The sequence below is a fragment of the Apium graveolens genome, chromosome 5 (assembly GCF_009905375.1).
Source record: "Apium graveolens cultivar Ventura chromosome 5, ASM990537v1, whole genome shotgun sequence".
NCBI classification, from domain to species: Eukaryota; Viridiplantae; Streptophyta; class Magnoliopsida; order Apiales; family Apiaceae; genus Apium; species Apium graveolens.
Genome location: NC_133651.1, coordinates 143,387,997 through 143,460,085, shown reverse-complemented (window position 1 = coordinate 143,460,085; position 72,089 = coordinate 143,387,997). Strand labels below are relative to the sequence as shown.

The 72,089-nt window shown below is 35.9% G+C and overlaps 1 protein-coding gene and 1 non-coding gene across 2 annotated transcripts; one reads left to right on the top strand and one right to left on the bottom strand.

Annotated features, from left to right (window-relative positions):
* Window positions 1–25,318: 25,318 nt before the first annotated feature.
* Window positions 25,319–25,425, top strand: LOC141663470 (small nucleolar RNA R71). The gene has a single exon (XR_012551539.1). It is a non-coding gene; the product is annotated as a small nucleolar RNA R71 (small nucleolar RNA).
* Window positions 25,426–40,297: 14,872 nt separating this feature from the next.
* Window positions 40,298–43,822, bottom strand: LOC141724546 (12-oxophytodienoate reductase 3). The gene is made up of 5 exons (XM_074526719.1): window positions 43,612–43,822; window positions 43,301–43,441; window positions 42,390–42,520; window positions 41,570–41,752; window positions 40,298–41,205 (listed from the first exon to the last, which is right to left on the bottom strand). The coding sequence occupies exons 1-5, from the start codon at window positions 43,689–43,691 to the stop codon at window positions 40,544–40,546; spliced, it is 1,197 nt and encodes a 398-aa protein (XP_074382820.1). The 5' UTR covers window positions 43,692–43,822; the 3' UTR covers window positions 40,298–40,543.
* Between the last annotated feature and the right edge of the window lie 28,267 nt (window positions 43,823–72,089).

Below are 72,089 nucleotides of genomic sequence, written 5' to 3'. Positions count from 1 at the left end.
TTCAGGCTTTCTTCTAATCTTCTGATTCTTTATATTTTCCTTGTCTTCATTGTTCTTGATTTCTTGTATAGACGTAGTATTATTAACCTATCTTGTTCTAGTGTTGTTATTGTATTGAGTTATCATGTAACTGTTCATACAGCTACCCAGTGTCACCAACAGAGGCATTTCATCCCCAATAGATCACACTTCAAAACAAAGTGATGCGCATCCTTAAACAAAGTGATGCACATTAAGATGGGACACGCTGGCATCGATCACACTTCAAAACAAAGTGATGCACATCCTTAAACAATGTAGGCCAAAAGAATCCCGTTTGAAGGATACGAGCTGTTGTCTTCTCTCCACCATAGTGGCCTCCATAAACAGTCGAATGACAGACTCGCAAGATCCCCCCCCCCCCCGTTTCGCTGTACAGAATACATCTCCTGATGATTTGGTCAGCTCCTTGCCTAAACAGATATGGTCCATCCCACATGTACCACTTCACCTCATGAAGAAACTCTTTCCTTTGAGTGTACGATAAGTCTGGAGGCATAATATTACTCACAAGGTAGTTCACAATGTCTGCAAACCACATTTCTTCCTCTTGCACTCCAAACAGCTGCTCATCGAGAAAAGACTCATTTATCAGTGTCTTATCCTGTGAAGTTGCACTTGGATCTTCCAAACGAGAGAGATGATCAATGACTTGATTCTCAGTACCTTTTATGTGCTTGATCTCTAATTCAAATTCCTGAAGCAAAAGAACCCATATAATCAATATAGGCTTTGAGTCCTTCTTCGAGACGAGATATCGAATCACAGTGTGATCAGTAAAAGCTGTCACCTTCGTCCTAAGCAAATTAGATCGAAACTTTTCAAAACCGTAGACAATGGCCAAAATTATTTTCTCTGTAGTAGTATAATTCAGTTGAGCACCATTAAGGGTCTTACTAGCATAGTAGACCACATGAAATATGTTGTTCTTTCTCTGCCTAAGAACTGCTCTAACTGCATAGTCACTTGCATCACACATCATCTCAAAGGTTCATTCCAATCAGGTGCAGTTATGACAGGTGCTGTGATCAAACTCTTCTTCAAGAACTCAAAAGAATCTAGGCACTCGTCTTTAAACTTGAACGGGACATCCTTCTCCAGAAGATTGCACAAGGGTTTATGGATTTTTGAGATGTCCTTGATGAACCGCCTTTAGAAACTCGCATGACCAAGAAATCTGCATACTCCCTTAACATAAATTGGTGGAGGAAGATTTTCAATGACCCATACCTTGGCTTTGTCCACCTCACGACCTTTACTAGAGACCTTGTGACCAAGAATAATGCCCTGTCACACCATAAAGTGACATTTCTCCCAGTTGAGAACCAGATTGGTCTCAACACACCTTTTAAGAACCGCGCCAAGATTTTGCAAACATTCGTCAAAATAATCACCAAACACAGAGAAATCATCCATAAAAACCTCCATATTTTGACCAATCATGTCCGAGAAGATAGCCATCATGCATATCTAAAATGTAGCAGGTACACCACACAAACCAAAAGAAACTCTTCTTAAAGCGAAAGTACCAAATGAACAAGTGAAAGTAGTCTTCTCCTGATCTTCCGAGGCAATACAAATCTGATTATAGCCCGAATAGCCATTCAGAAGACAGTAATACTTGTGCTCAACCAACTTGTTAAGCATATGATCAATAAAAGGCATAGGAAAGTGATCGTTTCTTGTGGCCTTGTTCAGCTTTCTGTAGTCCATGCAAACTCTCCACCCCATGACTGTTTGAATAGGAATGAGCTCATGATTTCATGATTTTCATGATTTTCAGAATCTATTTTAAGTGCAGCACAGTTCGTTAATCATTAAATACGGGTATGCGCTGCGTTTCAAAATAGTCTAAAAATTTTGAAAATTTTATTTTACTAGTATTTTATAATATTGCAAATTTTAAAGTTTGATTGGTAATTTTTTGAATTATTTTTTTTACCACAAGTGATTTATTAGGACGCAAAAGCGGGGTGGAATTGGGCGGTGCAGGTGGTACGTGTCAAGTTAAAACACATGTGTAATGTGTTCCTTGCACCTTGGATTCGTGGTTGTAGCTGTTTGGGTAAAGAAAAATAAATAAATAATAAATAAAAACAAAAATGCAAACACATCAACACACCCCTGTTCTTCCCCCACCTTCATCTCTTCTTCCCCTCTCGCTCTCTTATACATCTCTCTCTCCCTCTCTTCATTCTTTCTTTTCCACAACTCTCTATTTTTTTCTGTTTTGTTTCTCTGATTCTCGATAAGCGCTGTTTCTTTCTTTTCCGGTCAGTCGCCGGCACAACTCTGGCAAACTCGCCGTCCCTATTTCTGTTCATTTGGTTACCTGAAATATATATATATATATATATATATATATATATGCGTGCATATTTGTGTGTACATGTGCCTGAGCTTTCATTTCTCCCAGGTTGTCGCCGTTTTTTTGGTGAAGTGGCATGTGTAGTGGGTTGCGTGACTTACACGCGCGTAAGGCGTGTATAATCGTGCAGTGATGCGTTGTGTTATTTCTTGTCTCCTATGATTTTGCTTATTCTGAAATTTAATCTTTATTACTTCAGGAATTGTTGATTGGTTGCGTGAAATAAAATAATTATTTTGTTCGAAAATTAAAGAATAATCGGTAAAATCGGTTTGACACCGGTATTAATCGGGCACTGACAGATTTCGCCGCCGTCGGCGATGAACATCAGTGAGCTGACGGTGGACTGTGATGACGCGGTTCTGAGTCCTAAAATTTTAAAATAATTAATTAATTTCTTTTTTAAGTCGTGTCATTAATTGAATTGATTAGTTTGAATCGGTGGTTGGGGTTTGTGAAGTTGGATTACGGTTGTGATATTGGTTGGATTATGATTGAGGATTATTGTGGTTATTGTTGTTTAATGACGTTGAATTGTTTCGACGTGTAGTCCGATAAACAAAGGAGACGCTGTCCGATTTCCAAGAAATTGAATTACGGAAATACGGGAGCGTATTCGGTAATTATCGGGACGTCGAGCGAATATATATATAAATATGTATATATTTTATACGAAACTTAATTATATATTGTGATGAAATATTTTGCAAAAACCAATAACCCTAGTTTTACTAAAATGATGAGTATATGTATTTTCCGAAGATGATTATCGAACCGAGTTTTGAATACGTGAACCCTAGTTGTTGTGTGTGTTATAATAATATGTATAGGTATGAGTCGGGATTTGATATCGAATGGGTAGATTTGTTAGCGAGGATATGTCAAGCATACCTAGACGATTAATATAGAGTATTTCGACTCTGTAGGTTACAGTCAGAAGGCCCGAGAGTGGCGTTGGACTAAAGATGATCTATCAATCAGTCGACAAATGCAGAAAGGTTCCAATCAAAGGGCTTGAGTGTCAAAGTCGGATCCAGAATAGTCTGGTAGTAAGGCGATAAAGTCGAGTATCCGAGTCGATCCAAAATCAGTCAGTGATAGTTGTAAGCTCTGCAAGGCAAGTACCCCTGACCATGATATTATGGTTCAGTATATATGAATGAAATGTTGTTTTATTTTCGAACAGGAACAGAAACGTTTTAAGTTACGTATCCCCTGTGTTTGAAAATATTGTTAAATATATGTTTTGAGGGAGAAGTAACTTCTGAAAGTACCTATCTCTAAAATGTGATTAAATTGAAAGGAAGTTTTGAATAGTGTGCTGTGACAGAACTATTTTAACAAGAGATAGGTAAAAGTGAATTTGAAAACTTGATAAAATGAATCAGATATTGGATAACGTTGCTTAAGTGGCTAATTCGGTCGCGCGCATTACGTAACCGATTAGTCCAGCATAGTTAATCAGAGACCTAGCTAGTCTCTGCGGATCCAATTATTTTGTGTGAAAGCCCGATCAGATTTCGTAGATATTTTTTTGATAGCCCGGCCGATTATCGTAGATAATTTGTGTGAAGAATTGATCAGCCATCCCTAGATAACTTCCAATACATATCTGATTGTGGTTTTGTGGTTCCAGTAATGGAATAAATGGTTTTGGGTCCCCGTAATGGGACAAATGGTTTTATGGTTCCTGTAATGGAACGGGAGGTTTGGAAATGAAAATAGCATGCTAAAATTTAACTCTGATATTTATGCACAGCACACGACGGTTGATTTTGTTTTATAAAGCATGCTACTTTTGATATCCAGTTTATAAATGTTTTACTCATTTTCTAACAAGTTATGAATTCTGTTCCTATAACTGTTTTATTGTAAATCGTTTTACTTGTTATTCATATAGTGGTACTGCTGAGCAATTGATTGCTCACCCTTGCAGAATGTTTTACACATATATTGCAGATGCCTAGGAGATTCTTCCATGGTAGTCAGGGCAGAGTTCCAGTTCATTCTGTACCAGGCTCCTTTGAGGTAGTTGTGTGGGACCAAGGATGGTCTGTTGAGTTGCTGTGTTAAATTAGTTGCATTAAGATTGATTGTAATAAGTTGGTTTCGTAGTAGTTGACCTAAGTCATACTTAAACCTGGAAAGATCTTGGTAAAGGGGTCGTAATTATATTCTATCATTGAATTGATTATATTATGTTTGTTATAGTTATTGTTAATGACATGAACTCCTGGCCTCGGGGTTGAGGCCATCACAGTTGGTATCAGAGCTACAGTTTTGAGTCCCTCATTTAGGTTAGGAGTAGAGTCAAAAGAGTAAAGGAAGGTTTGTATATAGATGTGAGTTAGCAACTCAATCAGAGGAGCGAGTCTATGAGTTCAGTCAAGGGTTTCGGAGATGTAACCCTGACATCTATTGGGGATTGGATGGAACTGTCCTAACCTAGAGTACGTCTTCTTCGTATACGTATTAGTGGTAATGCTCGATAGAGATTTCTAATTTTCCTCTCGAGAAAATGAGTCTGATTGAGAGAATTCAGCTTCTGAGCGGACCCTTGATGTGTCAGCTATAGAGACACCCATATTATCCCTAAATATAGCATTTTCGACGTCAAGGGATGTTGATGGACCGAGTGTGTGACCTCGGTGAGTTTGGACAATATGATGATAGTCAGTGGCTGCTATGACAGTCAAGTTTCGTGAAGTACAGGGATTAGTATTGTTGTTAAATCTTAAACCTTATACGCATTTCTTGAGACATATTCTGTTTCCCAGAATGAATATATGTTCTCCAATAAGTTGCTTATTTATCCGCAAGGAAGTCAAATTTGAAGTAAGCAACTTAGGATTCTGTTGATCCCATTACAAATCATATTTTCTCCCTCCCTATTTGTGAATTTTCTACCTAAATATTGTTTCTTTCCTCAGTGATTCTTTCGGTTGATTGGGGCAAACAATGCATATGATTTGACCATTTGTCTGTGTGACAAAGGGTCTGGTGGGACACCACCGAGTTATGTGCTGCGAACTGTGCTGTACTAAGACTGGCCATCTTATGTACTTGTATGGTTGCTCTCAGTCATACCTATGTCTTCTTTTCTTGTCCTCCCTGTATCATTAACTCCTTGACTTTGAAATTTCATTTGAAGTCCCGAGGCAATGAATTGTCAGTAGCTTTTGTAATTAGACAGTCCTGGTTATTGAAAGTAAACAAGAGTTAACTGTCTCGAGTAACAAAAGTTTTACATCGGGTTGCTACTTCAGAAATGAAAATAGTAGAGAGGATTCATGATTCGATATTGAAGGTTGCAGCTTTAGAAAAGTTAACTTCATGGAAGATGGGTTAATTGTAAGAGATAAGAAGTCACCTTGGAAGGGATGGTTGATTGAAACTCAGACTAGTGCGTTATCCAAGTCTGCGATTCTTAAGTTTAACTTGACTTACCAGTTTACCCTTTTTGGGTGGTTCCTAGTATAGCCCGTCTAGCTTTGCAGTATATGAAATTTGATAATGTTGTATATTTTTGAATTAATTCCCTGTTATATTTCAGGAAAATGCCACCCAAGAAAGTTACCCAGTCTAAAGAAAATAGTAATAGTTTGGCGGAGGGGCCAGTTATAAAAGAAATTCTAGACTTGTTGCGCTAGCAGCAGCAACAACAGTTGCAGTTAATCCAACAAATTTAGCAGCAACAACATCAACAAGGAGAGCTAAATCAAACTACTAGTTTTAAATCCTTTCAGTCTGTTAAGCCCCCAGAGTTCAAGGGCGAAGTGGATCCTGTTGTTTCCAGAAATTGGCTAAGGAAATGGAAAAGGCATTTACCCTCACACAAGTAAGTGATTATCTTAAGACCGATTATGCGAGCTACTTTCTTAAGAATGAAGCAAATTATTGGTGGGAATCCACTCGTGCGTTGGAAGGAGAAGGCCCTGTTTCTTGGACGAGATTTACAGAATTATTCTTGAAGAAGTATTTTCCCGGTTGTCTAAGGAATCAGTTGGAAGTCGAGTTTCTAGAACTGAAACAAGGTAAAAAAAGTGTGTTGGAGTATGAGGCCAAGTTTATAGAATTGACCCGATTAGTTCCTGAGTATGTAAGTACGGAGATTCAGAAAGAAAGGAGGTTTCAACAAGGGTTGAAGCTTGAAATTCACATAGGAGTTGTGGCATTGCAACTCAAGACATACTCCTCTATGGTTCAGGCCGCCCTGGTAATGGAAAGTAACTAGAAGTTGGTTGTTAAGGAAGAGAGTGATAAGAAAAGAAAATCTGAAGGTGTTATGGACAAGGCAGACCAAGGAGAATCCAGTCAAGAATTTCAGAATCGGGTCGGCCGAAACTGGAGTAAAAGATTTAGGAGACAGAGTTTCTCCCAGACTAGTTCTGATACTATCTCAATTGCTTCTACTCCAGCTCAGTCAGTCATGTCAGCAGTGGATTGCAAGTCCTGTGACATGAGACGCAGTGGTTCGTGCAAAAAGAATGTTCAATGTTTCAAATATGGTCATAAGGGTCATTATGCATCGGAGTACAATCCAGAAGATCCAGGAGTTACGTGTTACAATTGTGGAAAAGTTGGTATATTTCAAGGAGTTGTAGAACGGTTACTCAAGTTACTACATCCCAAGGGCCAATATCCAGCACAGCTAGAGGCAGAACTTTCAAAAGGACCAAGAGATTGAGCGTTTAAAATTTGGACGTAGTTGCAGCTGATCTGACACCCTTCGAGCTAGAAAAGTTCGATGTGATTTTAGGAACGGGTTAGTTGTCTTGTAGTAAGGTAAGGAGTGGTTTTTAGAAGAAGCGAATTGTAAAGTGTGTAGAAGCCAACAGTAAGGTAAGTTTCTAGGAACGGAAGCAATATAAGAAGTTCTTCTAATCATGTGAGAAAAAGAGTAATAAGCTAAGGATATAAGGTAGATCCACTATGTGTAAAGATACGAAGAATAAAATACTTAAGCTGGAGGAAGTTTGAGTAATAAATAAATACCCTGGAGTCTCTCTGGAGGCTAGTGGAATAAAATAATTAGTTCGATAATTGTAAAAAATTTGGAAAGGGAAGTGAGCATACCAAATACAGACCCTTGGGGTGCACCAGTGATGTTGTTGGAGAAGAGGGATGAAATTATGAGATTGCGTACTGATTATCGGGAGTTTAACAAAATGACAAATAAAAATAAGTAACCCCTATAAAGAATTGATTACTTATGTGACCTAATTCAAGGAGTGTGTTATTTCTCGGGGATTGACTTAAGATCCAGCCTGATGACATATCAAAGATTACGATTATAATGAGTTATGAGCATTGCAAGTTCTGGTGATATTATGTGAAGTAACAAGTGTATCAGTTGTCTATAAGGATTTAAGGAACATGGTGTATAAGGAGTACATGGATAAGCAAATTGTATTTATTGATAACATCCTCAGCTATTCAAAGATTAAGAAAGTCTGTGTAGAATGCTCAAGGATTTTCCTACGAAGATTAGAAGGGAAGAAGTTATACGCTAAGTTTTCCAGTATAAATTTTAGCTGAGATAAACAAAGGATTCCGATCTTTACATTAAAAATCACCTAAGCAAAGACAATATAGTAACAGATGCCCTGTGCAGAAGGAAAGGATTGAATGTGATTAAAATAGCTGAGGAGTTAATAAAAGAATTGGAAAGAGTGGAATGTGAAGTTCAAATACTTGAAGGTGAGAAGAATTGAAGATATGAGTCGAATATCTGGAAATTAAGTTGAAAGTGAGTACCTTCTATCATCTTTGGACGAAGGGTCAAAGTGAGAGGATGATTTAGAAGATATAAAATATGTCGAGACTATATACATTTTGGGTTTAAAAGGAAACTGAGGTAATCACCTGCCATTGATTAAATTTTCATATGCTAACAGTTATCATGCTAGTAGGGGAATGCTACCTTGTGAAGCCTTGTATGGACATAAGTATGGGTCCCCACACTAATGAGAGAAAGTGGGAGAAGAGACGTTGTTAGGTTATGAATAATTCAGCACACCGAGTACATATTGGTGTTGATTTGGAAAAGAGTTGAAGCAGCTCGGGATAGACAAAGAAGGAAGGCGGATTTGCATCGAAAGAGTATGGATATAGAAATAGGATCATTGGTGTTGATAAAAGTTTCACCTTGAAATAGATTGGCTAGGTTTGAATAGAAGGGACAAGTTGAGTCCTAAATATAGTGAATCGTTCAAGGTATTGATAAATATAGGTAAAGTTGCCCATGAGTTGATATTGCCACCGCAGTTGTAGCAAATTTATAGTGTGTTTTACGTGTCAATGTTAAAGCGATATGTCCCTGATTCGAACCAAGTCGTTGAGTGGGAGCCAAGGGGTTCTCATCCGAATTTATTTTGCGTGGAACGATCGATCCAAATCCTAGATCGTTAAGAGCGAGTCCTCGGAAATGAGTATATATCTTTAATAAGTATGCTTTGAATAAATCCTCGAGTAAAAGAGTCTACTTGGGAGTTAGAATCAGATATGCTTGACAAATATCCTCACTTGGTTAGATCAGATTCTGAGGACAGAATCTTTTTACGGGGGAAGGATATAACGACTCGTATATTTTTATTTTATTTAAATGTATAAGTAGTAAATGGTTAAATAAATAAAATATATGTATGAGTTCTGTCAGCTGGATATTATTTTGTTAATAATTATATGAGATCGTGATGTTCGAAGATCATTTGTGTAATTAGTTGGGAAGTTATGTTGTTTAATTTTTATATTTAAAGGTGATTGTATTTAATATTTATTCACATAAATACATGGATTATTTCTAAAATTATTTTTATTGCTTCACAATTTTATTTATTATTTTAAGGAGTTTATAAAATTTAGAAATCAATATTTCATTATTTATTTTTAAATGATTTTTCTGATTGCATTTAATTTTAAAATCAGTATTTAATTTTAGGGTTTTTCAAAAATTACGAAACTCATATTTTATGAAGTTTATATTATTCTAGGAATTTTAAAATTATTCTGGAAATTATTAGGATTAATTTCACCCTCGCGTTGATTCATTTAATTGATAAAGGCGGGTATAAATCACGTTTCAGAAATTGTTTTAAAATTAAGGAATTTATATTTTTATTAACTTCGGGATATTTATAACATTTTAAGACTATTTTCGTGATTTTCAGAATCTGTTTTAAGTGCAGCTCAATTCCTTAATCGTTAAATGCGGGTATGAGTTGCGTTTCAAAATAGTCTAAAAAGTTTGAAATTTTTATTTTACTAGTATTTTATTATACCGCAAATTTTAAAGTTTGATTGGTAATTTTTCAAATTATTTTTTTTACCACAAGTAATTCGTTAGGACGCAAAAGCGGGGTAGAATCGGGCGGTGCAGGAGGTACGTGTCAAGTTAAAACCCCCGTGTAATGTGTTCCTTGCACCTTGGATACGTGGCTGTAGCCGTTTGGGTAAAGCAAAAAAACTAAAAAATAAAATAAAAACAAAAACGAAAATACATCAACACAACCCTGTTCTTCCCCCACCTCCATCTCTTCTTCCCCTCTCGATCTCTTATACATCTCTCTCTCCCTCTCTTCACTATTTCTTTTCACGACTCTCTATTTTTTTTGTTTTGTTTCTCTTATTCCCGATAAGCACCGTTTCTTTCTTTTCCGGTCAGTCGGCGGCCCATCTCCGGCGAACTCGCCGTCCCCGTTTCTGTTTATTTGGTTAGCTAATATATATATATATATATATATGCATATATGTGTGTACATGTTCCTGAGCTTTCGTTTCTGCCGGGCTGCCGTCGGTTTTCCGGGGAGGTGGCATGTGTAGTGGATTGCGTGACTTACACGCGCGTGTGGCGTGTATAATCGTGCAGTGATGTGTTGTGTTATTTGTTGTCTGCTGCGATTTCGCTTATTCTGAAATTTAATTTTTATTTTTGCAGGAATTGTTGATTTGTTGCATGAAATAAAATAATTGTTTTGTGCGAAAATTAAAGAATAATCAGTGAAATTGGTCTGGACACTAGAATTATTCGGGAACCTACAGAGTTCGTCGCCGTCAGTGATGAACATCGGTGAGCTGATGGTGGACTGTGATGACGCGATTCTAAGTCCTAAAATTTTAAAATAATTAATTAATTAATTTTTTAAGTCGTTTCATTAATTGAATTGATTAGTTTGAATCGGTGGTTGGAGTTTGTGAAATTGGATTTCGGTTGTGATATCGGTTGGATTATGATGGTGGATTATTGTGGTTATTGTTGTGTAATGACGTCGAATTGTTTCGACGGGTAGTCCGATAAATAAATGAGACGCTGCCCGATTTCCAGGAAATCGAATTACGGAAATACGGGAGCGTATCTGGTATTATCAGGACGTCGAGCGAATATATTTATATATATATATATATGTATATATTTTATACGAAACTTAATTATATGTTGTGATGAAATACTTTTCCAAAACCAATAACCCTAATTTCGTAAAATGACGAGTATATGTATTTTTCGAAGATGATTATCAAACTGAGTTTTGAATACGTGAACCCTAGTTGTTGCCTGTGTTATAATAATATGTATAGGTATGAGTTGGGATTTGATATGAAATGGGTAGATTTGTTAGCGAGGATATGTCAAGCATACCTAGACGTCTAACATAGAGTATTTCGACTCTGTAAGTTATAGTCGAAAAGCTCGAGAGTGGCGTTGGAATAAAGATAATTTATTAATCAGTAGACAAATGCAACAAGGTTCCAATCAAAGGGCCTGAGTGTCAAAGTCGGATCCAGAATAATCTGGTGGTAATGCGATAAAATCGAGAATCTGAGTCAATCCAAAATCAGTCAGTGATAGTTGTAAGCTCTGCAAAGCAAGTACCCCTGACCGTGCTCTTATGGTTCAGTATATATGAATAAAATGTTGTTTTATTTTCGAACAGGAACATAAATGTTTTAAGTTATGTATCCCATGTGTTTGAAAATGTTGTTAAATATCTGTTTTGGGGGAGAAGTAACTTTTGAAAGTACCTATCTCTAAAATGTGATTAAAATGAAAGGAAGTTTTGAATAGTGTGCTGTGACAGAACTATTTTAACAAGAGATAGGTAAAAGTGAATTTAAAAACTAGATAAAATGAATCAGATGTTGGATAACGTTGCATAAGTGGCTAATTCAGTTGTGCACATTACATAACGGATTAGTCCAGCATAGTTAATCAGAGACCTAGCTAGTCTCTGCGGATCCGGTTATTTTGTGTGAAAGTCCGATCAGCTTTCCTAGATAATTTCTGTGATAGACCGGCCAGCTGTCCTAGATAATTTATGTGGAGGCTTGATCAGCCGTCCCTAGATAATATCCAATACATATCTGATTGTGGTTTTGTGGTTCCAGTAACGGAACAAATTGTTTTGGGTCCCCGTAACGGGACAAATGGTTTTATGGTTCTTGTAGTGGAGCGGAAGGTTTGGAAATGAAAATAGCATGCTAAAATTTATCTCTGGTATTTATGGACAGCACACGATGGTTGATTTTGTTTTATAGAGCATGCTAGTTTTAATATCCAGTTTATACATGTTTTACTCATTTTCTTGAAAGATATGAATTATGTTCCTATAATTGTTTTATTATAAATCATTTTACTTGTTATTCATATAGTGGTACTGCTGAGCAATTGATTGCGCACCCTTGCAGAATGTTTTACATATATATTGCAGATGCCTATGAGATTCTTCCATGGTAGTCAGGGCAGAGTTCCAGTTTATTCCGTAGAAGGCTTCTCTGAGGTAGTTGTGTGGGACCAAGGATGGTCTGTTAAGTTGCTGTGTTAAGTTAGTTGCATTAAGATTGATTGTAATTAGTTGGTTTCGTAGTAGTTGACCTAAGTCATACTTAAACCTGGAAATATCTTGGTAAAGGGGTCGTAATTATATATTATCATTGAATTGATTATATTATGTTTGTTATAGTTATTGTTGATGACGTCAACTCCTGACCCAGGGGTTAAGGCCGTCACATCAATTGTAGGAGCTTCCTCAATAGATGGCTTGAGGCTCTTTGGAGATTTGTTTAGCTCCTCCATTCCGAGAGATTCAAAAGGCATATCCATCTTCCTCTTCCAAGGAGAAGCATTCAGATATTGTAACTGCTCATCGCCTTCATCATCTTCACTATCTGGATTCCCAAAAAGGCATTTTATAAGGCATCAGACCATAGAAATTGATCAAGTTCTGTAGTAACCACCGAATCGACCAACTCCGCCTTTAAGAACTCCTCATTTTCCGTAGGGCATTTCATGGCATTGAACACATTAAAAGTTATATCCTGATCCAGCACTCACATGGTGAGCTCACCCTTCTGCACATCTATCAAGGTTCGGCTAGTAGCCAAGAAAGGTCTTCCCAAGATTATGGGAATCTTCTTATCCTCCTCGAAATCAAGAATTACAAAATCAGCAGGAAAGATGAGTTTATCCACCTTGACTAAGACATCCTCAACAATGCCTCATGGATATGTAATAGAATGATCGGCTAATTGCAAGGTCATATAAGTCGGCTTTGGATCAGATAAGTCCAACTTCTTAAAGTTTGACAAAGGCATCAGATTGATGCTAGCTTCCAAGTCACATAAGCATTTGTCAAATGACACTTTTACAATGGTGCAAGGAATAGTAAAGATCCCAGGATTCTTAAGCTTCGAAGGCAACTTCTATTGCAGCATAACACTGCATTCCTCCGTGAGAGCAACTGTCTTTAAGTCATCAAGCTTCACTTTCCGAGAAAGTATACCTTTCATAAACTTCGCATAACTAGGCATCTATTCAAGAGCTTCATCGAAAGGTATGTTGATATGAAGTTTCTTGAACACCTCCAAAAACTTCTCAAACTGCTTATCCAGCTTTTTCTTCTGCAGCCTCTTAGGAAAGGGAGGTGGAGGATAGATCCGTTTCTCCCCTGTATTACCTGAAAGAGATATGTCCTAAGTCCAATCATGTATGAGGATTTAGGAATAACTTTTATGTAATCTGTTTTGATTTCATTGATATTAATAAAAGGCTTGTTTTGTTTTTATTGCGGGCTCTATCTATTTAAATGTTTAAATAAGATATACCACAGTTTAGAGTAAAGCTTTTTATGGATTGTGATGAGATCATAATAATGAGACCTAAAAGATGATAACTCTAAACTTAAATAGTTCCTGGTCCTAGGATTACTAACTGGTAATTAATAATCCGCAAAGATCGGTACATACTATGCTTGCTTCATTATGAAGGATGTCTGTTCTCATAGACATTTGTGTGGTGACACTATAGCTAGTATGTACGTGCTTATTATAGAATAAGTTCACTGAACATGACTCACACAGCTGAACAACTGATGAAGTTCACTCATGTGTCAGCAGTTGTTCATATAGTGATAGTTGTACAAGTATCCTTAGACTTGAGATCATCATAGTCATCTTGTGTACACTGAACTATGCTTTGGTTTAGTACTTAGTCTCAAGGGACAATTATAAGGGCTCTACTGGGTACAGGAATTTGTACACGAAGATAGTGTATGATCAATAAAGGATCTACCCCTTCCAGTGAAGGAAGAGAATGTTCAATGCTAATCCACTTATGTTAGTTCAGGAATCTCTGGCCAGAGTGAATGAAATTAGAAAGGAGTTTCTAATTTACATTAAATAGAACTAAGCATAGTGAATGGGAAAGCAAGTGATTAAATAAGATAGGCTTGACAGAAGTTCCATGCCTTGTATTTAATCGTGACATTGCAGGCTAGAAGGAATTAATTGTACGGTAATTACTCACTGAATAGGTTCTTGGTATTCTAAGCAGTGAATTCGTATTATCCAGATAGTCGCGATATGCTGAGAAGTATCCCTCACGATGTAGAATAAATATGATTAATTAATTAATCATATTTAATGAATTAGAGAATTTATATAAATAATGATAAAATAGTTTTATTATTATTATTTATTTCTACTACCGGCTTAATATTGAACCTACAGGGTCACACCATAAAAGAGAATGATTTAATGGTGGAGGAATTAATTAATAATGGCTGATAATTATTTATTTATGAAATAAATAATTAATTGGAAACTTTAATAATTGATTAAATGAGATTTAATTCATTATAAATTAATTAAGAAAAGGTTCTTAATATTATTAATTAAGAATTTAATTTTTGGAAATTAAATCAAGTGAGAGAATTATTGTAAAGAGTTTAGAAAAAGGATTAATAATTAAAAGGTGTTTTAATTATTAGTGAGAATAATAAAGGGTTAATAATAATAATATATTATGGGAAAATTTTCAGCTGAAAATTTTGCCTATAAATATACTATTATAAACCCTATTTTTGCCTCAACCAAAAAGATTTAAAAAACCCTAATTCTCTCCATCTCCTCCTCCTTCATTACATCGTTTTCTTGGTGGATACCGGTGGAGTGCTTCACACTTGAGGAGCAGCTGCTAAGGATCTCCGTTCATCGTTCTTGTATCGCTATTAAAGACCTCCATCTTTCCGTTAACGTAAAGCTTCTTAAGGTAAACACATTGAACTACGAATTAAATATTATTTTTTCGCATGGATCCTACGGAGGGTTTCGTTTTTTTTAAGATTAAATTTACGTTTTCGCTGCGTTTATGTGCTAAAAACCCTTCAATGGCATCAGAGCTACTTGCGAAAAGTTTTTAATTCGCTCATGTGTTTAACTGTTTTCGATATATGAGCATGTACGTGATTCGCCATGATTTGATGTTGATATAATATACTTATATATGTATGGTTTTGAATATATGATATTCATGTGAGTTGTATAATCATAAGATGATTATGTAATCTGTATATATACTGATATATACATGATTTATGTTTGTTCTAATTATAAGAATCATATTAGATACGGATTCTGAATTAGCTGCTGCAGATTTGCTGAAATCTGGGTCTGGTGTCCGATTTACGCAAATAAATACCCTATTCCATAGGTAAACGAGCGTCTGAACAAAACTGATAGCTATTGTTATCAACGACTCGTCTGTAAGGCGTTTGACGTCGTTTACTACCCGTAAACAGTGATTCTTGTTTTTCTGATTTGATTATGATTTTTCTGATTTTTGTCATATTTTCTTTTTATGATTAAATTATGGATAATATGATATGTTAAGATCAGATTATATGTTTTAACATGCTTTTATGTGTTGTATGAGCATGGTGGATGGTTATGGCCTTTCGACCTTAGTGCAATGGTTTTGGTTTTGGTTTTGGTTTTAAATACGACTTGCATGTCGTCAATCTTTGTAATCATAAATCTCGAATGTAACTCGAGTTATTCTTGTAAGTTCATTAGATTAGTTTTACTTTCAATCATGTAATGTAATTGAAGACTCAAGAAGGCTATCCAATGGAGGTGATACAAAGAAGAAGACGAGGCATACAAGAAGTCTAAACAAAGAAAAAGACTTATGTAATAAGTAGTTGTATTTATTTCCATCACCATATTAGATTGACCTTGATCTTTATCATGAGCTTGATAAAGATCATATAGGATGGGGCCATAACCAAACACATTTACTTTATTGCACTTTACATTTACTTGTTTATTTAATTTTATATATGAGATATATGCCTATGTTTACCATGCGATGATAGATTTAGGTGAACTTAAATCGATATAAGGCGTGCTCTAGAAAATCTAGAATAGGAATCGTTTCTTGCCTTAACAATAAATATTATGAATACGATCATGAGATTCTTGTGTTTATGAAACACGTAATTGAATATGAATTTTCAATATTGAAAAAAAGGATGATTTTGTCAACAACAGATTTCTATCTGTAAGAAAGGGTTATTAAGTGATGCCACTTGACAATGCTCCACCCGATCTGGGAATCATCTGATTATCGATTATTGATTTGAAATATTTAATTTAAAAGGAAGAATCTCTTTATAATATGATTATGATTGTAACGTAATATAATCCCTCTAAAATTAAATAATATCAAGTAGTAATTAGCCAATGACACAACGGGCTTGTGTCGGTCATAGCCTTCCAACATGGTAGAAAGTGGTTCTTATTTTTAAATCATTGTCGTTTCGTGCTACAGCTGAGGGCTTTGATTTCGAAATAAGAAATACTTGTCTATTACATAGAGATGTGTACATTGAATTAGAATCTAAAGGTCAGTACGTGCTACAGCCGTGGGCCGTTGGAGACTGATTTAATTGTACGAAATGTTGGGTTAGACTTGACTTAGAATATTGAGTTTGTCGTGCCACAGCCGTGACTCAATTATTCAAGAGGCTAAACTTATATTAGGGAATAACATAAGATGTAATTGACAAGAGTTGTCTTCCTATTGAACATCGCATGACGTTTCGTGCCACAGCCGAGGTTGTGTGATGGAATGTAGGATCCCTATTTCCACTAGCATTATGAATGCTTAATTTTCACTTAGGGGGTTGAAAAAAATTAGATAAACTAGTGGGAGACACTTATGAATAAAGACCCGATTCATATAGTGTTTTGAAATGAAATTGAATATTTGCTAAGTTTTGTTATGTGTTTATCATTTACAGATTTACTATATTCGTCATGTCTTCTGCACTATCACTCCGGAGCATACTAGATGCTCACAAGTTGACTGATCCTAATTTAGCTGTTTGTTTTCACTGTAACAAGTTGGGGCACTGGAAGAGGAACTGCAAGGTTTACCTTGCAAAATTGAAGAAGAAGAAGGGTAGTAAGACTACCGCTTCTGATTTAGGCATGTTCATGATCGAAGTTAATATGTCACTAGGTCAAATTTCTACTTGGGTATTAGATACCGCCTGTGGTTCTCATATTTGCAATTCGTTGCAAGGACTAAAGGGAAGTAAGACTCTTGAAAAAGTTGAGGTGATTCTACGTATGGGCAATGGAGTAAGGGTTGCGGCCATATCTGTAGGATCATTTAGTTTACATATGCCTACGGGCAAGACTATTATTTTGAATAATTGTTATTACGTTCCCTCTATTGTGAAGAATATTGTTTCTATTCCTATGTTGGATGTGGATGGTTTTTCATTTATTATTGAGAATAATGAATGTTTTATCCTTAGAGATAATGTTCTTTTTGGACGTGGCATTTTAAATAATGGTCTGTATGTATGTGACGTAGAGCATGATTTACTTCAGATTGAACAAACTAATAAAAGAAAATGAGATGATGAAAATCTGACCTATTTATGGCACTATAGGATAGGTCATATTAGTGAAAATAGACTGCGGACATTGCATAAGGAAGGGTTACTTGACCCCTTTGATTTTGAATCATATCCTACATGCGAGTCTTGTCTATTGGGTAAAATGACCAAATCTCCATTTAGTGGACATGGAGAGAGGGCTGCAGATTTGCTAGGATTGGTACACACAGATGTATGTGGACCAATGTCTATGCAAGCCATGGGTGGATTTTCGTACTTCATTACTTTCATAGATGATAGATCTAGATTCGGATATGTGTATTTGATGAAACACAAGTTTGAAGCCTTTGAAAAGTTCAAAGAATATAAACATGAAGTGGAGAAACAAACTAAACACAGTATTATAACTCTTTGATCAGATCGAGGTGATGAATACTTTAATGGAGAGTTTCTATCTCAAAGAAAATGGTATAGTCTCCCAGTGGACTCTTCCATATACTCCACAGTTAAATAAGGTATCTGAAAGGAGAAATCGAACTTTGTTAGACATGATTCGGTCCATGATGAGCTATGCGAATCTTCCAGTATTCCTATGGGGTTATGCATTGGAAACCTCAGCATATTTACTGAATAAGGTGCCTTCCAAATCTGTTCCTCAAACACCATATGAGATATAGAAAGAAAGGAAACCGAGTCTTAAACACGTTAAGATTTGGGGATGTCCAGCTTATGTCAAGAAAGTTGACCCAGATAAGCTGGAATCTCGATCCGTAAAATGTAATTTTGTGGGATATCCTAAAGAGACTTTGGGGTATTACTTTTACACCAATCATCGGGTGTTTGTCTCCAGACATGCTATCTTCTTGGAAAAGGAGTTTATCCTTGAAGGAAACAGTGGGAGAAAAATTGAACTTGATGAAGTTCAAAAAACACAAACTACTACGGATCAAGTGGAAACACCTGTTCAGACTGAACAACCTTCTGTGGAACAGCCCATTCGTAGGACAGGGAGAGTGTCTCGCCAACCTGAGAGTTATTATGGCCTTGTCATTGAGAATGACAATGAGTTATCAATCATTGATGATGACAACCCTGTGACCTATAATGAGGCTATGAGTAGTGTTGACTCAGAGAAATGGCATAGTGCCATGAAATCCAAAATGGAATCTATGTATACCAACCAAGTATGGACTCTGATTGAGGCATCTGAAGGTGTTAAGCCTATTGGGTGTAAGTGGGTATACAAAATAAAGATTGGAGCAGATGGTCAGGTGGAGACCTATAAGGCCAGGCTCGTGGAAAAAGGATTCAAACAAAGGCAAGGGATTGACTTTGATGAAACTTTTTCTCCTGTAGCCCTGTTAAAATCAATTCGGATTGCTGCTTACTACGACCATGAGATCTGGCAAATGGACGTGAAAACGGCCTTCCTCAATGGGGAACTTGAGGAGGAAGTATATATGACACAACCAGAGGGTTTTCTTTCCAAGGGAAATGAACACCTAGTGTGTAAGCTGCTGCGAACCATATATGGTTTAAGGCAAGCTTCTCGTAGATGGAACATCCGTTTTGATGAGACAATCAAAGAGTTTGGTTTTATCAAAAACATAGATGAACCATGTGTCTACAAGAAGGTTAGTGGGAGCGCGGTAACATTTCTTGTATTGTATGTGGATGATATACTTCTTCTAGGAAATGATATACCGATGCTACAATCAGTCAAAGTATGGCTATCAAAGAACTTCACTATGAAGGACTTGGGAGAAGCATCCTACATTCTCGGTATGAAGATCTATAGAGATAGATCTAGAAGAATGATAGGTCTTACCCAGGGTACATACATCCAGAAAGTTCTTAAAAGGTTTAGCATGGAAAACTCCAAAAGAGGTCTCATACCGATAAGCCATGGAGTGTCCCTTTCCGGAAAAAATGTCTCCTAAGACACTTGAGGAAAGAGAGCGTATGAGTAAGATTCCTTATGCTTCAACAATAGGATCTATCATGTACGCGATGTTGTGTACAAGGCCTGATGTTGCTTATTCAATTAGTGTGATGAGCAGATATCAGTCCAATCCAGGTGAAGACTACTGGAAAGCAGTGAAAAACATCCTTAAGTACTTGCGAAGGACTCAGGACATTTTTATTGTTTTTGGTGGTGAATCTGAGTTGAAAATAGAGGGTTATACTAACTCTAGTTTTCAATCAGAAAGTGATAGCAAATCCATGTCAGGGTACGTGTTTACTCTGAATGGTGGTGCAATTCAGATTGTTGAAAGAGGAGATGTCAACGTCGAGAGAGTTGACACACATAACAACGTAGCAGACCCACTCACAAAGCCACTTTCTCAGAGTCACTTTGATCGTCATAAAGACAAGATGGGTATTAGATACCAGAGTGATTGGCTTTAGTACAAGTGGGAGATTGAAAGAGATATGTCCTAAGTCCAATCATGTATGAGGATTTAGGAATAACTTTTATGTAATCTGTTTTGATTTCATTGATATTAATAAAAGGCTTGTTTTGTTTTTATTGCGGGCTCTATCTATTTAAATGTTTAAATAAGATATACCACAGTTTAGAGTAAAGCTTTTTATGGATTGTAATGAGATCATAATAATGAGACCTAAAAGATGATAACTCTAAATTTAAATAGTTCCTGGTCGTAGGATTACTAACTGGTAATTAATAATCCGCAAAGATCGGTACATACTATGCTTGCTTCATTATGAAGGATGTCTGTTCTCATAGACATTTGTGTGGTGACACTATAGCTAGTATGTAGGTGCTTATTATAGAATAAGTTCACTGAACATGACTCACACTATAACACCCTTCAAATCCGGGGTATAGATTTGGGGCATTATTAACAACAACTACAAACTAAACCTGCACAAGCGGAATATAAATATAATAATTACCCCCGAACTACTACTACTCAGAATCTTGTAAGGGTTGAGTTGAAAATAAGAACCACATACTACACTTTATTACAAACCCAAATAAAATAATCTGTCTTAAGAACTCTCTTTATTACAAAACTTTATTCTATCTACATTCTCACCACACAAATTTTATTCAAACTACATAAAACTTTTATTCAACCCAACATTACTACTTATCCTGCTACACCTGATCTGGTAATTCAAAGCTCTCTTCGGGAATAGGAAGGAACACTCTTGGTATAAGAGGGTCCCGCTGCTTGACTCGCTTCTTGACTACGCGGGTCCTGATGGGTTTCATTCTCTACCTTAACTGTAAAACAATAGGAATAACAATGAAAAGGGATGAGCCAAAATTGCTCAACAAGCCTGCAATAATATATATAGTATAAAGAGAGAGAAATAAGTGAACCAATAAGCTGCTGGTTTGAACAACCATCTGAATCTGTATAGGATAATAATTTGCCAACACTGGCGAGTGCCAAATGAACAAGACTGAAAACAAGAACCAATATATGCACTATAACCCGCTGATCAGTCAGGATACAGTGCGGATCTATACCCAACTGCATAGACCCAATCAACATAAAGAGTACTCAGGCAACTATGGCCTATTAAATAATGGTCTGGGTAAAACCCAGCCCGTATAGTAACCATCCGGTCCAAGGTATAGCATCCGGAAAAATATTGGAATGCTTTTGATATATCCCAACACCAGGATATACCAGAGTATATGTAACAAGGGTAAAAGTATTGGAATATAAATAGAGGATTCAATAAATTGGGAGAAATCAAGAATCAAAATGAAATAGAAACAAGCATTAATAATTGGGTAACAGTGTATATGAACAATAATTATCAAAGGTAACTGATATGAGAAAAGAATTATAATTCACTATTCTGAATTTAGAATAGGGGAAAAACTTGCCTTGCACGTACTTAACCTGGTTCAACTCACCGCCTTCTGTCCCTAGCTTGCTCTGCCTTGCTAACACTGAACCAATCATAGAAAGATAGTCATTTAGATAACTTACTATATACGTGTATCTCGAATTGATACCACGTAACCTTATCAGTCTACCCATGCATTTCTATCTGACTCGCATATATACATATATAATTATATAACACGTAAGGTTCACATAATCACGTAAAGCACATAGCACATAAAGCACATAATTAATTTTTTTAGACTTATAATTATTTTTAGAATCGATTCTAGACTCATATTTATAATAATTAACCCTATCTGATTTTATTACAATTTTTCGGGATTTATTTGACTCGATTCCACCCCTAATAGGGCCTATGAACAATTAATTATCACAAAACCACTCTCTTCCGGAAAAAATTATAACTTACAACTATTTTTATTGGATTTGTTTCATTTTTCTGAGTCTAGGGGTCTTCGTTTCGCTCAAATCGGACTAAAGGTTTAATTATTATGAATTAAACAAGATTTAATTAATTAATAATTAATTATAAATAATTAATTATAATTAAATAATCCTTAATTACATTTTTAAATAATTAATTAATAATTATTGTATTTTAGAATAATTAATCCCTAATTATTAGGATTAATTATTATTTATTACAATTATTCGCAAATTAATAACACTTACTCGATCAGATCGATTATTTATAAATAATCAATCGATACAATTAACTGATACACTATTTATCAAATAACTACTAATTACTCGAATTATAATCTACTCAACGATTAACTACTCGTATAAATACGAGCTACTCGCAATCCTCACATAATTATCGAAACATTACATTATTATTATTGTAACTTATACGATTCGTTAATTAATTATCGATATTTAATTATACGATACAAATAATTATTACGACATTCTTCGAATAACTATCGCTCGAATAATAATTCTAATTATCGAATCACTACTCGTATGAATACGAGTTACTCATAATATTAACTAATTATCGGATTATTAATCGTATTATTTAATTATTTTTAATCCTTATTTATTAATTAATTACCTAATTATTTATTAATTAGATAACTAATAAATAATTGGATAAAGAATTAAATAATTAATTACATAATTAAATTCGAATTTATAATTTAATAAAATAAATTAGAAATTAAAATACTATTTTTCAGAATTTAAAACTAATTTTTAATTAATTATTAGAATTATTAAAACTAATTTCTGATTTTTAGAAAATAGAATAAATATATAAAAAAAACTAGAAACATAACATCAGGATTCAGGGTCAGGGTTTTTGGATCAAACCCGGGTCGAAACCGGGTTGCAAACCGGGTCGAACCTGGGTTGCGAAGAACAGCAAGAACACGTGCCCAGAAACCGGCACGGCGGGGAAAATCCGGCGAACGGAAAATCGGCCCAAAACGACTGGTTCGATCTCGTTATTCATTGCTTTTGGTTCCTCAGCAACACATACGACATCCCCTTCTGTTCCCAGGCCTCCCTTCGTCCTCCTTCCTCGTCGAACACCACCGGAGACGAAGAACAACGGCGGCGTCGCCGCTTTTCCGACGAACACGAAACAGAAGCCAAAAACTACGAAACCGGTGCCGTTCGATGGGAAAATCGACGATCTATACGTTCGTAATCATCAAAACATCAAACAACAACTGAAACTTCAAACCCGAATTCGCAATTAAAACCCGAAAATACAAATCAAAAATCAACTCAATAATCAGCGAAAATAAGTACATGAACAGAAACTATAGATCATAAGCTTCAAAACGAATACTCACATGTTCGATTTGGATGCCGAAATCACGATGAAAATTAGCTTTGATTCTCCTGCCCTGTTCTTCACTCAAACCCTAATCCCTTTTCTTTTTATTTTTTTCTGATTTTTAATAGTAATTAACTGAATAATTAATTATAAATCTGGTATTTATATTTATGAAAATAATACCCCTAAATAAAATGAAGGGGCTAATTACACTCCTAATAAAAATATTTGGCCCCAATTTTTATAATTTTTGGTTATTAATAATGCATTTTTAAATATCCAATAAATACAAAATTAATGCTCAAAATTCCCAAAAATTGTGAATATTACAAAAATGCAAAGAAAAATGATGTATGATAATTTCATGATCATATAAAAATAAAAATGTAATTTTTGTGGGGTTTTTAGTACCCGAAGGGGTCCGGAAATGTCGTTTTTCACGAAAAAGGTAAATTTGTAAAACGTCCAGGGGTTCAGAATAGCGATATGGTATAGAGCATTTTTGACAAGATAGGGCCAATGATTTTGTTTGAAATACGAGCTTTTAAAACATGGTTTTGAGCTGTACGGGTTTTGATATAAAATATATAACCTACGATAGAACACTCAATAAATATCCAAAACACGTTTGGATCAAAACAGACAACACGTAACACATAGCAGTTAGGGTTTAATGACTCAACACATTTAAACACATAATAATACACATAATTTATCTTTATTATGATATAATACAAGCGTAATTTCTCGGTCGTTACATTCTCCCCCCTTATAAGGATTCTGTCCTCAGAATCATACTATGCAAACAACTGAGGATACTTTTCTAACATTTCACTCTCGAGCTCCCAGGTTGATTCTTCAACCACTGGGTTTCTCCACAAAACTCTCACTAGTGACACAGACTTATTTCTTAATACCCTCTCTTGCGAAAAATTCCTTTAACATCCTGGAGTGCTTCACACTTGAGGAGCAGCTGCTAAGGATCTCCGTTCATCGTTCTTGGATCGCTATTAAAGACATCCATCTTTCCATTAACGTAAAGCTTCTTAATGTAAACACACTGAACTACGAATTAAATATTATTTTTTCGCATGGATCCTGCGGAGGGTTTCATTTTTTTTAAGATTAAATTTACGTTTTCGCTGCGTTTATGTGCTAAAACCCCTTCATTACCCTCATGAGGAGTGTGCTCAACAGCAGTCTTCCTTGGTTCCACTTCAGCTTCTTTCTGCACTTCTTCTTCAGCTACAGCTTCTTCATCCGAAACTTGAGAGTGTTCGGGATTCGCAACCTTCCCAGACCTTAATATAATTGCCTTTACCTGCTCCTTAGCTTCCCTCTTTCCTGGAACTTCAGTGTCACTAGGGAGTGTACCAGGTTGACGATTTAGCAAGGAATTGGCAATTTGCCCAATTTGATTTTCCAAGGTCTTGATAGAAACCGCTTGGCTCTAGCACATGAGCCTCAACTCCTCCAATTCAGATTTTTCATTAGACTGTTGCAGCGGGAGTTGTTGCCTTGGTGCATATTGTGGTTGCTGAAAACCAGGGGGTTGTACTGCTTTGCTGGATACTGCTGATAAGGCTGCTGAATCACATTCTGAGTGTTGCTCCAGCTAAATTTAGGATGATTGTGGTTGTTAGGATGATAGGTGGCGGGCACAGGCTACTGCGACCTCTGAAAGTTGCTCACGAACTGAGCTGATTCACTAGAAATAGCACACTGCTCCGTCTCATGGGCACCAGCACAAAGCTCACAGACACTAGTGATCTGATTAACTCCATAATTAGCCAAAGAATCCACCTTCATCGTCAAAGCCTTAAGCCGGGCAGCTATAGCAGTAGCTGTATATAACTCCTGGATTCCTGCTACCTTGCCCTGAGATAGTCCCTGAGTAGGATTTTGGTATTCATTAGCAGCCATTAGTTCAATCAATTCATAAACTTCATCATAGCTTTTAGCCTGCAAGGCTCCTCCTGATGCTGCATCAAGCATGGGTCTAAAAGTAGCACCCAATCCATTATAGAAGCTATTAATGATCATCCAGTCAGGCATCCCATGGTGAGAACACTTTCTAAGAATTTCTTTATAATGATCCCAAGCCTCACATAAAGATTCTCCAGATTGCTGAGCAAATTGAGTAAGTGCATTTCTGATTGCAGCAGTCTTCGCCATAGGGAAGAATTTAGTTAAGAACTTTTGAGCAAGATCCTCCCATTTGGTGATAGACCCTGGTGGTAGAGAATGTAACCAGCACTTCGCTTTATCCCACAGAGAGAATGGGAAAAGCATCAACTTAATAGCATCTTGAGAAACTCCATTGAACTTGAAAGTGTCACAGATCTCGATGAAATCTCTGATGTGCATGTTGGGATCTCTGTCGGAGAACCCCCAAACTAAATTGAGTTATGTATCATCTGAATCGTGCTTGACTTGATCTCAAAGGTATTAGCCGAGATGGCTGGTCGAACAATGTTAGACTGAATATCATTATCTTCAATTGAGAGTAATCCATCAAAGCCTTCAGATTCACTTCTGGTTCTCCCATTGTAATAAGTTCTTCTTCTTCCTTCTCAACTAAGATCTCTTCTTCGACTTTCTCCTCTACTACAACTTCTTCCTCAGCTTGATCCAGTGTTCTCTTATGAGACCGATAATGCGTATGCATACACGCTCGCTACAGTTCAAGGAAATAAGTAAGTATGTCCGAATCACTGAACTTTAACGACCAATGATGAAAAACACATAAACTAAAAATTAACACGGAAGTCCCCGACAGCGGCGACAAAAACTTGTTAGGGATAGAACACGCGCTAATATTAACGCAAGTATACGTGATCGCAAGTAATATATAATTAATTCTAGTTCATTCCCACAAGGACTGGTTTAGGTTAATTTCAATTAATGTATTTATGCAACAATGGTATGGTTATTATCCAATGCTAAGACGAATAACAAATTGAGGTTGTTTATAACTAAGATTAACTAAGAGATTATACTAAAGAACATTGACTAAGAGAGTAAAGAGAGTTGAATACTGTAATATCCGGGATATATCGTGTAATTTTTTTTGCTATTAAATAATTATTATGTGTGTTCAGTATCTATTCTGTGAATTAACTGTTAAGTGTTATTTGTATTTGAATATTCAAAAATAGTATTAATTGAGTATTTCAATTTTTATATGTCCAAAATAAAATATAGATAATTGTCATATCTTCCTAATTATTATTATGTTGATTTATGAATTTATATGAATCATATGAAATTTATAAAATCATTTTCCGAGTATTTAAATTCTATTTTATAAAAGCGGGAACCAACCGACGTCAACCGTTGTTACGTTATTGGAACCCGAAACTCTTCCAAGAACTCCTTCCTAACCTAATTGTAATATTCCGAGCATTTTCCATGTTTCGACTTTTTCGATCCGGCGTACGGTTTGTCCTGCGCGGGTCCCGGCGCAACATTTTCGATACAATATTCGTTTCGGTAAATCAATAAAACCCGTATTTTCGATAAACGGGAGCTTTTTATTAAACTATCACAATTATCACTTCGTAATACGTGTAACCAGGCGCTGAGACCAAGATCGCAGTACAAATTGTACTGATTTGGATAATTATCCCGAAAACCGATACCGTTTGGATCAGTTTTTACAAATAAACGTATCGTTTATATCCGGAATGATCCAATGGGATACTAATTTCCCGTAAATATAAATAGCCTTTTACCGTATTTTATTTCGTATCAAAATCATTTGCAGACAGATAATTATATAATTTTACAGAGAAAAATCATATATTCATAAACCTTTCTGAGAATCAAACCACAAATTCAAGGTGTTAGTGAAATCCGTTTGGAAAGTTGGAGTAACCAATTTGAAGGTCTCAAGGAGTACTATCAGATTCCAGGACCTGTTTTACTGCAGAATCAAAGGTTGATTTTATATAAATTTAATTATTTTCGAATTATTTTTATGAAAAATATGAATTTTTGTTCGGATGATTGTTTGTATGATTTGATGATTGCATGTGGTAGAGCTTGTTTTCCTGATGATTTTGATATATTATACGTCTAATGTGGAGTTCAATAACATGCTCAAAAGTAGGTTTAATTTTCGAATTTCAAAATTAGGGTTTATAGCCCGTATGAATGTTTTCAATTGAAATTTTGGGGTTTTTGATCCAGGGGTTATTAGCTGTTGATTTATAGTGGGTTGTGTTCCTTATGAAATTTGCAATCGATTGGTATATAGCTAGTTAACAGAGGATTAATGGATCGAAGGGAGTTGTGTTTTGAAAGTTTTCGATGTTCGCCGGTGTTATGGATAAAAAACTAAGGTTATTATTTGCTGTATTTATTACTAAGATTCGGGAGCTCAAGGCCTTTAATGGCTGCTCTCGTGTTTCGTAGCTTAATTCTGCCTTTACGAGATGCCTACGTATCTCTGTGAATTAGAGAATCAAGCCAAAAAACGTAGTTCTGATTTGTGGGGCGAGACCCCTTATATAGATGTTGAGAGTCCTTGAATCGGACTTAGTATAGGAGACTTGGTGGGCAAGTCTCATAATTAGAATGGACTTTGGAGTCCTAGATAGTAGGAAACTGATTCCTTATCCTTTTAGGTCCGCTTGAGGCCAATCTACAAGGATTTATATCCCCACTAGGACTTATCTTAATAGTTGTTTTCCTCCTTTATTTATTAATTACGAAATTAATAAATAACCAGGGCTTTTGGGCCTTTTTTGTTCCATCAGGCCTGATCTGGTCCATCATGCCTGATCAATGTGTTGACCTTCTTGGTCTGAATGTCATACATCTTCTTATTGGGCCTAGCAGCCCTACACCTTGCAATATTTAATTATACAATCAGGATTTATTCATCCCTATCAGCCGGAAACCGGCGATGTTCTTGGCCAATTTCCGGCCAGAACAGAGATGATTATTGAGTTTTGATTGCACGAATAAGTTGCTGGTAACCTGTAGATTTAATCTGGACAGTTTGGTGGCCTGAGGTGGCCGGAATCCTGTTCTCCGGCCACACTCCGGCGAGTCGACGGCTGGGCTGGCAAAATTGCAAACAGGCCCTTGTAGTTTTGTAGATGATGAAGTTTAGTCCCTGTAGTTTGCAAAGTTTTCAAAAATAGGATTCCTGTTTATAAAATGTTTAAAAATCATTTTTCCTATTTATTTTTATTATAAAAATTCATTTTTAATTTCTGAAAATTCTAAAAATTAGTATTTTAATTCCGAAAATTATTTTTAATTTAAAAATAAATCTGAATTAATTAGTTAATTAATTTCAGTTGATTTTTAATTGATTAATTGGTCAATTAATTCAAAAATTAATTGATTAATTGATTTAATTAATTATTAATTGATTTAATTAATTAATTAATTAGATTTAATTATTTAAAAATGATTTAAAAATTCCGAAAAATAGTTTCGAGCTTTAAAATATTATTCTAAATTATTTCCAAGGCTCGATAATTATTACAAAATTGTTTCGGAGCCAGAATTGGCCAACCGAACCCTGTTTATTAACCCGAAATTGATCCAACGACCCGTATTAATTCTGAAAAATACTTTAAAAATTATTTTAAATACCCGAAAGCATATTTATGACCCGGGACTTCTTTATAAATGATATGTCATTGATTACGTGATGTATTATGTGTTATACGTGACTTGTTGATTGACTATCGGTCTATATATTCGGTGTTTACTTGGTTATTGCATAACTTTCAATCCGTTAATCGGATTTGGGTGAAATGAAGGGTAGATAGAAGTACGTATTGAATAGAATCCTGTGAGTTGATGATTGATAGATGCTTATCATATGTGAGCAGAAGAGGCAAGACGTAGGAAAGGGAAACAGGTAGTTGAGGAGTAAGACGATTGTGATTGGAAGCGAGTGCAGGATAGTAAGCTAATACCAGGCAAGTGTTCTGAACTTTCTCGAGATATTGTAGTACTTGATAGTCTTGTTGACATTGCAAGTGCTTTGAAGCACGGAAACCTAAACCCTGATTTCAGTTATTTTTCTTGAGCCATGAACCATATTCTTTCTAAGCCATTGATTATTGTATACTCAAACACGAACCACAAATCTACGATACTACTCCACAAATATATACAAACTAAATATCAGACACTGAACTGAGTTATTATATACTCAACCCATGGTATCTTATGCTTTGAAAGACCAAATTCTTAAAACCCTGAAACATTGATTCCTTTGTTATCCAATTCTTTCATTACCCAACATCCAACCTTGAAAGTACCTTGTTGATCCACACAAGGGTTGAAACTCTTTTATTGTTAAACACTCACTGTTGTTAATGATTCTTATTATTGTTTATTATTGTTTAATTTTGTTATTATGTTAGAATTGGATTGTTTTTATAAAAGTGTGGACCAGATTCGTGGTCAGACCATATAATGGTCAAGTTAGGCCAATGTGTGCCTTGGATCCAGTAGTTAGAGCAATGCTGTGTGCTTTGCTCGGGGTTAGTGCGTGACTGATCAGCAGCCTAACCTTGGTTTTAAAATAAAAATATAGTATCCAATTCTAAATCATAATCCATTGTTCACTTGATATCATAACCATATTCACTTGATGATCATTATTCTCAGTTTTGTCATTGTGACTTGCTGAGCTAGTTAGCTCATTTGTGCGATGTTGTTTATACTCTTTCCAATTAAAAAGGAACCAGTTGGTAGCAAGGATCCCCAGTCCAGTGCGAGAGCTAGGGATTAAGGCTGTTGAAGCTGAGCTAGTAGGCTTCTTTTGGAATAATGTAAATTGTAAAAGTTTGTAATATGTTTAATACTCAGTTTGAGTTTGAATGGTTGGGATTTAATCGGTATGTAATATATTAGTGTGTTTGGCTTGTGTGCATACTTTAACCTGTTGCGATCCGTGGTAGTTGGTAAGTAGGGTCATTGCATATTATTATTATCTTTAGTATTGTTATAAGCAGGTTATAAATAAGGTGTGTGTGTGGACCCCAAACTTCTGACCCGGGTTTGGAGGGCGCCACAAATACTATATGAGAAAAACATGGGATTCTAACTTCATTAAATACCTCATTCAATAGCCTTTTCATTCTTAACCTTAGCATGCAATGGTGATGACACTAATTAGATAACACGAAACTAATAAACGCCAACTTTCGTTGTACGAATACCATACTACCAGACATCCACAAATGAGATATAAGCTGAATAGACACCACTTATATTGAGATCCTATATGTCTATAGAATTTGACAACATAACGATTTAACGAACAAGTTATCTATCATGATTATATTGGACAAGTAAATGGTTAAAATTACCTATGAATCATGCATATCAAATACATGAACCTATGCTAGCATGGCAAGTTTTAAACCCTTAAATTCAATTTCGCTTTATTAAAGATTAACACGCTATCTTATAAGTTCGTGACGCTCATAAGACGAATAAGCACAACCAATACTAGATTATCATACAATCACCACACACTAAGGCATCGAAACGAATTAACTAAAGAAATCCATAAATAAATCCGTTAGAACCCCATGATAACGATTAGCCCATAATCAGACTCATCATCAACGTGGGTTCTGATGAAAGCATGGCATAATAAACGTAGTCTTTATACTGAATAAATAATAAACCAAGTATGAAACAAGAGTATAGTTTCACAAGAAAGAAAACTAGCATCCAAAGTTACAACTTAAAACAAAGAATCACAAGAATAAACTAGATCCTCTTCACCTTGGTTGAATTATGATCTACGGTCTTCTTACGCCTTCTCCTTAAGCTCTGGTATGTCTTGTTATGAAAAACAACCTTAAGTGATGTTTATATAGCAGCCCATATAGAGTAGTAGTCTTCTGGATCAAAATCAGAGGAGAATCAGGATTCTAAAATCCTGACCCGGCGCGGCCGCGTGCTTGACCAACGCGGGCGCGCTGTACTTCTGCCATGCTGGCGCGGGCGCGCTTCTACAACGCGGGCGCGCTTACTCTCTGGAAAAATCTGGCTTCTTCTTTTCTTGTCGATTTGAGCTTGCTTTTTCATGAGCTTTTATTCTAGACATCATCCTAACACTATTTTAGCATCAAAATAATGCAAATTCACCTGTACTCCTGTTAAATGCGTGAAATGCAAAAACACTACAAAATACGTTAAAAACACCAACAACTCGAGTACAAAAGACCAATTCAAAGCTTTACGGAGCATTATAAAGTGATATAAATTCCACTCAACATCTATGTAACTCCTCAACCTGATAAAAAGAAGCCGCTTGGTCACTCCATTGCCAATCAATAAGATCTAAGAGACTCAGTCTTGAAGAAAAGAATAGCTAAAATCTACAGGCATGGAAAACTAATTTGTATAATGGCTGGACATCCTCAATTTGGAGAAGCCAAGAAAGAAGAAAAACCGAGGATCAAGTATCTAGAAAGGCTGGCTGCCTTAGAAGCTAAGAAACAAGCTGAAAAGCTTGCAACCAAATCAGATACTGAAAAGCCTGCAACCTTATCGGAAACTAAGAAGCTGGAGGAACCAAAGCAGAAATCTGTAAAAAGAGTAAGAAAGAAAAGAGCCAAAAGGAAGTTGGTTTTTGAAGAAGAAGAGATAGAACCAAAGCCAACTCAGTCTACTACTACAAATCAACCAATTATGCCCATATTGGAGCAAGTTGAAATCAAGGTCCATCCTGGTGTGAATTTTCATGGTGAGCCAATCATTTCCAAGGATGAACCAATAGACTAGGAAAGCCTACCTATTCCTGAGCTGAACATCCCAATACCAATCACCTCTAAAAGGAGAAAGAACATACCAAGCACGCCAGTCAAGTCTTTCCCATTTAAATCCAAAACCTTATCTAAACCCAAGCCAACAGTCAACAAAGGAGATTAGCTCTTTATTTGTGGCATAAAGAAGTTTTCAGACATTAATCTTTATCTGGATGAGCTAGATGAAGTGAGAGCTATTGATGCCCACAAAAGTCTCCCGGAAAGACTAGTGTTCAAGTCCAAGGGTGGAAAAGAATTTACTTGGCCTCTTCATAGGATTCTCAATGAAGGCTAATCTATCTTAGTAAAAGTATTCTCTGCAATCAAGAAAGATTATAGATTCACCAAGGTGGCCAAAATAGAGATACTTAACAAAATTCAACAAATTCAAAGAAGGTGGAGAGAACCAGGTGCACTACCAAGAATCTTAACTATTCCTTACACTGGAAGTAGAGTGCACTTGAAACCTTACGGTTTGATGGAGTTCAAGGATGAGAGGAACACCAGAAGATTTTTCAGACTAGAAGATCAGTTAAAACTATCAAGTAATGAAACTTTAAATGAAATGCAAGAGATTCCGGATCTATCCAATAAAGATAAAGATGAGTTCTACAGACAACTCCAACTCTAGATAGAAGAGAACAATATGAAGCTTGGAAAGAAGACTAGACATTCAAGGAAAAAGGATTAATCTGCTTAGACTAGAGGAGCACCTTGAACAAGACTTGTGAGACTTTTTGAACTTTCTTTTATCACTTTCAATAAAACTGTAACACTTATCATTTTAATCTGCAATTGAATGATCTTTTTGTAAAAGGTGTTTTGTTATCATCAAGTCCTCCTAAATTTATGCCTACAATTCTAATAGACATAAATTGGGGGAGATTGTTAGGAATATATTGTAGGCTTGATGATATTTTACCAAAACACCTTAGTATATTTAATTAAGTGTGTATGTAGCTTTCAACGGATAATCTTACTTGTCATCCGTTGAAAGAGTAGATAATGATTAAATAAGTTTTTGTAGCACATTCCTGTATACTGTAATGTCTTGAATGATTAGAAGTTGTGGGATATTCTAAGTCATGTTGGCTTCCAGTATGATATGCAAAATCGGTTGGCTAATTGTAAATATTAGATGCCTTATAATTTTGTATAACTGGAATTGAGTCAACTGCTATGATAATACTTTCAACGGATGTTTCTACAAGGTTTCGACGGATGACCCAAGTCTCATTCAATGGATGATCCAATAGAGTCTCGACGGATGATCCAACCGAGTCTCGACGGATAACAAATTCAAATAGGAGTTGATAGTGACTTGACAGTCACGTAGGTTGATTGTATACAAAAGGAATGTGGCATCCTATTAGCAGGATTTTGAGAACAAAGAAGCATTTTCATTTCCGTGCTAACTTGAAGAAATATAAAGATGCTGGATGGAGAAATGAAAAAAACATGTGATTAGACTTAGACAATTTTGTTTTATTAGTTTATCTTTTTCACATGTAACTTGGTGATATATAAACCAAGAGTAGCAAGTAGAAAAATATCGATCGAAAGAACTGAGAAATAGATAAGGCATAATCTGTTAAGAATTTCTTAGTTCTCTCTTTATAAATTCACTTGTAAACAGCTTTGTGCATTCTTGCATCACAGAGTTCTCAATCAATATATATCTATGGTGGAAAGTTCAATCAACCAGAAAGTTTTAAATCTTTGTGTTAAGTAACTTTGTGTTTTGAATACATTCATATTTCATTCCGCACACTTGCATATTCAAATATCAATATATTTTGATAAAGTAGTTTCTTAAATTTTGAAAAGAAACCTAGAATTACATTCAACCCCCCTTCTGTAATTTTATTGTTAGATTGTTTTGGAATAACAACAAATTTGCTGACTAAATGGCAAGGTTTGATGTGAGCAGCATGTAGAAGAGCATCAAGAACTTAAAGAAACCATTTCCGGCCTTGCATGAAGTTGTCCAAAATCAAATTACAAATAATAATGACACAAGGATCAAATTGGATCAAGTCCACCAAGCCAGATATGAACCCTCAGCTCTTTTGACCAGAAGGAATCAAGGAATCCATTCAGGCTACATTTGGTTCTCCTCTGTCTTCCAGCTCACAACAGCCAATCTCCACATCAACAAACCTCCAAATACAGCCTCTTCAACATCAAGTCTCCAATATGCAAGCCTCCAATGACTCACTCACAGCTCAGGTCACATCTCTCACTAATCTGGAGTAGAGTCAACAAAATGACATCAGGACCCTAGTAGACTCTCACAAACATCTCCAAATGCAGAATTCTATCTCATTGGGAGCTATTATGGGTACTTTAAATGTTCCATTACCTGCTCTACCTGAAACTGTGAGGCCAAAAATTCCAACTCCACTTGCTACCAAGACTAAGGGGGAGATAGAAGCTAGAATTTAACAATCCAAGGAAGCTGGAAAATCTATACAGTAAAAGAAGCTGGAAAATCTACATCTCACTCTGGACAAAGCTCTACACAGGTAAAAAATTCCCAAGATGTTGGAAAGACAGACTTCAGAAAGCTGCAGTAGGACCCTGTCAAGATAAGGAGTTTAATGAGCTACTGGTTGTGCTAATAGTCTCTCTTCACAACAACTACATCACTTACAAAAGAGCCTTGGCCAACAATATCAATATTCTAAGAGTGGTGATTGTAAAGGTTGACAACTTTTTGGATAAAAGGATAGTGGCCCATGTCAATGACTGTGGTTTAGACAGATGTCTACAATTATCTCTCTCAAATCTTCAAACCATGAGAGCATCTGAGCTAGATGTAATAATTGATAGAGTTAATCCAGTAATTCCAGAGAACACCCAATTGCTCAATGAACTCAAGGAAGCTCAGATAACTGCTTTTCTTGAAGCCTATCTACATCCAAGCAAGGGTGTGGCCTACATCTGTCCACAAACCAAACAATGCAAGTACTTCACAGTTCCCAAAAACTATGTAAGGGGAAATACAAGATTGATTATGATATTGGAAACTGACTTAAAGAGGTAGAAGAGCAAAGCAACTGAAGATGAGGAGATGATTAGGATGCTGGGAAGATACCTACAAAATGCTGAGACCATGTTGTCAACTACTCAATTCAACACAAAAGATGACAATAATGATGATGAGCAGAAGAATGATGAACAAAACCTTATGGCTCAAATCCAAGTCAATCTTCTAAAGCAACTGCCAGCAAAGTAGAAGAGAAGAAGAGGGGTGATAGAAAATGGGTAGATGAAAGAAGAAGAAAGAAAAAGGGTGGAGAAGAAGGTGTCAAGAAAAATGTCATACAAATCCAAATCTCACAAACTCAAACCACCAAGCCTAGCCAAACACTATCTTAACTAAACCTACCTCAAAAGCCAAAATACTTGTATAAATAAACTGCAAACACCCTACTCAAGATACCAATTAGATCAAGCCATGTCACATTAAAGAAAATCACAAACCTACCTTTATTCAAGCCTCAAACCATAACTCACTTCAAGTCTGTTGGAAGAAAACCAAAGAAAATGCAAGGTGATATTGGGATCATCTAGAATTGCTTCAATCAAACTGACTTTCTGCCTCTAAATATGTGGATCACAGATAATGACTTTTTTCAACAACAATCTGGAGAATTGTCAAAGTTTGGGTTGTATCACTAGCACAAGTCAGAATCTACTACCAATATGGGACCTTCATTTTGCTTAGCAGGACAGTAATGGAAACATTTTCAACCACAGAATTAAAGAGGGTAATTAGCTTGATGAAGGATAAGGATACAAGTAGAAGAATGTGGAAAGCTATGATGTCTGAGAGGTTAAGGGAAAGGGATGAAAGGCATGCAAGATTGAAGGCTGAAAAGGAGGAAAGGGATAGAAAATATGCTTAGGAGATAGAGATGTTTGAGCAAAGTTCAAATGAGTTCAAGGCAAGAGGGTTGCGTAGAATATCAAAGGATGGACATTTTCTGAACATACAAGTTGGGACATTCTCAAGATTCAGAGTTGGTTACCTCAATGGTGACACGTTAGATGAATGGCTCAAGGTTTTAGAAGCTCTAAGAGGGACTGAAATAATGGAAGAACTCCAGGTGCTAGTAAACCTAAAGGACCTCAATAGAAACAAACCGGGCTATGAGAAATTCACTTGATGGCTGTAACTGTGGAACTTATGTAATCTTCAAATATATAAAAGCTGTATTTGTAAATATGTCAATTTTTATGTAATTATTTTGAACTTAAGGCTAGTCTTGTTATCAGACATGAATTTGTGATAAGCAATCTTCTCACAAATTGGGTCTGTAAAAAGGTTAGAAGATTGGACTAGAGTATTTTTCTATAAACAGTTTCAAGCCTAAGAATAAACTCTGGAAGAAGATCAAGCAAAGATCATTCCTCAGATAAAAGATGTAAAAGCTTGGAGTTGAATAAATCTGTTTTGTGAAAAATGTTCTAAGTCAAGATATCAAAAAGTAACAGATCAGGTTATATAGAGAAGTCATTCAAGAACTCCAGAATGACTTATCGAGAAGTCCAAAATGGCTTATAGAGAAGTCTTAGAGATATCGACAACTCAGATGAAGATGTGAAGATTGGAGATATCGATAAGTAATTTCTGCATGTAGAGAACTCATAGATATCGACAAGTCAAAATGCATATAGAGATCACAGAGATATCGATAAGTCAAAATTTATAGAATAAACTGGAGATCTCGATATGAACCTCAAATACAGTAATACAGACAAGTAAAAGATTCAAGATTATCAATCAACAAACGATCTATTCACTTAGATTGGAAAGTCTACAAAAGCAGTTTGAAGAGTGCAAGATCAAGGACCAAGATTAAATGACAAAGGATGGTCACAGAACTACTAGATTTGTAAAGATTTACTAAGCCAAAAATAGAAAGATTAAGAGATAGCTTAGAAAAAGGTTTAGTACATCTTATTGCATGTTGTGTAAACCTGTGTTTACTAATCTATAAAGTAAACACTGGTCCTTTAATTTAGTTGTAACAAAACAGATCTTAATTTTCTTGTGCTCTCTCAAAAAAGAAGCTGAGTTCTTATATTTTTAAGAACACCGAAATTGTAGAAAGACAAACTTAATTAATACAAATTAAGTGAGTTTTGAAATATTGTGCTTGTGATTTTATTTCTGTTGAACACAATATTTTTACAAATCATAAACTGCTTTGTTCACCATATCCAAATAAGTTTGAAAAAGGTTAAAAATTTAGAAAACACATTTACCCCCTCTGTGTTGTACTCAATATCTAACACTCATCGTTGCTCATTCATCGTCAAAAATGGCCATCCCCTTATGGCCAAAAGCCTTGGGGAGCGCCCTAGGGGTATGGAGACATGTTCTCCTAGGGCTGAGCAAAACCAAACCGAAATCAAAAAATCGAACTGAACCATTGAATTTCGGTTTTGTTCGGTTTGAAATTTTTCAAAAATTGTGGTTATTTCGGTTTTTCGATTTTAACCGAAATAATATTGGTTCGGTTCAGTTTGTCTGAAAATCAATTCGGTTTAACCGAAATAATCGAAGTATGCATATATATATACATATATATTATAATATTATAAATATATGTAAAAGAACACAGACACACAGAGTCGCAGACACAGTTGACTAAATACTAAACCTAAATCTAACAGATTCACATACCACAAACACAATTATTCGACTCGGCTGCTTCACCCATTCCAAAAACAGAAACAGTTTTCTATCTTGAATTTCAGAGTACCTTGAAGATGGAATGTTGATTCCCAAATATACATCGCTTTTAATACGCCGTGTCCCATGGCTGCCTTGCAAGCCTATTGTAACCACTTCTCTTACTGATCAAGACAAGTATTGACTCCAACTTCTTAAAATTTTCTTAAAATTTTCTAAGTATTAATCAGTGTTGTCTTTACAAGTATTTTATTTTGAATTTGTTGTTTGTAACAAGTAGTAGTGATCTTCTGACTGGTGTAAACCTTTTGGTACAAATAGACACACGCATTTGTAATTTTTTTTAAGGTTTTGCTTTATGAAATGCAGATTAGTAGCTGAAATAAGTTGGAGGATGTTAACACACACTCACCATGTTTTATAAAAATTTCAAATATTTCTATTTTTATAAACCGAACCGAATAAGCCGAAATAATTTAGTTCAGTTTTTTGTTCGATTTATGCGTAAGTTCGATTCGGTTAGGAAAAAAACATTACTTGAGTTTTCGGTTAATTTGGTTCGATTTGGTTTCCGACCGAACTGATCGAATGCTCAGCCATATGTTCTCCGAAGCCCGGGCCACCTCTTGTTCTCCGCTGATCGTATCTATTCTCTCCAAATTTTGAAACATCTTCTTCTTTGAAATTCCGCCAATGTTCATATTTTCTCGTAAACGATCGTCGTAGATGACCATCGTAAACGACCGCCCTTCACGACCAATACCGCTTATGGCGCGCCTGAAACTTTTGAAACGTGTTCCGCGGTTCTTGGTCTATTTCTTCCTCGTTAATTGTTTGACCTATTTATTAAAAAAACCCGATAACATGTTCACGTCTTCTTTTGATGTGGACATTGTTGTTCAGAGAAATTCGTAAAAATACGAATTCAGAGGGGTTGCTAATATAATTTATATTCTAGAAAATTCTATTCCTCGATGAGGGGCATATGTACTCTTTCATAGAATTTAAAACTACACATGTTTATGTCTTAATGTTACGAGATGTCATGTGATAATGTTTTCATATGATGTGATACCAACAATATATAAATGATATTGTTCTCCAAGAGGTCCTTTCAAAGGTGATAAATCCCGCAGCAATTCTGAGAAACGACTCCATAAGATCAAGTAGTTATAAATTGTTACAATTATATATTCGTTTTCCTTGTATGTGATAAAATATCGTTTCTCTTTGGTTTGATTTTCTTATAAACTTACATATAATACGTAAGTTTTTTTTTCAATCATAAATTTCAAAACGTAGTCGAATTTTAGTAAATATGCTATTTCATTACAACAAACATTTTATAAAACTAAAACACATACATTTGTCAATTGATGTACTACAAAATTAACTTTTGTCAATTGATGTACTACAAAATTTTAAACATGTGTTCAAATTTTATTTTATATAAATCTAAAAAATAAATAATAATGATGATTATAATTTTTGGCTAAGGATTGCTATTATTATTATTATTATTATTATTATTATTATTATTATTATTATTATTATTATTATTATTATTATTATTATTATTATTATTATTATTATTATTATTATTATTATTATTATTATTCGTGTTGTTGTTGTTATTGTTTTTTATTTTATTATTATATTATTATCATTATTATTATTATTATAATTATTATCACTATTACTACTATTATTATTATTATTAAAAAGTTAGACTCAACTAAAAAATATCAAATTAATATAAAATCAATAACATTGCAACAATTTATTTAAAAGTATTTTTTTTTTGTAAATAGTGTATTATTTAAAAAAATCAAATAATGGAAAAATAATGTAGAATCATCTACTCGCCTCTTTACTTGCATGCTACAAACTATACAAATCTAAAATATAATTATTGCTCGTTTGGAAAATTTTAAAATAAGTAATTTATGATTTAAAATAATTAATTAATTTATAAATGATAAATAGATGAATATTTATAAGTTAAATAAGTGTTTAAATAATTTTACTTTTAAATAATTTTTTAATTAAAATAAACTAAAATAAATATTTGTGAATTATAATTATCTTAATTCGTAAATTTTAAATTATAAAGATATGTAAAACATTGATTAAAAACTAAAGTTAACAAAAAATCGAAAAATCAAAATAAGTTTAAAAAAATTTCATAAGTCACAAAATCCACTTATAGGTTGTGTGAACAAAGACTTGTCCATAAATAGTTGGGGTTTATTACACAACTTAAAGTAATAGTAACACGGGCGGGACAAGAAAAAATATTATTTTAGCAAGTTAATTATTATAGGGAGCAAAAATACAGACATGCACCCTGTCCATTATGTTGGTACTGGAAAAAAAATATTATTTTTGCCAGATTATTATTTATCGATTATTATTTTAACTGTGTTATGTCGGCCAAACACACCATTAGATTAGGGAATTGAAAACACACTAAACTGCAACTTTTACATCATGAAAACATACACCCGAAACTCCCCAGAGTTGGCAACAGGAATCAAGAAGATCAAACATTTAACCATGACTTAAAAAAATGATTTCGGATACAAGAATCACTTCTTGGTGCACAAAATGGAACTATTCAAGTAAATAACCCCATGGTTGAAATACATACTACATATCAATCACTAACATCCAAGATTCTTTGTTTCCTCAGAAATAACATATAACCAAACACTACACAACAATGAAGAACAAGCAATGCTATCCATGTCATCATCGTGCTAGGGAAAGTAGCATACAATCAAAGGCGAGACAAATGTGCATCACTTTGATTCCCTTTGCTGAGAAAAGGGTAATCTGTATATCCCACTACAGGATCTTGAGTATAGAAAGTAGCTCTGACATACCTATTTAAAGGTGCATTATTCTTGAGCCTCAGAACCAAGTCCGGGTTTGAAATAAACAGTCGGCCATATGACACTAAATCAGCATCACCTTGAGCAACAGCTTCAAAACCTAGTGCACGAGTGTAGCCACCACTGCAAATGAAAGTTCCCTGATAAGCTCTTCTCCAAGTCCTAATTAATTCGGCTTCCTCGACTTCACTGACATGTCTCCCTGATTCTGTTTGGCCATAAGCTGTGTACCTAGGCTGAGTTATATGAAGGTAAGCAAGTTTGGATCCTGACTCTAACTGGAACTTATTAAGCCTGTCAATAACTGCTAATCCAAGACTACGTGGATCTGAGTCTTTGGCATCAAGGTGGTCAATTGCTGGTGATATTCTGAGCCCTACACGATCTGCGCCAATAGCTGAAACTACTGCCTGAACTACTTGCATTACAAATTTGCAGCGGTTTGCAAGTGATCCACCATACTCGTCTGTGCGATCATTGATGCCATCCTTTAGGAATTGATCGATGAGGTAGCCATGTGCTCCATGGATTTCAATTCCATCAAAACCTAAATAATATTTTCTTTATTAGTTTTTATTTATAGCATAAACATCCTACTTGTATAACATTAAAATGGTATTCAGATATGACAACGTGCCCAGTAATTAAGTTCAAGATTCAATTGGTAAACATTCTGCAGTTGAACTCCAGAGATTGTCCTCTCAAACATTCACTTACTATTTACTTTTCCAATTTATCATATGCTGCAATGAAACTGTAATAAGCTGTAATCCCCCACTATGTTAAACATGTATTATAAAATAACAGGCATGGCATGTGGTACATCTGAGGTACGGAGGAGTATAATTTGTTCTAGTTCTAAATAGCATAGATTACATGCAAGTTGAATGTATGAAGTCAAGCAAATTTACCTGCTTCAATGGCATTTACCGCAGCCTGACGGTAGTGTTCCACCTCCTCTGCTATTTCATAAATCGACAAAGCACGTGGTTTTGGGTAAGTACCGAATCTCCCATCTGGCATCAGTATTTTCCACCTGTTTGATATTGGGTTTGACGTTGAAGATATTGGTGATTCCCCATCAGATTGATAAACTGATCAAGTCATCAGTTCACTAGTTTAGATTCGGGATATTAAAGTTTAAACATCCAACAGAGATCATTTGCATCATAGGAACACATGCAACTAGGTCGCTAGGAGTGAAGCACATTAACAATAGCTCATTTCTTCTGGATATGTTGCTAGCTACCTTATATTACCAGCATGGAAATGAATCACTGCTGCTAAAGTCCACCGAGGTTAAAAATCCTTGATGCAAACTTCAAATTATTCTCACATTTTACAGTTAACAGTTCAAAACAAGAAAATTAACTGTACTTGCTATTCAAAGGTCAAAAAAAAATAGAAGCAGAACATGAAAAGATTCCGATGAAAATAACTGGTCAGACCCTATATGCCAAAAATTATTGTACAAGCATTACCTAGATAACATTAATAAATTCGAGAAAAAAATTGTCGGCCCCAATCCCGAAGAATAAAGAGAAATGGTGTACATACAGCTTGATTAAGATTTTCCATTTTCTTAGAATGATAATAGTTAATGGAGATACATGATGCAGTGGATACAGAATTGAAAGATGAGTAATCTCCAACAAGACTGACATCAAAACATATATAACTAGGAACCACCCTATTAAACTCTGAATCCAGCTGAGGCTGAGCCAATAATACCTTGATGAGATGCTCGACCAACATGCCAAAGCTGACAAAAAATAACAGCTCCTTTCTTGTGGACTGCATCCACCACTCTCTTCCAAGCCTCCACTTGTTCTTTATTGTATATTCCTGGAACATGAGGGAAACTAGTTTCCCACAACATTTTTCACAATTATTAGCGCAAGAATTAAAAATCTTCTCCCACTCAAAATAGATCCGATCAATGGCCAAAAGCAATCCATGTGGAAACAACTATATAAAATGATAACAACTTGTCCTAATGTGAATTGTTAAAGTAACAAGTTTTTTGGAACTTTATATCTATTATTTTTTCAGTGGAGGGGGACATGAAAAAGAAAGCATGATGTACACAAACACGCCATCTTTTTTCTATTTTTTTAAAAAAAAATCATATGCAGACCAGACTATCTGTTTGATACCTACCTAAAACGTTGCTATGTTTTATATAGTTTAAATTTTCAAGATTTTGGATCTTGTCTTGAGATTGAACAAACGTTTGGTCTATGTTGGCTGTTGCCACAACTATTGCAACATTTAGGTTGTGTTTGGGTGGGGTGAATGAAATGGAATGGATGTAAGTAAAAGAAATAAATGGGAGTTGGAGGGAAGATTTGAAAAAAATAATTAGATGGACAAAATTGTTATGATAAGAATTGTGAAGAAAACAGGGTTAGTAAAGAATGAAGCATTCATCTCAAATCTTAAATTGGGGGTGTTTAATTATAATGTAGGTGATTAGGAATGGAATGGGTGAAAGAATAAAAATTTTAGAAAATTTAATCATTTTTCCACCAAAAATCTCATTCCATTTCATTAACCCCAACCAAACACAACATTATAAGACTAAAATCATGGTTAAAAGAAACACCTTTTAACAAAAAAAAGATATGAAAAAAGGAAATTACCCGGCGGCCGTGGGTGAAGTCATGGTACCCTCAGTTATGAGAAGACCACCATCAGTTGATCTCTGAGTATAGTACTCCACCAGTGCTGCCTGTGGAATTCCATTTATAGCCCTGCACCTCGTCATAGGTGCCAGCACTACCCTGCAGTGCACACACAAACAAATTTCAATAAATTAAACAGCACTCTAAACTGACAAGCCCAAATGTTCTACTAACGCATCTGTATACTTGGTCGGATTCATAATTCCGGCAAAGTCATCGGTGATCCGCCGGTAATATTAAAAGATGTGTAACAAAGGCGCAGAAATGACCTGTGAGATAAATTGAACTTGCCCATCTTGTATGGAGAAAAGAGGGTCGGATTGTTATCGGACGGCGATGAATCAGCCATGATTATTGGTCGGAGATGGTATGTAATATGACTCAAGATTAATGTTGTCAAAGACTCGTGTATGACTTCAAAAATCTAGGAGACTATGTAAAGCAGAGTGCGTGTCATTATTATGTACTAAATTAAAGGGACTGTGTCTGGGTGCATACACACGGTAAGGAAGGATATAAATAAAACGTGTGTTTACAATTACAAGTCCAAGAACTCACTTTTCACATGTGCTTCTCTCCGTCCACTTTATTTCCCTTTCTTTTTAAATGCTCGTTCATCTGTGTTTTCAAAAACAATTTTCTTTTCTTCTTATTATTATTATTATTATTATTATTATTATTATTATTATTATTATTATTATTATTATTATTATTATTATTATTATTATTATTATTATTATTATTATTATTATTATTCATTTTCCATTTATAACAGACGAGTATATCAAATTTTAAGTATATCTTTTCACTACCTCCATAAACGTGAAAATAAAGAAATTGAGCATCATATGTTCTTTGGCCAAAATTTTAGTTTTATTTTGGAGCTTGTCTTCGTAATACTTGATTCGATTTTTTCTTTTGGGAGGATTATAAAAAAATAAAATTATTTAAACAATTTGATTTTTTATATTTGCACAATGATTTTCATCCTTCATCCCAACCTTTTTTAACTAATTTATTTTGAATTTAGCTTTAATAATATTCACTACGTATTTTTTTAGTTAAATTTTTTTTATCGATCAAATTGACCAAATATTAAATATTACTTTTATATATTATTAAAAAAATTATTATATATTTAAATAGATTAAATGTAATTTTCAGTAATATAATTATTTTATTTTGTTCAGTTATAAAATATTAATAAACTTAATTCAAATTTTGGTCAATTGACCTCACACCACTAAAATTTAATTAAAGAGGGATGGAGCAATTTAATTTGACCATGTTTGATTTTAGTGTTATTTGGTTCGAAACTGTTTGATTCTCGGTAAGAAAAGCTTTTGAACTTGTAGGTGGAACTTGTAGGTGGTGTTGTAAAGTTTGCTCTTTCTCATCGGTGAGACTAACAACCCATATATATAAAGGATTCCAGACTTATAAATTGAGATTGGATCGTGAGTTTGGTGGATACAATGTAGCATTCTAGATTAGAAAAATGAAGTTTTAAATCATAAGTTTATTATGTTCTTGTTGTTAATTCTAAAATTTAACGATAGGAAGTTATTCTGATATGAGAACTTAAATTTTCATGTAAAGGTTTAAGAATTTTTCTTAATGAAATTCATAGATAAATTGAATTAAAGCGGGGGACCTCAAAGAGTTATGAGATTCGTTTAATAATTAATTTAAATTAATAATTAATTTAATATTATTTTAACTGGAAAAATAAGTTTATTGATATGTGGGTTAGACTTGACTGAGCTTGTATGGGCTGAGTTGGTCAACTCTGATTTAATTAAACTTATTTGAATATATATATTTATATATTCTGTAACGGCTGCGAATTTAATATATATATTTAGTAACGTTTGAGAATTAAATATTATATTCTATAACGGCTGAGTTAATACAATATTTAAGTCTGTCGGTTACACTTTCATTTCTTGTACTATAAATACCAAAAGAAACCAGGAGGTGTATATACACAGAAAACACATCTCAAAAACTTTCTAGTTTCTCTCTTCTTCCTCTTTACTTTCTCTGCTCTCATAACATAGTTAGTGGTTTTTCCAGCGACTGAGGTACTCGTCGAAGTTGAGTTTGTTGTTGCTGTGAACATCAAGTTCGGAGCTCTTTTATCCTGGAGGAGGCATTGCAAGCATCCCAACACAGCAGGTGGGGGCAATTATCCCTTCAAGAGCAGTCAGGGTTTCGAGCAAGGCTTGGTGACTCAGCTGATTAATTTTCTTGTTGCATTGTACCTATTGGCTACCACTGTTTTTCTGTTTCTTTTCACTGTGTTAAAACTATAGTTACCGGTATGTTCTTACAATTACTGATATGCTTTCTATGTGTGGTGAAGTCATAGTATTATCAGGAATCTTGAAACATGCTTTGATAACATCACTATTAATACAGAATTCCTTACCTTTAATGGTGAGTGTGATGGTCTTATCAGTAGAGTTATATGAAGCAGTCGTCCACATCTCTTCAACAAGCTCACAGAAGATGGTGGGTGATTCTAGCATTGCATAGTTGAGTTTACAGTTCTTCACAGAATCCATCATTTTGTGGTAGTCACTTGAATGTTGAATCCCCTTGTTTACTAGAGCCGTGAAGTTGTTCTTCTCATAGATGTATCCAGTTTGTGGCATGATCTTGACTACTGGTGCCACTGTTAGAGAGTGGAAATTGCAGAGATAGAGATGATAGTTGCTTTAGAGAAAGAGAGAATTTAGAGTAGATGATTTGAGAATGATAAAAGAAAAGTAATGGAAATGAATTAAGCTTTTATACTATCTCAAAAATAACTGTCAAAAATAATAAAGTAAAATAAAGTAACCAATGAAAATTTCCCAAAATAGCCATTTAAAAATAAACTGTAAAAATTCCACCAATTATCCGTCGTGTTATGCTTACAAACTATAAGTATACTCGATGGATAAGGTTCAGGGAATTAACGGCTAAGATTCAGACAATTCCACGGATGAGAGTAAGTATGTTATCCGTCGAGTTATAAAATATTCCAGAAAAGTAATTTATTATATTAATAAAATGTATACCGGCGGATGATCAAACTCGATGGATACTGATCATCCTTCGAGATGTAAATTTTGACTTAGCCAAAATTTCATCCTAGACTGTAAAACCAATTAAATTTCCGGCTGCATTACAACTTACAAATTTTCTTAAGAAGATTTAACAGTAATTTAGCATACCTAACTCACTTACCAACTTTGAAATGTGGATTCATCCAGTGGCTTGGTAAATATATCTGCAAGCTGCTTTTCACTTGAAACAAAATGTAGTTCCACAGTACCATTCATTACATGTTCCCTTATGAAGTGGTACTTGATATCTATGTGCTTTGTCCTTGAATGCTGTACTGGATTTTTAGTGATGGCAATTACACTTGTGTTATCACAGAAAATGGGAATTCTTTCCACTTGGAGACCATAGTCTACCAATTGTTTTTCATCCACAAAATCTGTGCACAGCAACTGCCAGCAGCAATATATTCAGCTTCAGCTGTAAAAGTAGAAACTGAATTTTGCTTTTTACTAAACCAGGACACAAGCTTATTTCCTAGAAATTGACAGGTTCCTGTTGTACTTTTTCTATCAATTCTACAACCTGCATAATCTACATCTGAATAACCAGTTAGATCAAAACCAGAATCTCTAGAGTACCAAATGCCAGGTTTTGGTGTTCCCTTGAGATATCTGAAAATTCTCTTAATAGCTACTAAGTGAGATTCTCTAGGATCAGCCTGAAATCTAGCACACAAACATGTAGCAAACATTATATCTGGCCTACTAGCTGTTAAGTACATAAGTGAGCCAACCATGCCCCTATAACTTGAAATATCCATAGACTTTTCAGTAGTGTTTAATTCAAGTTTAGTTGCAGTAGCCATGGGAGTTTTTGCAGATGTGTAATCCATTAGATCAAACTTCTTTAAAAGATCATAAATGTATTTAGTTTGACTAATGAATATTCCATCACTAACTTGCTTAACTTGCAAATCAAGAAAGTAAGTTAGTTCTCCCATCATACTCATTTCATACTTACTTTGCATCAATTTGGCAAACTTTTTACAAAGTTTTTCATCTGTAGAGCCAAAAATAATGTCATCTACATAAATTTGAACAAGTATACTAGAGTCATTAATATTTCTAAAGAAAAGAGTTTTATCAACAGTACCTCTAGTGAAGTGATTCTCTAAAAGAAACTTTGACAAAGTGTCATACCAGGCTCTAGGTGCTTGCTTCAGTCCATAAAGTGCTTTCAAAAGATAGTAAACATATTCTGGAAAGTTTGGATCTTCAAAACCAGGAGGCTGACTGATATAGACTTCCTCCTCCAAATCTCTATTCAGAAAGGCACTTTTGACATCCATTTGATAGACTTTGAAATTGGCATGGGCTGCATAGGCTAAGAAGATTCTGATAGCTTCAAGTCTTGCAATAGGAGCAAATGTTTCATCAAAATCTATTCCTTCTTGTTGACAATAGCCCTTAGCAACCAATCTAGCTTTGTTCCTGACTACTATGCCATTTTCATCCATCTTGTTTCTGAATACCCATTTGGTGTCAATTGAATTCTTTCCTCTAGGCTTGGGCATCAGCTTCCATACCTTATTCCTCTCAAATGGGTCTAGCTCCTCCTGCATAGCTAAAATTCAATCAGGATCCAACAAAATTTCTTCTACCTTCTTTGGTTCTTCCTTAGAAAGAAAGTTGTTGTACATACATTCTTCTTGAGTTGCTCTCCTTATTTGAACTCTAGAAGATACATCACCAATGATGAGCTCAAAGGGGTGATCCTTTGTCCATTTTCTTTGTTGAGGTAGATTAGCTCTAGATGAAGAGGCCACATTGTTGTCTTGATGTGTGATTGAGTTTTGATTGTTAGAAACTCCCCCTGGGTTAATGGATATTTGATTTGAGAAAGGGGAGCTTTCTGTAAGTGATCTATTCTGACTTCCAGCTTCTTTTGATGACCCGACGGATAGTGAATTTTGAGTACCGACGGATGAGGCTGGTAGTCTCCTGACGGATGAAGCATTTTGTAACTCGACATATGTTGAATTTTGTGCTTCATTGGTAGTGGATTTTTCTGTATTATCCTTTGATACTGTTTCTTGATCACTTTCATCATCACTGTCATCACTAACCATCTCCATATTGTCAAATTTGAGGCTCTCACGGTAATCTCCATCTTGCAGTCCTTCAATTCTTTAATCATCAAACAAAACATGTATTGATTCCATAACAATGTTGGTTCTTAGATTGTAGACTCTATATGCTTTACCAACAGCATATCCAACAAAAATTCCTTCATCTGCTTTAGCATCAAACTTCCCATTTTGATCAGTTTAAAACCAGAGTACGTCACAAGAGTATTAAGGTTCAAAGTAAAGAAAACTAGCATCCACTGTTACAACGAATAAAAGAATTACAAGAAATCGTATGCTTCCTTTTTTCGTTGCGGTGTGCTAAAACGATCTTCTTAATTTTCTCTCCTTGCTCCTTGCTTGTTACTTCGTATTGGGAAACATCTCTGAAGATTACTTATATAGAAGTCCACAAGAATCAGCCGTCTCAGAAGTCCGGTAGAACACGAATTAAAAAATTAGAATTAAATTTATCGACCCCAGGTGGCCGCCCCAGCTTCCCAGGCGGGCGCCTCAGCTTCCAAGCGGCCGCCCCAGATCCCAGGCGGGCCCCTCAACACTTTCTGGAAAATTCTTCTTTCTGGTCCTGATTTTGCTAATTTCTTCGCACAACTCCATGCAATTGATTACATGTACTTTCCTAGGCTTATTATGATGAATTCTTCCTACATACGCAAGTTATACCCTAAAATACAAACACACTAGAAAAACGCATCAAATACACAAAATACTTGATTTCAAGACATCAATTCAAGCCATTATATGACGTTCTAAGTGGTATAAAATGGCACTTATCACACCCCCAAACTTAAATCGATGCTTGTCCTCAAGCGTCACAGACTCAAAAACAAAATAAAAACATGCATGAATGCAAACTACATGAACGCAACGATCCCCATCGTAATGACTAAACCAACCAACACATGACATCTCAACAAATGCAATTAGGCGACTAAAGATCAATCAAATCACACAGGCTAACATACAACTAGAAACGTGGTGTGTGCAAATGCTTAACAGATATGCTTCGAAACTAGATCAATTATCATAACTCAATTATCCTCAAGGCAATCACATGATTATACGAAGAATAAATTCTAGACACAAAATGACTTATAACACTTCAAGATCACTGGAGCTTATTACGGAATCATACTTTTATTCAATATAATAAACAAATGCTTATTTAATCGTGCAATGAGTGAGGTCCACAAAAGACTTATGCAATGGCATCCATTTAACGAGCGTTGGGTTAGCGCATCCCAGACTAGAAAAGCCTTAGGTCACTAGGCACAAAGTCCCCTAAGAACCTAATAACTCGAATACCAAAGAGCTCACTCGTGATCAATTATGCATTAAACCATATATATTTTTTTCTTTTTCTCTTTTTATTTTATTTTTATTTTTTATTTTTTCAAATTTCTGAGCAAGTGCGTTTCGCTCCATCTTGCTCAACCCTAGACTACTCGCATACAATACGAGCCGGCTACTAGCCATTTGACGCCTAGCCACAACTAGCAATGAATTCCAATTTTTACTCCAATTTTATCTTTTCATGCCTTTTATCATTAAGAGCCTATTATACATTCTAAGCATAAATAATAGATTAACCTCAAAAACCATCAAACCATGACAACAATCTAGTCCTTAAGCATACTCTAAGACTTAGTGAAATTATAAGTGTTTCTAGCATGCATGCCAACCTAATAAAATTCAATATCACTCTACCGCTATCACTGCACTCGCATCAATATCACATATCAATTAGTAAGGCAACACAAAAGGGATCATGGTTTATGCATGAGCTAAATGTCATGATAAATAAAGCTATAAAATAAAAAAAAACTATAAGGCAAAAACATGCAACTATATGAACTAAACTATCATGAATATGCAACTACATGACACACACACAAATATGTTCCTTAACTACCACCCCCAAACTTAAAATCTTCACTGTCCCCAGTGAAGGTAATAGAAAGAAACACAGGATATACCTACTCAGAAAGATCATCATCATCATCATCACCCTCAGAGGGTGGAGTGTCAGGAGGCGGATAAGCAGTGTCCTCACCAAAAACGGGCCACTGGATGTCAGCTCTAAGGCCTCTGAAAGCAGTCCCAAGTGCTAGGGTGAGCTCCTGTGAAAACCTACTCTGCGACTCGTACATCACATCCATCCTCCTGGAAAGCCTCATGTACTGGACATCAGCCATCCCTGAACCATCACCTTCCTGGGCTCTAGAAGAACCTGCCTCGCCATGAGCCAGACTGGGCCTAGCCATCGTAGCACCAGCTTCTGGACGTCCCCCTGGGAGATGATATCCCAAACCATGCTCCTCGGGCTCTCCATCCGTCCACCCCTGCATCGCATTCAGCGTCAATGAATCAATAGGAGTGGCCGACATCTGCAGCTGCTCATAAGAAGGCCAGTGGACTCCAACTGCCTTGCACAGCTTCGTGACGATAGAGGCATAATGGATGTTGCTATGCGACCTCCCCCTCAAAAACTTCAAAATCCTTTGGTAGATGAACTCACCAAGGTCCACATAATATTCCTCATTCAAAATCCCCTACAACAACTTGGCTCTCTCAACTGTAACCTCATGTGCATGCGAAGAATGCAAAATATTAGCACAAATAAAGGCATTCCATGCACGGGCATACCTGTTCATCGCAACAGCCGGAAAAGAACAATACTCGTTAGATCCCATCTTAAACTTCCACACCGTGCCCGGCTGACAAAGAGTAGCAATAATCAAATCCGAGTCAAAATCCTTGGGGGTCTTCTCATTCCAATTCTCCTCCTGGGGCTTTCTCTGACGCTGCCCGATAATATGCCGAATCTCCGTGGGCTGATAATCAACAGTAAGCCCACGAACAACCGTATACCCATTCTTGTCGGCCTTGGCGTTCGCATAAAACTCGCGGACCACACTTATCGGGACCGCCTCAGAAGACTCACAAAAAGTAATCCACCCCTTCTCAATAATCATCGGTAATAACTCACCATCCCTCCCTGATGGCAAAAACCCCCTCTCCTTCAGAATCGGCTTCATCAGAAGCCAAGCATACTCTTCCTCAGCAGCCCTGTCCACCAATCGGGGTCTCGCAGCAGTACCCCTCGAAGAATCAACAATAGGAATGGTGCTGCTGCTATCAACAGTTCGAGATCTCTTAGGGGCCATTGAAACTGAGAATAAGTGTTTGAGATTTGTGTTTTTTGTGTAGGAGAGAGTTTTTTAAGTTAAAAGTATATGAGAGTGTATATGGAGAGGTTGTGTGTATATATAGGGTGGGATTTAGGTTTAGAATTAGAGTATGAGTGGGGTTTGTGGCTTGTTTGTTGGAGAAAATTCATGGGTTAATGGGGTTACAGCTGTGGTATTTTATTTTTGAGGTTTTTCTGTTTTTTTATAAGGCTAGAAAAAAAATTCCGGCAGTCGAGCTCCAAGCGGCCGCCCCAGATCTCCAGGCAGGCGCCTCAGCTCCCAAGCGGCCGCCCCAGATCCCAAGCAGGCGCCTGGGAGGTTTCTGGAAAAAAAAAATTTGCCTTTGTTTTTTCTGATTTTTTTGGGTTTTTTGGATAGAGTACTAACTTCTAAAGGTTCCTATAGTCTCAAATCTTGGGTTGCCTCCCAAGAAGCGCTTCTTTTACATCATTAGCTTGACGTAGAGTAGTTCGATCAAGTTGACAATAAAACGGCACTAACCACTTCCCGGTTTGCCGTGTCCCCATAATAGTGCTTCAATCTCTAACCATTAACCTTGAATGCTTGGCCCGAATTGTTCTCAAAAATCTCCACCGCTCTATGTGGAAACACAGTTTTGACGATAAATGGTCCAGACCACCTTCATTTCAAATTTCCAGGAAAAAGTCGGAGACGAGAGTTGAATAAAAGAACTTGTTGCCCTGGCATGAATGACTTAGGAGACAGCTTCCTGTTGTGCCACCTTTTTACTTTTTCCTTGTACATTTTGTTGTTCTCGTACACTTGCAATCGAAATTCATCAAGTTCATTTAACTGAAGCATTTGCTTCTTCCCAGCTGCATCTAGATCAAGGTTTAACTTCTTCAATGCCCAATAAGCCTTATGCTCCAGCTCCGCAGGTAAATGACATCCCTTATCATAGACAAGTTGAAACGGGTACATCCCAAGTGGAGTCTTGTATGCTGTTCTATAAGCCCAAACAGCTTCATCGACCTTTAAAGACCAATCTTTCCTTGACGGACAAACAACTTTCTCTAGAATGCGCTTGATCTCTCTATTAGACACTTCAGCTTGACCATTAGTTTGCGGATGATAGGCAGTAGCAATACGATGATTTACATTGTAGCGTTGCATCATAGAAGTGAACTTACGATTGCAGAAATGCGACCCCTCATCACTTATGATTACTCGTGGTGTTCCAAACCTTGCGAATATCTTCTTATGAAGAAAACTCAACACTACCTTTGAATCATTTGTCGGTAGAGCCTTGACTTCTACCTATTTCGAGACATAATCGACTGCCAGCAAGATATACTGATTATTGCAGGACGAGATAAATGGTCCCATAAAATCGTAAATGAACTTGAAATGGTTTCAGGTTCTTTCTCTAAATCTGCCTAGTTTATGTTCTGATACATCAAACTTTATGATCAGTATTTACAGATATTACTGTCTTTGTGTATTCTGTGCTTAAATTGAAATTTGCTTAAGTGCTAATTGTTGTCTGATGTAAATTTCTAAACTCTGATAGTGATATGGATGTTTCTGTGACTATTCAATCCAACGAGGATAACTGTGCTAGATGCTGACCTAGTAGTCTTTAAATACTAAAGATCCCATGTTTGAAGTAATTGTTTATGTGAAAATCTTTTTACACAAGCAAATTCTGATATTGAGCTTAGTTAAAGTTTACTTTGTGTATCTTATTACTAAGTCAAAAACTAGAATAGTGCTTCTTATCTGTTAAGTTCTGATGTTAGTAAATCTGATGGATGTACTAAGTGCTGATAAGCCTCACTTATCAAAAGAAAAAGAAAAGAAATAAATATCAGGTACTCCTTTGAGATCAAGAGTAAAAATGTGGAAGGGAAGACCCAAGTACATTGCTGGTATTAAGTAATATGCATTAGAAAAGCAAAATAAAATTTTCTTGGTGACTTTTCACATTCTCTGATTACTGGAGAAATACTTTGATAACAGCATAAATTCTGATAAGCAGTCGTGACTCACTTACACTGAGAAGCCACTGTAAAAAGGAATTCCAAAAGATGCATAAAATGAGCACAAAACAGTTGAGGTGGACTCATGCATGAACTCATTCTTTAGTAGACTTCAGAATAATGACAGATTTTGAGCAAAGTTCTTAGTTATGCCTTATTTCTAAGATGTACTGAAGTGAATCAGACTTTACTCTTTGTCTGATATTTAGCTTATTGCACACACATACACTCCATATGAATGATGAAAATTACTGTGGTGATAAATGTTGTTTTAGATGAACAGTCTAAGTGTCAGTTGTATAAATTCTGAGGACAAGTTCTAATGGAAGTTCTAGTGATTAAGTTCTGATATACCCATATCAGTATTTGTGTGAAGAATTATAGGATTAAACATTCACTTTTCGAGTAAAGGAGCCATCTTCTGATGACTTTTAAATTCTGTTAATAATCAAGTTCTGATGCTGACGTGGCAGTATGTATTTACTTGGTTTATTTTTGGTCATTACTTCAACGATTATATTTTCTCAGAATATTGGTTTATGTGAGATAAATCAATCATAATCATTATGGGTTAGTGGTTAACGTGTATGTCCTGAAAAACTGCATGTGCACGGTAATTATTGCTTATTTTACGTGCCCATTAACTTCTGCTCTAACCGTTTATTGACTGTTCACATGGTGATAGGTGTAAAGTGTATCTCATGCCTCAAAAATACAACTGTTGAGTGGAGAGAGTGTATATATGAGAGATAAAATATTTTCTAATCTTTTACTTACTTTTCTATTCTAAATCTCTTTTACTTTCTCTCTCTCTCTCTCTCTCTCTCTTATTTTTTGAAGTTGTTTTTCTCTCAGGACTTTTCACAAACACTTTGCAAATATTCTCTTACTCAATTTCTTACAGAGATGGCACCAAAAGACGTAATTTTCGATGGGGCTAAGTTTGTTCCTAATAACTTCTCCGCTATTCTTAGCAAGGCAGAAGCCGCATCAAAACTTCACATCATTCAGGACTTTCTTAATAGTTCTGATATTGGGTACGCTTTGACCCAACCTGATGCCGTCTCTGGTATTCAAGTGCTGGAGTTCTGGAGAAGCGGAGTATATGATGATGGTGGTGCTCAAGGGTCCCCAAGTATTATTTTTTCATCAGGGGAGGATGAGCATGTCGTGACATTGGCCACGGTTTGACAAGCACTGCAGCTGCCCGAGAACTGTGTTTATTCTACTGTTGAGGATCCAATTCTTCAAAACATGATGGCCAGTCTGGGGTATGAGAGGACATTGGCAAAGCTGGGTCAGTTGAAGAGATCTTACATACAGAAGGAATGGAGTTTCTTCTTTGACTGCATAACCAAGGCTTTTGCAAACAAATGTTCTAATTTCGATGCAATCTCCATATTCAGCCAACAAATCGGGTATGCTCTCATTAACGAAACTGATTTTGATTATACAAGTGTTGTCTTAGGTTTCATTGGGGATAGAATGACAGAAGACAGAAATACTGTTTACTTTGCTAGATTCTGTCAGCTTATTTATAGTTTTTGTTGTGATGATAAGCCCCAATCAGCTAGTGAATTAATTCCATCATTCAGACTAGGTAAAAGAGCTTTTAATGACTTATTATCTACTGATAATAAGAAGGCTGTGTTAAGACCCCTCCAAGTTCCTTTATCTGTCAAACAAGCCTTAATAACCTATGATTCAGTTAAATACACTGAACTATATCCTGATATCTAACCATCAGAACCTCAACCACCAGCACCTACCACCTCTACACAACCACCTCAAACTTCTCAACCACAACCATCAGCACATCGAGTGAAGCCTTCATCTTCAAGACCAAAGAGGACAAAGAATGTACCTTAGTCTCAACAGAAGAAAAGGAGAATTATTCTGAGAGATGAATCGGATTCTAAGGAACAGGCCCCTTTTTCAGAACCTGTTGTTGTAGAAGCTGAGAAGGTCTCTTCTCAGAAAGATACTGTAACTGGGAGTTCTAGGCCCCTTAAAAGGCTTAGAAAGTTAAATTCTGATGATAAACTCCTATAGTGTCTCCACCTTTGAAGAAATTGAAGAAACAGAGAGCTCACAGGGACACAGTTGAGTCAGATTCAGAAGATGAGGAAGCAGCTAAGGAAGGGGGTCAGGAATCTCTGATCCCAACAGAACCAATTGTTATTGAATCACTTCCTTCTGCACAACCAGAAACTGCTCAAGACAGAGTGCCTACACCTCCTGTGTCACCTATAATTGAACAAGTACATACTGAAGACCCAGGTACAAGTGCTGAAATTGATATTCATATCTTGATTGTGCCTGAGGTTCTGTACTTAGAAGCTCCAGCAACTCAACTCACTCCACCAACAACACCAATTCAAGATGCTGATTTCAATGAAGATGTTCCAACTACACCAATTCTGAATCTGGATAATGAGAATCATATTTAAGGTGGGCATCAAGATTTGGTTGTTGGTCAAAACTTAGATGCAGATCAGAATTTAGAGGATGATGTTGAAGCCTCTATTGCCTCACATACTGCTATTCTATCAGAGGATGCTGATACTGCTGGATCTATAAGTTCTGCTGCTGATAATGCTAAAACTACTGGTGAAGCTGCTGCCAATTTAGATGGTGATGCAGCTGGTCCATCAGGACATGTACCTCAACAAACAGTTAATAAAGCTGATTTAGTCAAGAAGTTTGTTAAAGAGGAAGCACCAGTAACTTGGAGTGAAACTCCTAGAGGAAAGGAGTGGACTAAGGAATGGAACACAATTAGTTTTGTTCCTTCTGAAAAGATTCTTGCTGAGCATCTGGCAAAAGCTGATGAAATGCTGATAAATGATGATTTCAAGGCACAATTGAGAGTTACTGCATTGAGTACTAGGCACCTTCAAGGTCAACACTCAATAACTCATGCCAAGGTGAATAAAATTCAAGAAACCTTGATCCAGCAAGATATGAATGTGAAACTTGAAAATAACAGATTTTTCAAGCCTGCCTTTGATAGAATTGCCTACATTGAGAAAACTCAGGAGAAGCAACAAACTCAGATTGATAAAATTTTAAATAATCAAGCTTCTCATCAAACTCAACTCAATGAGATCCAATCTTCAGTGGAATTGCTTGTCTATCTTCTTTTACCTGGTGATGCCAAAAAGGGGGAGAAAGTGATTAAGTCCAAATGCAAATCTATTCAGACACTAAAGGGAAAGGATGATGGAAATGATGACCAGGGAAACTCTGATAAGAGTAGAGGTCATGGTCAAGGCAAAGGATTTTCATCAAGTAAAGCTAGAATTACAAGTCAAGGAACAAGTTCTGATACTGGGAGAAGAATAAGTTCTGATACTGGTAAAAGGATAAGTTCTGGTGAACATCTGGAACTTGATGAAGAAATTTCAAAGAAATTATTTCTTAAAGAAAATCCAGGAATGGACTTTGAGAGTCTAAAGGAAGAAGAAGCTAGACTCAAAGCAGAAAGTGTCAAGATAAAATCTAAAGCTTTTGTTGCTGAAAAGAAACTTCCAAAGCTTAAGGGTATTGTGATAAAGGAAAGAACAAATTCTAAGGCAACCAAAGTTAAATCACAAGTGGAAGTAGATCCAAGGTCCAAGGGCAAAGAAAAAGTTGATGAACCTGTAAGGGTTTATATGCCAGTCATGGATGAAGAAATAACTGATGAAGAAGATGTTAATCTTACTCTGATGAAAAAGAATATTTCTCAAACAACCTCTGACATGGCTCATGTTGTTCAGAGTCAAGATGTAGTAAGTTCTGATATGACAGTGAAGCAAGCAACCTCTGACATAGCTCAAGTTGACTTGATATCAGAAGTTAAGGAAAAGAAAACCTCTGACATTACTCATGTTAAACCTTCAAAGATACTCCTACCAGGATTCACCAATGCTAAACAAACTCAACCTTTGAATACTGCAACAAGTGGTTTTGAAGCAAGAGTTGTTACATGAAAGGAAGCAAGAGATAAATCTGGATTGGGTAGTTCTGATGAAAGAAGAGTACACAACACTACCAATGATCCAACTTCCTTAAGTGAACTAGTTGTAGGAGCAACTCCTGAAAGATTGAATCAACTTGAATCTGTACAAATGGTTTACCATTCTATTTTGAAAGAACACATCATGTTATATTTTATGACAGATGGTAGGGTATTCCAGATCAGGAAGAATGCTAGTCCACTAAAGTATTTTGAAGAACTGGAACATGTTCTATTTCTACTTCAAGTGAAAAATAGATTAACAAATGGTGCTGCAGGTTATTTAAAGTCACAAATTCAAAGACAGAAGAAGCTTTACTCTGTAAAGTCTGACAGCCCATACTGTCCCAAGTACAGAGATCACAAAGGTGATATTGTTAAAATGAAGCCTAACACTGTTAAGATCATAACTACTTTTCTGGGTTATAAGGCTGTGAAATTCAATCTAGAGTCTGACAAGGCATATTTGATCAGACTAGATCAGGACATAAGGAAAGCTAAAATAAATGATCTCAGGGCTGTTATTTTTCAAATTGGCGAAGATACAGCTGAATTGAAAAATGCTAAAAGGAGGATGGTCAATGAACTTCAATATGCTGAGAGATGTCTTTTGAAGAACTATCTCAGAACAACTCCTAACATCATAGAGATCAGAAATTGAAGCCAAGTCGAAGATCTACAACTGCTTAAATTCTGAAGTGTATACAGACTGAAGCTGATATCAAATCTTAAGGATGGTAAAGCTGAAAGGACTGTAAGTTGTAGTTATCTAGTCAAATTCTCATGCATTTGTACTTAATGTTTTTTACATCATCAAATATCTGTTAAACTTGTATATTATGCTAATTTATAAGTTGGGGGAGATTGTTAGATATATTGGTGATGTCATGTCTAATATGATTTATGTTTAGTTTTCAGATCTTACTTATACAGGACAAATCAGTACTTAACTCGAAATCAGTACTTATACTGAAGTCAGAACTTAAGTTATCAAAACTTAAGTTATCAGGAGATATTTATCAGGAGATAATATCAGAACTTAAGGAGACTTTCAGATAAGGAAGACGGTTGATTGAAAGGAAAGAATATCAAGACAAATACAAGAAGAGATATGCATGAAGAAGGAATTCTATGAAGAATAGAATACTTGGAAGAAAAGATAACTGATTGATATATATTAGAAAGCAGAATTATATTCAATATCAATTAGAAGATTATCTTGTAACTGTGTAGTATATAAACACAGACATAGGGTTTACACTATATCTGTTATCATTATCGAAAATATTATTCATTGTAACCCTAGCAGCTCTTGTGATAATTTGTTCATCACTGAGAGAGGATAGTTCCATATTGTAACATAGTTTATTGTGTTGAATAAAATCTGTGTTCAGTTACTTGTGTTCTTAATTCGATTTGATTGTAGTAAACACTGTATTCAACCCCCTTCTACAGTGTTTGTGACCTAACATACATATCTTTATACTTTGAAATAGTTAAAAATATTTTCATACACACTAGTGTATATTATATACGTAATTTTCTATGATGTCGAAAAAAATATACATAACTTTTTATTCTAATATACACGTCTATTAAAATTTTGTACGTTAACACTTATATGATAAAAAGTTATGTATGTATATGTTCAATAAAATTATTATTACTATAACTGAAGGAATTTGGTTAATAAAAACTCGATGTTCGCGACCAAAAATAAAATCTGTAATAGTAGCCGGTGATCCGAAAAATTTACCGAATTTTGGTGGTTTGTTCTTAATAAGTGGCTAGATTTTCTAGGATTTATTTTTGTTTTCTCGCAACTCTCAAAAATGTGTCCCAACAATGTGATTATGTACTCCTCTTTAAGGGGATCATGCCGAACATAATTTTTGGAGAACAAGAAACCCATATGGGCTTGATTTTTCCTTCTGGGTCAAATAGGAGTTTTCGAACCAACTTCCTATTCTGACTCGAACTTCTATTTGCTTGAGGATTTTCCATCTATGCGGCCTAGTCACGAAAAATCAAGGCTCGATTACGACTTCAGGAATTTCACGAATAAAGTGACTCCCCAACTAGTGGATAAAGCACGTCATTGCCCATCGATGAGGATAATCCACCAGACTACAGTACGAGTGAGACCAAACATACATATGCAAAGTACAGGATAACTCCAAAAGTTTCCTAATGAGGACAACCCGTTGAATGCAGAGACGAGACTCTCAAAGCACATATTAAATTTAAACGTGTCATCCTCTATGAGAACAACTCGCAAGATTACATAACATCGCCTTTGAATGTTATTCAGGATAATATGCTCCTATAAGCCCCTTATGAACCCTTAGGGAGCGCCCTAAATGATTAGCTCCTCTCCGGAGGCTCCTCCGGACCCTTAGGGTGCGTCCTAAGGGGTTGGAGCCTGTTAGAGGCTATCACAGTCACTTTTCTGATCGTTGAAGTTAAACTATTCTTCCGTTAAGTAATAGGAACAAACCTCTTTTCAATATACTCATTGTTGTGCAAGACATGCCTGTATAATAAAAAGACTAAGTCAAATTGACAACCTTGAGATTTAGTTGTATGATAATCTAAATTTATATTATGTACTGTATTTATTTAGTTTATAAAAAATTTAGAAGATTGGACTGGAGTATTTTTCTGTAAATAGTTTCAAGTCTAAGAATAAACTCTGGAAGAAGATCAAGGAAAGATCATGCCTCAGATAAAAGAGGTAGAAGCTTGGAGTTGAATAAATCTGTTTTGTGAAAAATGTTTTAATTCAAGATATCGACAAATCACAGATCAGGTTATATAGAGAAGTCATTCGAGAACTCCATAATGACTTATCGAGAAGTCCAAAATGGCTTATAGAGAAGTCTCAGAGATATCGACAAGTCAAATGAAGATGTGAAGATTGGAGATATCGACAAGTAATTTCTGCATGTAGAGAACTCAGAGATATCGACAAGTCAAATGAAGATGTGAAGATTGGAGATATCGACAAGTCAATTTCTTATTAGAGATCTCAGAGATATCAACAAGTCAAAATGCATATAGAGATCTCAGAGATATCGATAAGTCATTTCTACATGTAGAGATCTAGAGGCCTCGACAAGTCAAGTACACATATAGAGAACTCAGAGACCTCGACAAGTCGAATATAGTTATAGAGAACTCAGAGATCTCGATAAGTGTCACATCTCTATAGAACAAACTAGAGATCTCGATATGAATCTCAAATACAGTAATACAGACAAGTTAAAAATTTAAGATTATCAATCAACAAATGATCTATTTACTTATATTAGAAAGTCTACAAAAGCAACTTGAAGAGTGCAAGATCAAAGGCCAATATTAACTGACAAAGGATGGTCACAGACCTACAAGATTTACAAAGATTTATTAAGCCATAAAAAGAAAGATTCAGAGATAGCTTAGGAAAGGGTTTAGTACATCTTATTGCATGCTGTATAAACCTATGTTTACTAATCTATAAAGTAAACACTGGTCCTTTATTTTTAGTTGTAACAAAATAGATCTAAATTTTCTTGTACTCTCTCAAGTAAAAAACTGAGTTCTTATATTTTTAAAAACATAGAATTTGAAGCAAGAAAAACTTAATTAATACAAATTAAGTGAGTTTTGAAATATTATGCTTGTGATTTTATTTCTGTTGAACACAATATTTTTACAAATCATAAACTGCTTTGTTCACCATATCCAAACAAGTTTGAAAAAGGATAAAAATCAAGAAAACACATTCACCCTAGAGCAAAATCTGAATGAAAACAGATAAAGATCTTGAAAGTATTAGTGCACACAAGTTAAGTAGCATCAAGATACCATTATTTGACAGAGCCAACTACACACTATGGAGAAGAGGATGATGCTGTTTATAAGGATGGCTAACCCATTATATATACAGATTCTCAAGAATGGCCCTTTCACTCCGATGGAAAGGGTTGAGGAATCCACATATAGAGACATGGTCATCCCATCTCATTATGCCCCTAAAGATCCCTCAAAATACATTGAAACTAAAAAAGAGAAAGTCTCTCTGGATAGTGGCTTGCAATTAATTCTGATAGAGTCACTTGACAATGTGATGTACAACAATATTGTTAACTGTGACACAACCAAACAGATCTGGGAGAAAATAGAGATTTTGTTTTAGGGAACATAGAAAGTTAGGTCATATCAAAGGAGGATACCGGTGTCTTAGTATGAAGGTTTTATAGCAAAACCTAAAGAAGGAATTACTAAAGTTTTTGAAAGGTTTAACAAATTGATAAATGACTTGCAACTTCATGATAAGTATTATGAAGCTGAGGAGGTGAACCTAAAATTCTTGCTATCTGATGTGTTTATTTTATTCTAATAACCGCAAGCGCACGGTGTCTATTTCTAGTACAAGTTGGCAAGTGGGTTGTATCTACAAGGAGACAGGTTCTATCAATTTTGATTCAGTTACTATTAATTGTTTCAAGGATAAATCGATTATAAAGATTTTAATTAACTAATAACTATGACTAAATTAACACTAATTAATTAGACTTTAAACAAGAAATTAAAAATCTAGAGAAATCAGGTCCACCATGCTTACAAAATAACCGGCTTCTAAGCTGCAACAATAAATGTGATCACATAACTAAAGTATGTTAATATCTCCCGAGCATTAACACTCTCGAAATCTTACACAATTTATCACTTCTAGTAATTTAATTAGTTAGGTATTTAGAACAATTGTTAATCTCTCCCGATCATTAACACTCTCAGAAATCCAATGATGCTCTCACTCTCACTTTCAATTCTGCTAATCGTTTGTGTGCCTCTAGTGAGTAAAATCTCCCGATCTGTTACGACCGGCATTTTATGTAATATTATTTGTGGATTTGGTATAATATTAAAGTCAAATGAAAATATATTCAATGATTGTACGCTAGTATGAGTGAAAATTTCTGCATTATAAATTTGCTTTGTGTAGTATATGATTTTTTTTAAAGCAAGAGTTTATTTAATTTCTTTATTTTTTTGATTTATAAGGAATATTCTAAGCTTTGGAAAAATTTTCTTTTTAAAAGGTATTTTGTTCACAAATTTTGAAAATGAATTTATAAAGTCTCTAAAAATCCAAGTTAATTTATGGTATAAATTTTATAATTTTTGAACTTGTATTTTATTTTATAAAAATAAATCATTATAAATTTTAGTTGTTATATTTATCGAATTACATGAATAACCTTGCATGCAAACTCTCTTCTATTCAACTAAAGGGCTAAAAAGGACAATTACAACCCTACTAACTCTCATCTTGCTAACCAAATTACTCATTATTTTATAAAAATAAATCATTATAAATTTTAGTTGTTATATTTATCGAATTACATGAATAACCTTGCATGCAAACTCTCTTCTATTCAACTAAAGGGCTAAAAAGGACAATTACAACCCCACTAACTCTCATCTTGCTAACCAAATTACTCATTTGTCCTTGCATGCAAAATGGTCCTAGTATGTGGGAAGGATAATCTTGTCAATTCTCATTTCCACTCACTTATTTCAATCAATCAAAATCATAAAAACCCAAAGTACAAAGTGTTGTGATCATTCACCCCACTCCACACTCCACCCTCACTCTCTCCTCCCTCCCTCCTCCCTCACCTCTCGGTTTTTCCTCCCTCTCGGCAATCACCATAGCCGAAGCCCCCATCCCCTTTCTTTTCTCCATTCTTTCACTCAAACATCCATCTTATATTCAAGTAATCTTGCTCCCTACATGTTGTCTATATATATTTCAAAGAGTTTTGAGTAGAAATTTTAAGTTTAAGGGTTGCATGTAAAGGTTTTAGTGAAACTCAAAATACAATCTTGATTCTTATGGATTTAAGGTTGTTTTTGAGAGGTCTACAAGGAATGGATAAATGCCAAGTCTTGAGAAGGAAACTCTTGATGATTTAATGGCCATTTCCATCCATTTTATTCGGCCATGACCATATGGGAGCCGAATGAATGATCCTTGAAATCATTCTTGTTGTTTTGATCAATTCTTGCATGTTTATGTGATAATGACTTGAATTTTATGGTAAAAATTTGATAAAACTCCTTCCATGCTAAGTGATCACCTAGGTATACCTTATTCTAGGCTTGCATGTCAATTTTAAGATGGAATATATGTAGAAAATGTGTTGTTTTGGTTTGAAAAACCCGAAGTCATGCATGCATGAGGATTTCTCTTAGAATGTTGTAAGATTTTGATCATTTGGAAAGATTTTGTTAGTAATCCTTAATTTCAGTAGGTATAATGTGTTAATATTGATTTATGCTTCTTGTTGCATGGTAATAATTCGTGATTATCTTTTATAAAAATGCATACCTTGTTGTTTCAAAAGCATGAAGATTTGTGATTTGTGAAGTGTAGATTCTCTTGTTTTGCCATAATTGTACTTAAGGTAAGGATGATCTCACCAAGGTTATTTTGAGAATAAGGGAGTTAGTTCAGTAGAATACCATGTTTAAGTCTTGGTTTGAGTATTGGGTTGTTGGTAGTTGAGTTTGTCAAGTCAAAACCTTGGAGAAATGAGAATTATAGTTTCTGCAGAAAATAAGTTTAGTACTCTGAGGTTTAGAGTGAGTTCTGACCATGTCATTGGTGTGCACTTTGAGGCCCAAGCTACCAGAAGTTAGTATTGGAAGTATATAAAAGGTTTTAGGAGTTGGTTAGAGGTTTGCATGTTATTTGGTTAGGTGCACAAGTAGAATAACAAAATCTGTCCAGCAGGGGACAGTTTTGTTGCAACTTAGAAATAGGGAGATTTGACCATGTCATGGGTAGGCCCTCATTAGGCCCAATTGGACCTTAGTTAGAGGGAGTGTCAGAGAAGTTTTTCCAACCATAGTTCATAGGATATGAGTTAGAACCATGTGTCACAAGTTAATTCAAGTCAGGGCATTTTCTGCCCAGAAAAACAGGGGAACCTTGGACTTTTAGCTTAGGCCCAAGAAGGCCCAAGCCAGGCCCTTGAGCCACATCAAGTTTGTGAGATTCCCTTAGGTCAGGAGAGTCTTGTGTAAAAGTTTTGAAGGAAAACTTTTAGTTTAAGAGTGTCTAATGTACTCAAGAAACCATAGTTGTCATTCTGAAATTTGTACCGGTGATCACTTTCACTTATCACATAGTTTTAGAAGACTTAGAAGTGAGTATTAGGTCGACCACCATAGTTGTAAGATAGTATAAGGTCAGTAGAGCAAAAGGCACAAGTAAGGGTCAATAGGTTTTGGATAATTTAGGAAAGGCACATCGAGTTAGGAAGCCAAAATTAGAAGACTATGTCTAGTTTAGCGACCAAGTGACTTAAGTGGTGAGTCGAGATCATCCAAGCCTAGTGTTGCATTATGGTATATATGGTGTTATTTGGTGTTAATATATGATATGTGATTATGTGGCTACGTGTGTACATTTGAAATATAAAGGTGGATATAAATTAAGTGCGTATAGGCCTAAGTGCCATCCGTGTTTAATTTCAAGTTATAAATAGGTTAAGTTAGTGAGAATATATTATATTGAGGATTATTATTATTTATGTAGGATCTCGAGACGAGGGAAAACTTGCCATAAAGGTCGAGTGAAGCTCCAGTTGTTGCTCCTACCAGTCAGACCAGATCAGCCTATCTCAAGGCAAGTGATTCAACTTGACCTTCGTATTTACTATAAACAGTTCATATATATATCGATGCAATTATCCTGAGTCATTTTGATATGTTTAAATCAAGCGTATCTCTCACTTATCTTCGAATTATATAGAAATACCATGAACCCTCAAGTATGTATTGCAAGTAGTTCAAAAGTCTTTTCATGATATTTAAATGCCATGATAAAATAAAGAGTTGTTATATTACTTGATTGATCCTCTTGATTAGCATGCTGTTGATTCCTAAATATTGATATCTCATCCTGATACTTGAATCCCTATAGAACCTTACCTTGATACCTGAAAGCCAGATATTTATCAAAGTTATCCCTAATTGATTGATACCCCTCTTTCTTATCCTAAAGCTTGTCAATTCTGATATATCCTGAGCTAAAAATCACTTCTTCATACCTTAACACCCTTAGTATTCATGAAGCTTACATTCTTGATGATCCAGCACTTGAACCTTGATGAGAAACCATTGCTTTAAGCCAAATTTGGCAATTCCTTTCATGATATCCAATAAATAAAATGTGGGTTTTTTCAGTCCCAAAGGGGGATAAATGTTTTCTTTGAATAGTGGATCTGGACTGAGACGTGAGTCCTTTCCACACTTATATTAGGCTTAAAAGTTGCCTAAGGGATTCCTGTTAATGTTTTAGAACCCAGCGAGGTTCGGGATTACTTCGTGGCTGATCACCAGCTGTAATCCGTAGCGTCATAAAACGATTTTGATTAAGACATGATTTTAAAATTATTTTGATACAAGCAAAATGATGCCATCTCTCATAGTTTATCTCTCGTTATCATTAGTTATGTCTTTCCATTGACATTCTTAAAAGTATATCTCGATTTATGCTTTGTGTCGTACTGATAGCACTTGTTGAGCATTTGGCTCACTTCTTGCTTTACCCTGATATTACAGCTAGCAGCTATGGTTAGATTCAAGCAGACTGCCCGTAAGACCTGTGATGCTGATGCTTATGTTCGAGCTCAGGTAGAATAAGTAATAATAGTTGTGTGAGGACTCGGTATTTGTAATCAGATGTAATAGTTGGTAGTGTTGGGCTGTTCCAAACCCTAAACTGTAAGATCTTGGATTTGGTTGTGTATTCTTCTTTTAAAATATTGTAATAGCTATATTTATTTTGCTGTTTAAGTTGGGGGTGTGACAGGTTTTGGTATCAGAGCTACGGTTTAGAGTCCCTGGACAGCCCAAATAGGTTATAGGATATGTGTGTAGGTTATAGATAATAAGCGAGAGAGTAGGATAAGTAAATTTATTATTAATACTCCTCTTATTGGTTGTCAGCAAAGGGCGCATTCCTCGTCATCCTCTGGGTCGGATGATACTATTGCTTTATCCGTGTATGCTGAGTAGAGGCGTGAGTTCGACATGCTTCAGGGCAAGTACGACCGACTGATAGACCGACTGAAGAACGTGTATCCGGACAGCCGAAACTACGAAGGGAAGCCCAAGGAGCAGATGACTGAGAGACTTGAGACCTTGGTTCAGTACGTCAACACTAAGCTTGAGGAGATGCCAGCACACCGGGACCGTACCAGCCAGTATGTCATTCAGATGGTGGCGGATGAGCTCCAGAGCATTGTGAAGACGCTTCGAGAGGAAAAGACTACCAAGCCCCGTTCAGATGGAGTGGAGCCTTAGTTCTTTCCATTTACCTTTCATGTTGTTGTACTGTCAGACTCTGTGGAATCCCCAGTTGTTTCCGTTGTTTTCTTTAAATAAACCTATTATTCCTAGAATCAGACCTTATCCTAATCCTATGTACTGTGACCTTTAAAATTTCAATAATTATGTGCTATTGTTCCATTTGCTCTCAACTGTTATTTTATGTTTTTATCATCATATCTGCTTAATTTAGAAACTTGACCCCATATGTAAATGAGAATGCCATGCGAAACCCTCGAATCATTTTATCATTCATATCTGTTTTAACACAACTCTTATTTCAGGATCATGCCTCCCAAAAAGAAGAACCCAACAACCACCTCCACCACAGACCCAAATATTCTTCGACTACTGGAAACCTTGCAAGAGCAAACCAATGCTATAGCTCAACAACAACTAACTCTTCAACAACGAATTGAAAACCAAGATAACCGTGAGCCACACCAACCACCTGAACCACCAGTACCACCTAGACAAATTGTCACTTTCAAGGCTTTTCAGAATGTGAATCCACCTGCATTTCATGATACCACTGATCCAGTGATAGCTAACACATGGATCAAGGAGATGGAAAGGGCTTTTGAGTTGGTACAGTTAGGAGACGACCAGAAGACGCCGTATGCTACTTACTTCTTAAAGGGAGAAGTTATCTATTGGTGGGAATCAGTAAAGGCTATGGAAGTCACTCAGTAGGTTTCTTGGGAGAGATTTAAGAAGTTATTTCTGGACAAGTATTACCCTAAGTACATGCAGAATCAGATGGAGCTAAAATTTCTGGAGTTGAAGCAAGGGAACATGACTGTATTGGAGTATGAGAAGAAGTTCACTGAGTTGTCAAGGTTTGTGACAAAGTATACCAGCACTGAGGAGGAAAAAGCAAAGAAATTCCAGCAAGGATTGGAGCCTTGGATCAGAGATAGGGTGGCTATGTTTGAGCTTGAAACTTATGCGGGAGTAGTACAGAAAGCTGCTCTGATTGAGAATAATGGGATGCAGTCAAGGAAAGAGAGGGATAACAAGAAGAGGAAGGTTCCATTTTATGGAGAAAAGTTTGAAACCGGAAGTTCACAAGATTGGAATATAAAGAAGATTGGTTTCCAGAAGGGCGGAAATTTTCAAAAGAAGGGAAATTTAGGCAAAAGGCAAGAATCAAAAGGGAACAACCAGACAAGCCAAGGGCAATTTGGAGAAAACAGGTTCCAGAGACCGGAATGTAAGCACTGTGGAAGAAGGCACCCCAGAGTATGCAATAAGCTGAGCATGACCTGTTATAGGTGCAATCAGAAGGGACATTTGGCGAATGAGTGCAAGATGCCGAAGCCAGGAGTTACGTGCTACAAGTGTGGGAAGACTGGACACATGGATAGGGAGTGTAAGGCAACAGGACCAGTCAAAGCTCTGATGAATGTGGCAAGTACTAGTGCGAGTGTGCCAGTTGAGGTATTGGCATTACCTCCACCATCGACACCAACCCCACAAGCAACAGCAAGGATATTTGATTTGAAGATGAAGGATGCTGTACATAATTCGGAGGTGATAGCAGGTACACTTTTACTCAATAATGTCAAAGCTAAAGTATTGATTGATTCAGGAGCAACAAGATCTTTCATATCAGAATCTTTTGTTGATAAGCTCCAATGTGATAAAATGGTTATGAGTGAGGTAGTAATGTGGTAATTGCGAACCAAGAGAAGATTCCTGTGAATCAATTTTGTCCAAAGTGTGAGATTGATATTTCGGGGTATAAGTTCTCAGCCGACTTGATACTCTTCAAGTTGGGAGAGTTTGATATAATTTTAGGAATGGATTGGTTAGGAGAGAATAGCGCTCAGATAAATTGTAAGACCAAGATAGTGTATTTAAGGACGAAGAGTGGAGAGAAGGTAGTATTTAAGGGGCAGAGGCAAGAGCAACTATTTCTTATAGTTGTTCAGGCTAAGAAGTTACTTAGAAAAGGTTGTGAGTCGTTCCTAGCATATGAAGTGGATTCAGAGAGAGGCAGCCTCAGAATGGAAGATATTCCTGTAGTTAACGAGTTCCCCGATGTGTTTCCCGATGAACTACCAGGCTTACCACCAGATCGACAAATTGAGTTCGAGATCAACCTTGCTCCAGGCACGGAACCAGTTTCAAAGGCCCCATATAGGATGGCACCAGGAGAAATGAAAGAGTTGGCGAGCCAGCTACAAGAATTATTGGATAAAGGAGTGATACGACCAAGTACGTCGCCATGGGGAGCACCTGTTCTGTTTGTAAAGAAGAAAGATGGGAGTATGCGTCTATGCATAGATTACCGGGAGTTGAATAAGGTGACGATCAAGAACCGCTACCCGCTACCAAGGATAGATGATCTTTTTGATCAGTTGAAGGGAGCAAAATGCTTTTCGAAGATTGATCTGAGATCGGGATACCATCAATTAAAGATCAAAGAAGAAGATATTCCTAAGACCGCATTCAGGACCAGATATGGGCATTATGAATTCCTAGTAATGCCGTTTGGATTGACCAACGCTCCGGCCGCCTTTATGAATCTGATGAATCGGGTATTTAAGAAGTATTTGGAGAAATTTGTCGTGGTATTTATTGATGACATCCTTATTTATTCTAAGTCGGAAGAAGAACATAACCAGCACCTCTAGATAGCATTGGAGATACTTCGACAAGAGAAGTTGTATGCCAAGTTTACCAAATGTGAGTTTTGGTTAAAGGAAGTTCAATTTTTGGGGCATGTTATTGGCAGTTATGAGCTGGGAGAGGCCAAAGACTCCTACAGAAGTGCAAAGTTTTCTAGGATTGGCTGGATACTATAGAAGATTCGTCAAGGATTTCTCGAAGATCGCCACGCCATTGACCAAGTTAACCAGAAAGAATCAAAAGTTTGAATGGAGTGCAGAATGTGAAGATAGCTTTCAAGAGTTAAAGTAGAAGTTGGTAACAGCTCCGGTGTTGGTACTTCTAGATGGTCAAGGGAATTTTGTAATATTCAGCAACGCTTCACATAAGGGTTTGGGTTGTGTGTTGATGCAACACAGTAAAGTGATCGCATATGCGTCAAGACAGTTGAAGCCGCATGAGTTAAAGTACCCGACGCATGACTTGGAACTAGCCGCCATAGTGTTCGCACTCAAGATCTGGAGACATTATCTCTATGGAGAGAAGTGTGAAATCTACATGGATCACAAGAGTTTAAAGTACATTTTTACTCAGAAAGAGCTCAATATGAGGCAGAGGAGATGGCTGGAATTGATCAAGGACTATGACTGTTCGATAAATTACCATCCTGGAAAGGCGAACGTAGTGGCCGATGCTCTGAGTAGGAAGGAGAGATTGAATATGATGATAACATCAAAAGAGTTATCTGAAGAAATCGAAAGATTGGAATTGGAACTTTGTGCTTATAGAAAAGTCGAGGAAGTTTGTCGTGCAATGACCTTTCAGCCAACACTAGTGGAAAAGATAAAGAAGTGTCAAGAGGAAGTAATGAAAAAAGAGAAGAATCAGTTATCTGGAGAGGAGATTAATACTCAAAGGGATGAGCAAGGGATACTAAGGTTTTCATCCAGAATATGGATTCCCCATGTACCTGAATTAAAGAATGAGATTTTGCAAGAAGCCCATAATTCGAAATTTTCAATCCACCCGGGAAGCACCAAGATGTATCGAGACTTAAAGAAGAACTTTTGGTGGCCAAATATGAAGCGAGACGTGGCAGAATGGGTTGCGAAGTATTATACTTGTCAGAAAGTAAAGGCAGAACATCAACGACCAAGCGGATTAATTCAGCCCCTGAAGATTCCAGAATGGAAATGGGAAAATATCGCTATGGACTTTATAGTGGGACTACCGCGAACGAAATCCGGGCATGACACAATATGGGTTATAATTGATCATCTTACGAAGTCGGCGCATTTCCTTCCAATAAATGAGAAGTCGTCACTGGACAAGTTGATTCATCTGTATGTGCGCGAAATCGTACTAAGGCATGGAGTACCCGTATCAATAGTTTCAGACAGAGATCCCCGATTTAACTCGAGATTCTGGAAGCAATTTCAGGAATGTCTTGGCACAAAGTTGAATATGAGCACTGCGTACCACCCGCAGACTGATGGCCAGAGTGAAAGGACAATTCAAATGATTGAAGACATGTTGCGCAGTTGTGCAATCAATTTTACAGGAAGTTGGGACGATCACTTGCCGTTGATTGAATTCTCTTACAACAATAACTATCATTCCAGTATCGGCATGCCACCATACGAAGCTTTGTACGGGCGAAAGTGTAGATCACCAACAAGTTGGGATGAAGTAGGAGAAGAAAGAATTCTCGGCTCGGAATTGGTACAACAGTTGCATGACTCGGTCAAGTTAATTCAGAAAAGGTTGCTTGCTGCTCAAGATAGACAGAGGAAGTATGCGGATCCAGCGCGTAAGGACGTTCAATTCCAAATTGGCGAAGCTGTGTTGCTGAAGGTGTCACCTAGAAAAGGGTTGATGAGATTTGGCAAGAAAGGGAAGTTAGCACCTAGATACATAGGTCCTTTTGAGATTTTAAGTCAAGTGGGAAAGGTGGCCTACGAGTTGGCCTTACCACTTCAGTATCAGCATGTGCATAATGTGTTCCATGTGTCATTGCTTAAGAAGTACAATCCTGACATTAGCCATGTGATAGAATATGAACCTGTAGAAATTCAGGCAGACCTGTCATTTGTGGAGCAACCGGTTAAAATACTCGACTGGCAAGTAAAGAGTCTTAGAAATAAGTCGGTAAAGTTAGTAAAAGTGCTTTGGAGGAACCCTAAGGTCGAAGAATCGACTTGAGAGTTAGAGTCTGATATGCGTTCCCGGCATCCTCATCTTTTCTCTTAGATTCTGGGGACAGAATCCCTTATGGGGGAGAGGATGTTACGACCGGCATTTTATGTAATATTATTTGTGGATTTGGTATAATATTAAAGTCAAATGAAAATATATTCAA

What these genes read in the sequence shown, in the direction of transcription:
- LOC141724546 (XM_074526719.1), bottom strand. Translation starts at nt 43,691, where the DNA reads ATGGCTGATTCATCGCCGTCCGATAACAATCCGACCCTCTTTTCTCCA. An exon ending in TGGTCGAGCATCTCATCAAG is followed by an intron (nt 41,753 to 42,389) that starts GTATTATTGGCT and finishes TGACTTGATCAG; the next exon opens with TTTATCAATCTGATGGGGAA. An exon ending in GGTAAATGCCATTGAAGCAG is followed by an intron (nt 41,206 to 41,569) that starts GTAAATTTGCTT and finishes AATATTATTTAG; the next exon opens with GTTTTGATGGAATTGAAATC.